Source organism: Gopherus evgoodei, chromosome 3, assembly GCF_007399415.2.
Source record: "Gopherus evgoodei ecotype Sinaloan lineage chromosome 3, rGopEvg1_v1.p, whole genome shotgun sequence".
NCBI classification, from domain to species: domain Eukaryota; kingdom Metazoa; phylum Chordata; order Testudines; family Testudinidae; genus Gopherus; species Gopherus evgoodei.
The window spans coordinates 83,197,748-83,269,836 of NC_044324.1; the positions used below are offsets into that span (position 1 = coordinate 83,197,748).

A 72,089-nucleotide genomic window follows, 5' to 3' on the forward strand; every position below is an offset into this window, starting at 1 on the left:
GGCTTTAACCAGGCCACAACTTTGAGTCAAAGTACATCCAAGCTTCCTATCAGGGGACAACAAAGTGCAGTCACTCACACCCCAGGGGTCCTTTGCCAATTATTGCAGTGTTTGCACCACAGGGGAGCCAATCTGCAGTTTTCTGGGCATCTCCACCCCCCCACTAGTATCCATCCCCCTTTTGTGAGTTGAGGCGAGAGAGGACCCCACCAGCACCACAATAGTGGGGCACTCCCCCCAGCAGTGTCCCAGCCCGAGTCACATTTGACCCCCAAGGTTTTAGACACATCTTGTAAGGAGATGCCGGTGGGATGCCCACTGTTTTACCTTTTGGGATCTGGAGCCTAAATCAGCCAGTTCCTTTACTGGGAACTTGCTACAAGGAGAGGGCAGCATGAGACTGGCTACCTCCACTCCATCCCCATACAAGCTACCTAGGAGTTCATCCAGTCCAACACCGAGATTATCCAGGAACAAGTTGGCACCTATTTGAGTATTTGTGACACCTTCATCTGTAAAGCCACCATTTGAAGAACTGGTGGCTGAAGGGCCAGCAGCTGGAGGAGCCAGGGCATTGGGTGTCTTTCCATCCCATACCTGCAGACACCCAGCATTTGATCTCACATTCATGTCCCCATTGTGCTTCTCCTCAGGCCTGACCCTGGAGCCCCTACCATTGCTTGCATCAGAACTGTCCACCTGAGATCATGTGGCCAGACTAGGGGGAGTCTGCTGAACCCCAAACACAGGCAGAGGGGGTTAGAACACTGGAGTTCTCCCAGTGGACCCCAACTTCATGACTTCACCCTGTAGTGCCTGACCATTGTTTTACAGTACTCCAAGCTGACCTAAAATGGTCTGCATCAGCACAAGAGGACAAGCTAAGTAAAGCTAATGACTCAGATAACTAATAGGAGAGAACTTAATTTCACCAGAGTGATGAGACACTAAGTGTTTTCACAGATTTAATAAAGCAGTCAGTCACAGAGCAAACGGACCTGATAAAAATCCTGGCAGTAGTGATCAAGAGAATGATTAGAGTTTAACTGATTGAAATTAATTAGGCATAGATAAGAGAGATAATTTATTGCCTGGAATTGGAAAATTTTACCAAAGTCTTCCAACTGCCTAGTACAAATAGCCAATGTAATATTTATCTAAACAGTAACAGAATTCTTTCTTTTGGCAATGACATAAGTAGGGCTTCCGTCTGCTTGACATGCAAGGCTTGATTCAGCCCTGACATGTTGGTTCCTGGTGGTGTAATCCAGGGAATATAATGGTGGAAAGTCAGCATTGTGTTGGGTCTGCAGTGGCTCAAGCCACAACCAGCCATTCTTGTTTTAAGATGCTTAATTTCAGCCTGTGGTTTCACTGATGTAATAATTCACCGAAGGCCTGCACAAGGCCCTGTGCAATGAGTAAGTTGTTCTGTAGTCCCGTGCGTTGGATAGAGTGACCATAGCCCAAACTGGAGAGGTTACCTCTGCTCCAATTCTAATGAGGCCAGCACTGAGATGAGCTTTTGAGAGAGGTCCAGAGAGAAACCATTCACTTTCCACTGATGTGGATCTAGTCGCCAGGAACCCCTGCCTAGAGGGACAGCAGCAACCATTCCAGTCTAGAAACTCGACTGGGGCAAGCAATGGGGGTACATGGAGTCCCAAAGTCTTTCCCTAAATTGGAAGAGGGTAGAATTTTAACCTCTCCCTTCTACCCCTGCCCACGGACACCATGCAGAACACCGCAAAGAATGTGTAATCAGGGTTTTTAATGTTAGTTCTGAGTTTTATCAAATGTCTTGGATGCACTTTCCAAAGAATATAGGCACAAAAAAACTGAGGATGAACATGTTCAGTCTCTTTCCCCTCCGCCCTTCTATATACTGATTTTTACTAAAGCTCCTCTTTCTTTCTGGCTAGGATCTTTGAAACTGTCTCTGAAACGCTCCTTTAAGGACCTCCTATGTGATATGTTTTTGTCTATCATTTGTAAACACAGTGTGACAAAGAATGATTTTGGTTCAGTGACAAGGGAACCAGCTATTTGCATGTCATGAGGTCTAAGGGAAACAAACTGACCCTCAGCCTTCTGCAGAACCAAAATCTGATAGGACCCTCAAATAGCTCTGGCACACTATTCTGTTTATTTTGGATTTAATGAATGCTTATTTCTGTGAAAGCTAATCTAATTATTTTCTCCTTTTATTTTGCTACACAAGTCATAAGAAGCAGCAGCTTGAAACCAAATGTGAGTATTGTTGTAACTCCTTTCCCTTATTATTTACCTTTCCATTGTTTTATTTGACAGTTTTTAAATATTTAGGTCAATAGACCAGGTAAGTCTGGAAAGTTTATGAACAGCTAAGCAAGAACCCTTTCTATTCGGTCATAGATTAATTCTGACTTTTTCAGTTTCTAGTAGTGTTTTGTTTTAATTACTTTATATAACTGATGGAATTTGAGACGTACTTTCTTGCTTTTTTCCTTAAGAATAGTACTACATTTTCCTTTAGAGTGGCTGAGGCCATATACTTTTAATGCATCTTCCTAGGATTGCCTACAGAATTCCGTGAACCTATTCAAACAATCTTGATTGTATGTGCCATGAAGCACTCCCAAGATTGTTTCTGGTTTAACTGTTCTCAATTTATTAATTTTTAAAAATTAGATAACTAAGATTTATTGTGCTAACTCCAAGAAACCGACCAATAAACTGTAGATGCTGTTTTCTTCTACTCACCAACTTTCATAGTTACCTGCCACTGAGAGCAAGATCCCAACCGTACCTTTATGATGAGGTAGGTCACTTTTAGACCCAAAGTTACTTTCATAATATACAGTGGATTGTTCTTGTTGCATGTTTAATGTAAAATTAACTTGACAATTTAGAGGTGATACAGAGTTTAGACATGATACAAATCTATATCAAACATTATTTCATCCTTTTTCCTCCACTATTATGTTTGTCTGAGTCTCAGCTTTTTAAACATCTCTGCCACAGATTTGGGAGTGTTAAGAACTATATTGAAAGGATGTGCCAGTGCTTAGTAAAAAGTATTCTGTAAATGTCTATTCACACTGTCACATTAAAAAGCTTTATGGATAATGAGATTGAAATTTTCCATAATTGAAGGTCAACAACATATATTAATTGCTGTACTATCTGATTTTATGTATGTAGTACATTCAGTCAATTTTTCTTTTACTAATGAGCCCCAAACGATCAAACACAATTTAGATTGTAATCAAATGACTTTTCTAAAATACACTATTTTTGTAGCTTTCCTTATTTTCAGCCGCTTTGTTACATCCTTAAAGCTTGACACAGAACCTCTGATATTAAGAAAACAACTTTGTGCTGTCGGTTTTGTTCACATCTAATATTTATTCCCACATTTATCTTCAGTATGTATGATTACTTGACATTTCTTGAAGTATTTTAACTGAACAATCTGGAACAGACATATATTAATGTTATCACATTGCTGACAGTCTTGCCATATAATTTTATTGCACTGTCACAAAAGTCACTTTGATTTAAGATTGCATAATATGTAGAAATTTAAGATGGCATGTGAACCTTCTTGCAAGAGTAAAGAGAAATGAAATAATATGCTGTTTGAAAGAAACTCTGATCAGTTTTGAACCAACCTTTGTCTCAAGGTTATTTGCAGGCGGACAAGTTTAAGGATTTGATTGATTGATTTGATTGGTGGATATTGTAAAGTTCAGAATCAGTTGTCCTTTTGGGCACAGTTTTCCTTTTGCTAATGAAGCCAGTTTTCTTTTCAATTCCTTGTCTTTTACTTTTATGATTGAATTTTACTTCTCCTGAAAGTTGAAGTTTAACAGCATTGGCTAACTGTGGATATAAAGAGGGGAAAAGTGCAAACTCTCAAGAAAAGTTCTTGCAATAATGTAAAGTCTTAAGTCCAAGGGTTGAAATCCTAGCTCCATTCAAATCAATGCAAAACTCCCATTGATTTCAATAGCGCCAAGATTTCATCTGAGGCTTGGGGCCAAGCGCCTTAGGAATAGGATCATCCTTAATTCTTGTAGACATTTCCCTCCTGGTTGACTGGGAGATGAGGTTGTGTAGAGCTCCCACTGAATTAACTCCCTTCCAGTCTAGCTATCCTGAGTTTGCAGAGAGTGGAATGATGCATTGCAACTTATGTTCTACTTGTCTCTCTCTGGTAGATTTAATTTTGTCGGGGAACTGGGCATTCCAAAATATTTAGGTGGCTTTTGAAAATCTCAGCCCACATATTTAAACTTTACCTTCTGGAAAAATCCTATAGAATTGAAGAGAGGTAAAATTAATAAGATTTCACAGAAATTTAATAGGGCAGCATAGAAGTTACTCCACAAATATAGGGAATTTAATGGTGAATCATATAAACTATCCCATATAATTCTATAGCAGGAATATAGTCTTCTATGAAATAGTACAGTGTGGTCCAAAAAAGTAGTGGCTCAATCCTCCTCATTGTTTCCAGTTTTGTATTCTTAGAGCAAAAGCTTTTATTTGACTCTAGTTAATGACTTCTTCAAAACTTTCCTTCCATTTGCATCTTGCTCTGCCTTTGTTGTATTGATTTTTAATTTTCCCCTGTCAGGTTCTTCATCATTTCAGTGTTCCTTCCTACTCCCCACCCCAGCTAAAATTCTAGATCTGGTAAGAACATAAGAATGACCATACTGGGTCAGACAAAAGGTCCATCCAGCCCAGTATCTTGTCTACCGACAGTGACCAATGCCAGGTGCTCCAGAGCGAGTGAACCTAACACATAATGATCAAGTGATCTCTTCTCTGCCATCCATCTCCACCCTCTGACAAACAGAGGCTAGGGACACCATTCCTTACCCATTCTGGCTAATAGCCATTAATGGACTTAACCTCCATGAATTTATCCAGTTTTCTCTTTTAAATCCTGTTATAGTCCTAGCCTTCACAACCTCCTCAGGCAAAGAGTTCCACAAGTTGACTGTGCACTGTGTGAAAAGGAACTTCCTTTTATTTGTTTTAAACCTGCTGCCCATTAATTTCATTTGATGGCCCCTAGTTCTTATATTATGGGAACAAGTAAATAACTTTTCCTTATTTACTTTCTCCACACCACTCATGATTTTATAGACCTCTATCATATCTCCCCTTAGTCTCCTCTTTTCCAAGCTGAAAAGTCCTAGCCTCTTTAACCCCTCCTCATATGGAACCCATTCCAAACCCCTAATCATTTTAGTTGCCCTTCTCCAAACCTTTTCTAATGCCAGTATATCTTTTTTGAGATGAGCAGACCACATCTGTACGCAGTATTTAAGATGTGGGCATACCATGGATTTATATAAGGGCAATAAGATATTCTCCATCTTATTCTCTATCCCTTTTTGAATGATTCCTGACATCCTGTTTGCTTTGACTGCTGCTGCATACTGCGTGGATGTCTTCAGAGAACTATCCATGATGACTCCAAGATCTCTTTCCTGATTAGTTGTAGCTAAATTAGCCCCCATCATATTGTGTATATATAGTTGGGGTTATTTTTTCCAATGTGCATTACTTTACATTTATCCACATTAAATTTCATTTGCCATTTTGTTGCCCAGTCACTTAGTTTTGTGAGATCTTTCTGAAGTTCTTCACAGTCTGCTTTGGTCTTAACTATCTTGAGCAGTTTAGTATCATCTGCAAACTTTGCCACCTCGCTGTTTACCCCTTTCTCCAGATCATTTATGAATAAGTTGAATAGGCTTGGTCCTAGGACTGACCTTTGGGGAACACCATTAGTTACCCCCTCTCCATTCTGAGAATTTACTATTTATTCCTACCCTTTGTTCCCTGTCTTTTAACCAGTTCTCAATCCATGAAAGGATCTTCCCTCTTATCCCATGACAATTTAATTTATGTAAGAGCCTTTGGTAAGGGACCTTGTCAAAGGCTTTCTGGAAATCTAAGTAAACTATGTCCACTGGATTCCCCTTATCCACATGTTTTTTTGACCCCTTCAAAGAACTCTAATAGATTAGTAAGACATGATTTCCCTTTACAGAAACCATGTTGACTTTTGCCTGACAAGTTATGTTCTTCTACGTGTCTGACAATTTTATTCTTTATTATTGTTTCAATTAATTTGCCCGGTACCGACGTTAGACTTACCTGTCTGTAATTGCCAGGATCACCTCTAGAGCCCTTTTTAAATATTGGTGTTACATTAGCTATGTTCCAGTCATTGGGTACAGAAGCTGATTTAAAGGACAGGTTACAAACCATAGTTAATAGTTCTGCAATTTCAAGTTTGAGTTCTTTCAGAAATCTTGGGTGAATGCCATCTGGTATTGGTAACTTGTTAGTGTTAAATTTATCAATTAATTCCAAAACCTCCTCCAGTAACACTTCAGTCTGTGACAATTCATCAGATTTGTCACCTACAAAGGATGGCTCAGGTTTGGGAATCTCCCTAATGTCCTCAGCTGTGAAGACTGAAGCAAAGAATTAATTTAGTTTCTCTGCAATGACTTTATCGTCTTTAAGCGCTCCTTTTGTATCTTGATCATCCAGGGACCCCACTGGTTGTTTAACAGGCCTCCTGCTTCTGATTACTTAAAAGAACATTTTGTTATTATCTTTTGAGTTTTTGGCTAGCTGTTCTTCGAACTCCTTTTTGACATTTCTTATTACATTTTTACACTTAATTTGGCAATGTTTATGCTCCTTTCTGTTTACCTCACTAGTATTTGACCCTCACTTTTTAAAAGATGCCTTTTTATCTCTCACTGCTTCTTTTACAAGGTTGTTAAGCCACAGTGGCTCTTTTTTAGTTCTTTTACTGTGTTTTTAAATTTGGGGTATACATTGAAGTTGGGCCTCTATTATGGTGTCTTTGAAAAGTGCTCATGCAGCTTGCAGGGATTTCACTCTAGTCACTGTACCTTTTAATTTCTGTTTAACTAACCTCCTCATTTTTGCACAGTTCAGGTCTCCTGAAATACAGCAGTGTTGTCCAATGTCTTATAACTCTTTAAGCTACTTAATAGTTACAACCAAAATGGTGCTTGTAACTCTCCGTTTACTCTCGCAGTGCAAGGGTACTTCTCTCTCCACCACCTGTGGAGTGCATTTTTACTTTTGTTCTTTTAATTTGTTCTAGGTCCATCTGAAGTATTGATAAGTTCTCCTGGTTCCATCAGGTATGGGTCCCTGGTTCTGAGGAGGCTCCCTTGGTTCAGTGCTAGCCTTCAATCTTGTTCCCTATTCCCTGACTACTTCTGTACTAGCACAATGTCCCTTCCTCCCTCCCCCGCCCATACCTATGACTTTTTTTCTGACAGAGAATGGAATTAAGACAAAGAACAGGCCAGTGGTTTGGCCCTGCCTTCAGACTTTGGAGACACAGGTTCAATGCCATATGCGACCACAGACTTCCTGTGTGACTTTGGGCAGGTTAGCTTTTCTGGGCCTCAGTTCCCCATCTGTAAAATATTAGAGATTAGTGTCTTGAGTCCTGTTTTGCATTGATAGTATGAAGACTTATGATTTCTAACCCTTCTATTTTGTCGAACCAAATGTCCACTTTTCTAGAGCTTGGCAAGTTCTCCCTCATTTTCTACAAATCAAAATAAGATAATAGAACAATCCCACATTTAACTTGGATTTTATAAAAGACATGCTTACTGCAAACAGTAAGAAATCCACCTTGAAAATAATAGTATGGCAAAGAAAGATCTTGTTTAACGTGCGTATCTTTGCAGCTATCGGGGCGTAAAAAGCAAAACCAGCAGAGCAGTAATTAAAGGGTCACTAACTCATGTCACATTAAATGGAGATTAAACACAAAGCCAGATTTGTAAAATCTTCAGATTTTAGCTCATAAGTGAATGCATTCCTGTGTCTCAAGAAGGTAGAAGTTTGTTTAAATCTGGTGTGGAGATGTTAGGATTCCCAGTCACATAACTATCTCAAAGAGTTACAACCTAAACAGACAAGGCAGACAAAGGGAAGGAGGGGAAACAGGTACAGAGATGAGAAATGACATATATCCTGTTATGCTGCTCCAGTGTGGCAATATTCTTAAAATAAATACGGGGTGAAGAGCAAGAGCAAAATTGCACCCTGCTGTGAGACCACATATTTAGTTATATTTATCCAAGGGACAAACTTCACCATTTGCTTTGTGAAAAGCTGCTGGAAATGATGTTTCACCATTGAATAAAATCAGGAATATCAGTGTTTTGCATATGATACACATGCTCTTAAAGCAGCAAATGCTGATGGGCACAACTCTATTCCCATGTCCTCTTGGGTTAATATTAAGAGCCAACATGATAAGTAGGATTTCCAGCACCTCCCCAGGACAGGAAGCTCAGTTGTCTGAGTTCCTGACGCTATTTTCAGTGATAATGAGGTTAGCTCATGTAGTACAGGAAGGAAACATATTTTGAACTTGGGTTCTCAAAGGTAAGTCCTTTCAAGGCAGTTTGTTCAATGTGCCAGAGCGGAGTGCAGAGTATCATATTCCTTTTTGGGGAAAAATATTTCTTTTGATCTACATTTCAGAAAGACTCTGGGAATGGGTGCCTCATTAAGAAGCAGAAAAATAGTGTATTAGGGCCCTTCCTACACTGGTGGTGTTTTTAAAACTCCCCTCAATGCTCTAGCTCTGGGTGAACCTTCTATTTCTATAAATAAATAAAAAAGGACTCTCCTATGCTTGGTGCTACACTGAAAACATGGTCCTGAATAAGAAGAGTTTCCAAAGTAAGGCCTAATTCAGCAAATGCTCGCATACATAATTTGACTCATATAAAGTCAATGGGATTACTCACATCAGTAAAGTTACATGTGCATAACCGTTTCCAGGATCAGGCCACAGAGACTGTGGTCTTTCCAAAGCACTCCCTATGCAGAACAAACCTGCCATGGCCCATGTCCTAACAATCTGTTTATAAACTGTGTGAAAATATATGTGAAATATATGTAAGGACCGTCAATTAATCGCAGTTAACTCATGTGATTAACTCAAAAAAATTAATCACAATTTTAAAAAAGTTAATTGAGATGAATCACAGTTTTAATCGCACTGTTAAACAATAGACTACCAATTGAAATTTATTAAATATTTCGGATATTTTTCTACGTTTTCATATATATTGTATTCCGTGTTGTAATTGAAATCAAAGTGTATATTATTTTTGATTATCATTTTGAAAGTGCAAATATTTATAAACAAAAGTATTTTTCAATTCATCTCCTACAAGTACTGTAGTACAATCTCTTTGAGAAAGTGCAACTTACACATGTAGCATTTTTTTGGTTACATAACTGCAGTCAAAAACAAAACTGTTACACTTCAGAGACTACAGGTCCACTCAGTCCTTCTTGTTCAGCCAATCACTAAGACAAACCTTGCAATGCCGGCTACAACAGTGCCATGACAACACCTCACTTTCAGGTGACACTGTGAACAAGAAACAGGCAGCATTATCTCCTGCAAATGTAAACAAACTTATTTGTCTGAGTGATTGGCTGAACAAGAAATAGGACTGAGTGGACTTGTAGGCTCTAAAATTTTACATTGTTTTATTTTTGAATGCAGGTTTTTTTGTACATAATTCTACATTTGAAAGTTCAGCTTTCATGATAAAGAAACTGCACTACAGTACCTGTATTAGGTGAATTGAAAAATATTATTTCTTTTGGTTTTTTTACAGTGCAAATACTTGTAATCAAAAATAAATATAAAGTGAGCTCTGTACACTTTGTATTCTGTGCAGTAATTGAAATCAATATATCAGGGGTCGGCAACCTGCAGCACACGTGCCAAACATGGCATGCAAGCCGATTTTGAGCGGCACACAGCCACTTGCCGCAGTCCTGGCGGAAGCCCCACCCAGCCACTCCGCCCAGCGCTCTCCCCTGTGGGGGCAGGAGGCAAAAGCTTGGTTCTGCAGCAACCAAGCTTCCCCCCCCCCAGCTTCTTCCTCCAGCGTGGTGCTTTCCTGCCCCGCCCCCTCTCCTTCCCTGCGCCAATCAGCTGATGGCCCTAGCGAGGGTGGGGGGGAAGAGCAACAGTGTGCAGGCAGTTCCCTAGAAGGGACAGAGAGAGGTAGGGATGGAGCCTTGGGGAAGCGGGTGGAACAGGGCACATCCCTTCCAGCCCCCTGCCCTGAGCCACTCAGGGCAAGGGGCTGGGAGCACCCCTATGAGCCGAGCACTCCAGCCTTCTGTCCTGATCCCCCACACACTGTCTTCTGTCCTACACCTCCCACGCCCCCAACCCTCTGCCCTGACCCCCCCCCACACTCAGCATTCTTCCCTGCAGCCCCCATACCCCCCAGCCCTCTGCCCTGACCCTTGAACCCCCCCACACCCAGCCTTCTGCCCTGCACCCCCCACACCCCTGGTCTTCTGCCCTGACCCCCCCACACTCATCTTTCTTCCCTGCAGCCCCATACCCCCCAGGCCTCTGCCCTGACCCTTGAACCCCCCCACACACTCCCAGCCTTCTGCCCAGACCCCCCCACACACTCAGCTTTCTGCCCACAGCCCCCATATCCCTCAGCCCTCTGTTCTGACCTTGAACCTCCCCTCACACACAGCCTTTTGCCCTGCACTCCCCAACCCCCCCAGCCTTCTGCCCTGAACCCCCCAACCCCAACACATACCCAGCCTTCTGCTCTGCATCGCCACAGCCCCATCCCTCTGCCCTGAACCCCCCCCCCACATACCCAGCCTTCTGCCCTGCACCCCCACAGCCCTATCCCTCTGCCCTGACCTCCCTACACACACTCAGCCTTCTGCCATGCAACCCCCGCCCTCAGCCCTCTGCCCTGACCCTTGACCCCCACACACCCAGCCTTCTGCCCTACACCCCCCACACACCCCAGCCCTCATCCCTGAACCCCACCCCACCCCAGCATTCTGCCCTTACCCCTGAAACCTTTCCATCCAGGTCTGGGGTCCTGGCCGCAGGCCCTGCTCAGATCGCTGCTGGCCTAGGTGAACAAAACCCCAGGCTGGCAGCAAGCTGAGCAGGCTGGCGGCGTGAGATCAGCATTTTAATTTAATTTTAAATGACGCTTCTTAAACATTTTGAAAACCTTGTTTACTTTACATACAATAGTTTAGTTATATAATATAGACTTAGAGAGCTCATAAAAATGTTAAAATGTATTTCTGGAACGCGAAACCTTAAATTAGAGTGAATAAATGAAGACTCAGCACACTGCTTCTGAAAGGTTGCCGACCCCTGCAATATATTTTAAAATGTAGAACACACAATTTAAATATTTTTGATATTTTATTATTGCTTAACAGTGCGATTAATCGTGATTACTTCTTTTAATCACTTGACAGCCCTAATTGTTCATGTGTCCCACACACAGCTTTTTCGGCCCATTTAGCTCCCCTCTCCACCACATACAGTACAGGATCCTATGACCCACTATTCTTATATTAGCCTATATAAGCCAGTCTTTGTCATTTTTTATTTCCTGAGATGTCACCTCACTGGCTGCAACCCTCTAACTGGGGCTGAAATCAGAAAGCTTTGTATCTGGTTCACTTTTATTTGTGAAATTTTTTTTTCAAGCTAACCATTTCTTTTTTCCTGATAAAACTAGGTTAAGCCATGATAGTGCGGCGGGGAGGGGAAAAATGAGTAAAAAGACCAGATCACTCTAGTACACTAGGTGTTTTTGGTTTTGTTCTTTTGCTTTGGTTATGTTCTAGAGAGGTGGTGGAATCTCCTTCCTTAGAGGTTTTTAAGGTCAGGCTTGACAGATCCCTGGCTGGGATGATTTAGTTGGGGACTGGTCCGGCTTTGAGAAGGGGGTTGGACTAGATGACCTCCTGAGGTCCCTTCCAACCCTGATATTCTATGATTCTATGATTTTTTTTGCTTCGTGGTAATTGTTTTTTAATATGGAGTAACCAAAGTGACTTTCAGTTATGACTTGCTTTAAGACATGCATGATGTTTCTAATGTTTTTATCCTTATTGCTGTTTTCAAAGCTGCTTTGCAGTGTGGCATTGGTTTTTAGAGAACCAAGCTAGGAAAAAAGTGAATCTTATACTTACTTATTTACTTTTTAAAAAGGGATTTAACTAGCTTGCACTCTCTATTCTCAGGAGATAGAATACTTTTCATCTTCCTTTTAATCCCTGAATTAAAATGAAGATTTTTGTCTCTGTAGCTGACGTAGCTGCACAATGAAAGACATGGCTGATTTTGGGGTAAGGTTTTAAAGGTTGCATTCTGCTTCAGTGCCATCCACTGAGGTTTTGTTGCTTCTCATCAGTGGCAAAGGCTGTTTCACTTTATTGCCTGTAAACTTGTTGCTCCTCACTGTATCTGAGGCATTGTTTTCTATTTTCTCCACAAGAAGGCTTCCAATCCTGAAGGCAAGGCTGATTCTTATTTGGCAGATGTGTTCCTGCCAAGTATCATTAGGGATTTCCCTGGTTTGTGCAGGCATTTTTACCTTTCTTTATATCATTCTCACAATGGATTGTACAATGGACAGTCAGGTCACTGATATTATTTATACTTTTTTAGAAGTGGGACGTCTTTGGGTGAAGGGGTTACTCCAGAGGTAGGCAACCTATGGCACGTGTGACGAAGGCGGCACGCGAGCTGATTTTCAGTGGCACTCACACTGCCCAGGTCCTGGCCACAAGTCCGGGGGGCTCTGCATTTTAAATTTAATTTTAAATGAAGCTTCTTAAACATTTTAAAAACCTTATTTACTTTACATACACTAATAGTTTAGTTATATATTATAGACGTATAGGAAGAGACCTTCTAAAAACGTTAAAATGTATTACTGGCACGCAAAACCTTAAATTAGAGTGAATAAATGAAGACTCAGAGCACCACTTCTGAAAGTTTGCCGACTCCTGGGTTATTCTTACAAAGACTTCTGGATATTTCTCTGGTTTATGTACTACGGGTGAAATTCTAGCCCCACTGAAATCAGTGGCAAAACTCCCAGGTGAGGATTTCACCTGATAAGTCTTCATGTGCAACTTTTGCCTCTGACTGATCTCTGGTTGAATGCTTTTGCTTTAGTAATTCCTAAATTTTGTGGGAGCTTTTCTTTGATTCGTCTCAAAATGCTTGGTCTGATGATACCAATGGACTATTGATAAAGGATTACTCATATAAAACTTTCAGGATTGGGCCCCAAATTAACTTTTCCCATTCCCTCTTCTTTATATCCTGGAGTTCAATTTGATAGATATAAAAGTTGCATTGTTTTCTCCAAATCAATATGATGTATCAATTTTTTAAAATTCTTTTTAGCTATCTGTGATTCAAATAAATATCCACTTGCTACTGGGTATTCATCTCAAAATATAAGCTGCCTTATCTGATATCTGAAGGTATGTCTACACAGCAAAGAAAAACCTGAAGCTGGCCTATGTCAGCCACAGTTTTTCTTTGCTGTGTAGACATACCCATAGACTGCAAAGTAAAGCTTGCCAGAAAATATTTTTTAACACACGAATTTTTCACTTTTCGTTTAAAAAAAAAACTGAAAACCAAAAATGTTCTGGTTTTGGCAACGAAAAATAAATTTCAGCCGAATGATAAAAGATCATTTTGGCCAAAAATTTTTCATTATTGAATTTTTCATTTTCCAATGAACAGAGGAAAGAAGACAATTTCCATTAAGATTTTTGATTAGTCAAAAATCCAAATTTCCAAAGGAAAAAAGTGACAGAAAAATTTCAACCACTCTACTACAAAAAGGCATGATGTTTTAAAATCTAAACGTATTTAAATTTCAGAAGAAGAATTCTGGAGAAATTTCCCCCGTGAGCAGGTTATTGCATAGAAGGTACTGCCAGATGGTTTCTTGCATTTTTCTTGGAACAGTTGAAGACCAAATACTGGACCTGATGGATGTTATGGCAATTCCTACTTTCTTGCAGATTTTGGGCTGGTGTTGCCTAAGTGTTAGATCTGTTGCCCTACTGGATACTTTGGTATCTAACATGAGCAAATTTAGTGCAGACTGACATTTTTCCATCATTGCTCATGAAAACATCTTTATTGCTCAGTGTTCCTTCCGTCTGTGGAAAAGTTGAGAGCTGAAGCAGAGCTCTGAATAGATTGCCTCTTGCTGGAGCAAAGTCACTGAAATAATGCTTGGCTGAACTGAATTTGTTTAGAATTTGAGAGTAGTAAATAGGGGGAGGGCTTCAAAACTTTTTCAAACTGTATCGATTAAAAAAAAAAATTCTTTGTCCTGATAAAATCAGCCAGCCAGCCAGCCAGAAATTCTTCTTCCAGCAATGAGGCCTAAACCCTTAGTCTAAGGCCACATTTAGTGTATAACTGGCTAAAGACATATCTGTGGATGATATTCCACCTGATGTAACAATGCAGAATGTAGTGAAACTGGAATTCTCTCAATTTCTCAGATAGGACTACAGCTAGTTGGAAAAAGGGGAGAGTTCTGCATAAAAAATTTTGACTTTGTCAAAAACCTCAAAAATTTTGGCTGAAACTAGCCAAAACCAAAAAAATTTCAGTTTGGGGGATTTGGAGTTTTTTGATGAAAAATTGCACATTTTCAAGGAAAGCAAGTGAATTTTCACTGAGTCAAAACCCCAATTCTCCATTGAAGGAAAAAGTTTTGAGGGACATTTTCACCTCACCCTACTTATACCTCCTTATTCATTTGAAATAAAAGAGATTTTCAGACCTTTAGATTCTTGAAACATCCATTCTAGTTAAAAATTGAGAATGAAAAAGTAATCTGAATGCCTCTGGGTTATATAATAAATTAGGTATTGACATTCAAATGGAATGCAACTGAGTTTTTAAAAAACAGATTTTCTTTGTGAATGATGAGTGCCCTAACCTTCCACGTTTCAGTAAACTACCACAGAACCTGCTTCTTTAACAACAGTATACTAATGGGTTTGCCTTTCCTCATAAAATAATCTAGTCCACACTATAGAGTAAAGGTCAGATTTTCAAAGGTATTTAGGTGCCTAAAGAGCCAGATAGGTTCCCATTGGGATTTTCAGAAGAGCCTAAGCAAGTTAGGTGCCTGCTGAAAATGTGGCCTTAAGGCCCTGGTCCTGTAGAGCACTTAAGCATGTGCTTAACTTTAAATCCTGAGCTGTTCTATTGAAATCAATAGGACTACTTACATCAATAAAGTTGAGTATATACTTAAGCACTTTGCTGCATCAGGGCAAAAGTAGGTTGCACAAGTCCGTTTTTGTTATAGGAATAGCTCGCTCTCTCTCTCTCACACACACACACTCACACCTCTGCCTCCTCCAAAGAAAGAAATAGTTGAGTTTTGTACTAGTGGTTTTTTAATATTTCACTTACCAGCTTCATGTCAGATTTTATCCTGGAACAATTTTTTATGATTTTCAAAACAATATGGACCCTTATCTACAGAGGTACAATAATGCACTGGGTGAAGCACTTTTATTATTTCATTAACCTGTCGATGGTCATAAATCATAAATGTGCTATGTAACGAATGCCCATGCCAGAAAATGTGACCTATACATAAAGTAGGCAAGACAAGTTATAGATAAGTGAAAGCAATCAAATAAGATTGAACATTAAATTATGCAAGTCTTTCCTCGTTTTATTGCTGTTGTTTAAGATATTGGGAGTACAGCTGAGTGAAAATTTTTAGATGAACAGTTTATTGGTTGAAAAATGCAGCTTTTATTATCCTGAAACTATTTGCGAATTTGAAACAAATTCACCAAAATAGTTTTGATGATGACGATGTCAACAACAACAACAAATGTAAGCTTGTTTCACAAAGCAACTTAAGCGCTATTCAGAAATTGTGGCGGAAGGGATGTGCCACCACCGCTAGTCCCCTTATAATCTTTGGCCCAGTGGTTAGTGCACTCACCTGGGATGCAAGAGACTCAGGTTTGAACCCAGGTGGAACAGTTTGAGCAGGAGAGATTGAGACACCCCCAGCCCAGAATAGGCTGATAGTTGAGGCACTCACCTGTGAGGGAGGAGACCAGGGATTAAATGGGGGTCTCCCACATCCCAAGTGACTGCCCTAACCACTGAGATAAAGGCTATTAAGGAGGCTTCTTCATTGTTCCTCCTTTCCCATCCCCAGTTTTGTGAATCTAGCCCTTTAAAAATGCCCAGGAACTAAATGTTTTGTTCAACCTGAAATGGACTTCAATTCACCAAAAACTGTATTCCCGCTCCTAAAAATAGAGATCAATTATTTAATATCATAAGTTGAAATTCTCAATATTATGTGCACAGCAGGGCTGGCCAGAGGATTCAGGGGCCCTGGGGTCTTCCACCACCACTGAATCGCTGCCGAAGACCCGGCACTTCGGCGGCGGGTCCCGCAGCGGAAGGATGCCCCGCCACCGAATTGCTCCGAAGACCTGGAGCGGAAGCAGCTCCAGGGGCTCAGACCCCATGAGAATTTTCTGCGGCCCCTGGAGTGAGTGAAGGACCCCGCTCCAGGGGCCCTGAAAAACTCTCATGGGGGCCCCTGCGGGGCCCAGGCCTGGGGCAAATTGCCCCACTTGCCCCCCACACACACACAGCCCTGTTGCACAGCAGGTAAAATTCATATTGGATAGCCTGGTGAAATATCTAAAGGAAGTATTAAGGGAACGATAGCTTGCTGCACAGGCAATGGGAGGCAGGCTACTCCATCCTGCCTTCTCTCTCACTCATAGGGAGAAGGGTTGCAGGTACATTGGCCACCTATGCCTTGTCTTTGCTGTGGTTTCAGTGTAGCTGCATTAGTGAAAACTTTTAACATAGACATGTTTACACTAGTTCCGCTTGTTCTAGCTGGAAACTGGGATAAACAATATCTGTGCAAATGTCACTAAATTGGTGTAAACAGTTTCTACACTAGAGATTGTGTCTGGTTCAGCCACACCAAGGGCTGAGATCATGTGTACAGATAAGGCCTAAAGCAATACAAATTAAGAAGAAAGTAATGGAGCTAATGATATGTTAAATTCTCCTTTTAGACCAAGAGTTCTTTCCTTTTCCACTCATGCTCTTCCACTCAGCCTGAAATATGTGCTGCTTCTAGTTCCCATTTCTTCTCATGCTACATTTGGAAAAGCATGGACCTAGAATCCATGCACAAAGCATAACTTGGGAGTGCAGCTGATTGAAATTTTCAAACACTTGGTTTTCAATTTTACAAAATTAATTGAATTGGTGGAGGGTTTGTCAATATATTGATATTTTTCTACAATTTGAAAAACCAATACAAATTTTCAAAATTCCCTTCCATTTCTTTTGACTCTCTTTTTTTTGAGCGGCTCTGCTGAAGAGGAAATAATTCCTCTAGATGGACAATAAGTCTACAAAGAAAGTGAGATGTTCAAGTTAGCCTCTGAAATTAGGAAAGGACAAACAAAGTCCTTTGCCTGCTTCTTGCAGTAGGTTTTTAGAAACCTTAACTTCAATAGGATGATGATTGCGTCAAGGTGGATTAGCCCTCAACACCCCAAATTTGCTGATGACTTTTGCAACAATTCTTTGAGCTGGTGAAATGCTCAGAGACCTTCATCTGGAGAATAAGGAAAATAAACTCAGAATGAATACGCAAAAGAGCAAAACTATGTTTCAAGTAGGTATGCAGTAAAACACACAATCCACTGGAAATAATGTAGATAAACTATGTTGTCTGGGTTGTCTCACACTCGTGCAGACTTGGCCCTCATAACAAGTTTTTTTCCCCTCTCAAGAGTGTTGTTATGATGATTAATGCCATCATTGCTCTTTTTGGTTTGTACGGGTTCAGAGCCGAGTAGAGAACCCTGCTTCGTGTATCGTATATGGTTTTTTTTTTAAGATGCAATTCAAGGACAACCTGATGAAGGCAGATTAGGAAATATTCTACTAGGGGAGCATAAAACAAATTAAAATATTGTCATGTATATACATTCATTTCTATATAATTAGGAATAATGTGAAAACCCCGAAAACATCAAGTACTCTAAACAGGAACTATATATTTACAGGAAACATCAAAGTACTATTAGACATTAAAACGGTTACTTGTCCCTGCACTACTTACACGATGACAGAAGAGAAGAAGATCCCTTTATAGTTGATTCTATACTGACCAGATTTATGTGGGCCTCAAAAACCTTCCTGTTAGTGAATGTCACTTCTCTGTAACTTTACAAATTTTTTGGACTTTTAAGTCTGCACCCTTTACATAGAACATTTCAACTATGCAGAAATTCCCAGGCACATTTGCATGAGTCGTGTTCTACCTTCTAGTGAAACTGTTGGCAGAACAGCCTGCCCCCCTTGTGTCCTGCTTTCATCTGCTTTATAATTTGTACTCAGACTACATTCTCAACTCTAACCCCAAAGACACCAATGCTGCATCCTTGCGAGTTACCATGGTAACGCCTGTGTGTCCTCATTTAGCATATACTAGAGCTACTGTTCTTATTACTGTCACTTACATTATATGTGCCTATTGTATAGATTAAAATCAACTGCATTTTACCTTTGTCCCCCTAATAGCTAGAAAACGAAATACTTTTTCCCAAGAAATACATAAAACTCAACATTTTACTGTGTCAAGGAAACAAGTAACCAGAGGATGGAATGCTGGAGTCAGCGTTTCCTTCCATGAGAGTGCATAACATCAGTTCTCCAGAGAATTCTGATCTGACCTCCCAAAACACAAAGCCTAGCTTTCAGCTAACTTCAAGTAAACATATTACTGTAGAGATTAGGATCAAAACACCATAAAAATATTCCATTTCAACTACATGATGCTCATAACATTATTTATTTATTGGGCTGAGGCAAGCGATGGTTCAGGGAGATAGGATTTTGTTATTTTTTTGTTGTTGTCTTATGGTAAAAGTACTTCACAAGGATCATCCACATCTTTGTCATGAGATATGCAAAGTCTGTCATTCTTTGTCATATCATTCCTGCTTTGTATGCAAACATAGTATAAGTTTATCAAGGGCCATAACCTGACGTTCTTACTCCGGCAAACTCTTATTGACATCAATGGAAGTTTTGTTTGAGGAAAAGCTGTAAGATGTGGCCCCTGCTGTTTAATGATTGTGGTGTGTAGGGGATATGTTGCCTTCAGCATTTTCCAAAGCAGATATGGGTTCACCCATAAAGTCTCTCTTATTGCTTATTGAGGAAGGATGATCCAGTGGTTAGGACACTGGCATCATATTTAAAAAGACTTGGGTTCAAGTCCCCCCCTTGTCCATGGCCTTTGTGTGTGATCAGAAGCAGATTACAGCTTCTCTGTGCCTCAGTTTCCTATCTGTAAAATGGAGATAAGAATAATTGACTACCAGACAGGCATAATGTGATCAATATATTAAAATACTCTGGTGATGGGTGCCATATAAGTACCTTGGAGAGAGAGAAATGTACAGCATAGATTAACCCTAAAAATCTAGTGAACCACTCCTTGAAGAAAACTGAAGGGGGGGGTTACTTTTTTACAGTAACGTAATAGCTGAATGCCATTGATTTGAACAGATGTGCATTCCTAGCATTTTGAGCAAGACTGACATTGTCTGTGCACGTTGTGCTTCACAAAGCACTGCAAGTGTGCATTAATAGCTCATCAGTGCATGCCCTGTTGTTTCTTTGTAAGCTGATGGACTTACTTAGCAGAAACAAATCAGAAAGATAGTCAAGTAAGGGTTTACTTCAGAGGACACATATAGCTGTGACTCAAACAAAAACAAGTAACAAAATACCTGTCTGACTGAGGTTGAACTCAGTCCTATGTCCTTGGGTGTAGAGTCCTGCCATTCCACAGGCATGTCCCCTCCCAAGTAGGTGTGTAAAAGGTGAGGGAAGATCACCTAAATTTATCTAACCTTTGCTTTAATGAGGACTATGTAGTGGCCCTGCACCCAGTTACCCATGGTGTGCATGTTTCTGTGCATCAGTCTCTAGTGGTATGAGTACATAAGACGATCGTTTTTATATACTCTTGTACTTAGGTTGATTTTTTTGTAAATTATAACACTATCCTATGTAACACCTATTAATATTAATGGAAGTCATGCATGTGAACTAACAGAATAGGCATAAAAGTTCAGAATTTCATAAAGAAGGGTCAAAATTACCTTTCCATGTCTACATTTGCACCAACACATCCAATAAAGGTACATGCAAAGGGAGCCTTTGTGCATAAAATGGCCATTTAGATCCATTTGTTTGTGCTAATGTCCAATACCCCTATTGTTTGTGCAAATGCCCATTACAGTTTCAATAATTTTTAGTGCAAAAAGAACAGAACAAGTGAATGCAGGACTAGGGCGATACTTTATGAAAACTACACTCAAAATATTTAACCTGTTGTTAAGTTTAGTGACCCAGGCAAGTTTTCTTCCTTTTCTTACATGTTACAAAGTTTTAGCTTTGAGAGTTAGGTTTTCCTCAACTAGTAAACCCTTCTGATGAGGAAGCTATGTTTTTTCTTGAGACAGTATTTATTACCTTCTGACCTAAATTAGCTGTAAGTCCACTAATTGTCAAACTAAATACCTAAATAAAAATTCAATTGCACTTTATGAGCCAGATCCACAAGACTTATGTTGATTTATAGCAGCTGAGGGTCTGGTAAATGAAATTAATAACAATAATGTCTCTGCTGTGAGTACTGTCTATATTTCATATGTTTGGATCACATTCATGGCAAAGAGCTCAACATATTTCATGTTTGGTTGGAGGGGAATGTAAGTTGAGATCAGTTTTGAGTGAATCTGTATTGATGCATTCTTTGACCCATGTCCAGAGGTGGTAATAAATAAACTCCCTCCATTATCTACAAATCGTTCCCACTTCCCCAAATTTATGTTTGCTATAGTAGTGTTAGGATAACAGGCTGCACTACATGCAAAAGCAGAGGATACGTCTTAAAAAATTGCCACATGGCAGTCTTTACAGTTGAGCTATTGCTTGCTGTGCTCAAAGAGGATGTTGATGGGACCCAAGTATGTGGACCAGCTTCAGACTCCTGTTCTATTATAATCCAAGAACAGGACATAAAATCAATCTGTAATATTATTAAGGAAGCACTTGATTCCCACTGATTTGAGTTATAGACTATTTGACTTTTTTACTGCACGCTGTCCTGGCTAGTGCAATGATTTAGTGCGGTTAGAAAAATAGTACATCAATTCAGCTAAAAATGTTTTCAGTTTGCAGGGACAACAAGTTTTCCACAGCTTGTGCCAAATGAAGGAGCCATTATTTTTAGTCTAAAATAAGCATTCCATCCCTGCCCCTTCTTCACAATCATGACACAACCCCTGGGGAACAGAATAAAAACAGAGTCCTTGACTTTGAGTTTACTAATGGGGATAGACGTTAGTTATGCTTTCTTGAAGTTTAAAATATTGCTTTGGATTATGTCTATCAGTCCTCAAGAAAGGAGAAAAAAAAGCAATAGCACTTCTTTAAAGCTGTAGTGCGTATCGGAGCTGCACAGTGGTTGCATGAGAGAGTATAGGAGTGAGCACCACAGAATAGAATAGATCCAGTTCTAATGTTAACTGCTTCCTCAAATGGTATATCTTTTTATTCTTTTCTTTGTTACTTTCACCTTTTGCATTTTGTTCATCTGAGCTGTAACTTATTCCTCACTTCACTGGTGCAAGAGCTCAGTTTTGGCTGCCTGAAGTCAATGAGATGTAAATACTTTGAGACCTAGTTTTCTTAAATCTGCTGTAACTCTTTATGATTGTTGACATTAACAGCAAAATGGCCCTTACTCATGAACTAATCAAATTGCAATTCAACGAGTCCAGCAGATGTCTGAGTTTTGCTTCACTGTGAACTTTTTGGAGTCTCTTTCCCTCATTCCCAGGAACCATGACCCAATATTAGCAAAGTATTGCTGATCCAACTAGCAATAACAAGACTGAAATAAGACTCCTTCCCCACAATCCTCCAAAGGTTCAAAGTTTCAGACACCAAAGCTTCTATGCTTATTCAAACCCTCTTTGGCTTGTAAAACTGAGGGAAGAAAAGTGCATGAGATTGGGCTCTCAGAAGATTTATGGTATTTCCTGCAACTGGTTGACATGGAAATATGAGTTTTCTCACAGTATTCGGGCACGTCCAAGTCATGTTCTGGGTGGAACTTGGCAATACAGATGCATGTAAGAAAAACAGAAGACCTATTCTCTTCCCACAACAACAGAAAGAAACTTGGTTTGATTCAGGGTTTATGTTGGTTATATCTGGTTTATCCCCCTCTCTCTTTTCTCTTAGGATATCCAAGGGAAGAAGGCTGCTCAAATCTCCCTGCGCAGTAACTGATTTTAGTATTACAGAGATAATCTTTACAGAGCAGGCCAGCTAACCTGGAGTTCCTTGTCCATCTTCTATCTGCTCAAGGTGGACACTGGGTTTTCCAAAAGGAAGACACATTGCAGAAAGAAAGGAACTGCCAAGGAAATTGGGGACATGCTGATGTTGGGCAGTGGATGTCTGAAAACTCGTGGCACAAACCTACTTTCTCTTTGCTCTATTATCTACACAGTCAGTTTGATTTCAGAGAATAGCTTTTGTCCACATTGTGTGAATTTTCTGGATAATCTACTCCTTATAATGCACGACATAAAAACATTTTCTCCAATATGGTTTGGTGGTTGGGGGTGGACCTCACAAACCTAGTTACTTTCTGTATGAGGCTTTGTGTCTTTATGTTCCACTTGTTTTCTTCTTAATTAAATCCTCTGACTATGGCTAGTGTGGGGATAAACTTACTTTCAAATTTATGATTGATTTTCCAATGTAATGTTGACATCCCAAATTACATTCAATATGTAGGAGTGTGTTCCACCTTTTTGTGTCTGCTCAATTTTCTTTTATGACTGTAATGCCACTGATGCAAATGGTAAGGTTTATTCATTTACTGCAAAAATAGTTCTCTTTTAGGAGTAAAGAGAGGAGTAGGGTAAGAAATTTAAATTGATTTATTTCCACTCATCTTGCCTGATCTGTTTTGACACTAATGACAGAGGGAACAGATTTCAGGCACCAGGATTATCAGTATAAATACTAAACAACTAAACTGAGGCAATCTTCTTGTTTCGAGTTATGAAGACAACCACTTCCTGAATATTATGCATTGCTAAATACTGCCATTTTGTTGCCAGATGCTTCCAACATTAGGAATCCCAACCATTGCAAGTAACTGGGGCAATCGCTGCTCTACACTGCACCACTATGCATTATTATTTCCCAGAATGAGATTGTTTGGTCCTGAACTGTTTCATTCATGTTATTTATTATTTTTCCTTTCTCTCAGAACCGCTGAAGAACCAAAATATGGCCAGTAATCACTGCCATTACTGCATGGAATCCCTTCTTGGCAGGAGGTATGCATTCAGAGAAGAGAATTCTTACTGTGTTACATGTTATGATGGCCTATTTGCTAACTCCTGTGAAGAATGCAAGAAGCCCATTGAATGTGATGCCAAGGTAAGCATTTACTTCATTTTTCTGTATTTATTGAGATTGTTAAATCACAGAGCATGAAATCTGCCTCTTTGGGGGTGGGTTCCGCCCAAGGCTCTCTGTGCCACAGAAGCCTTCAGAATCCTTGCACAGGTGTGGGAGACCTGGACTTAGTGGTTGTACAAAAGGGAGATGGAGCCTCGGCATCCCTGCACACCAGGGAGGGGGGTTCTATGCTGACTCAACATATGCCACTTCAGAAAGAAGCGTTGGGGGCAGGGACCAGAGGACCTACACTTATGTGGATGCAGTGGTGGAGAAGCCTTGAATAGACTCTGTAGTGTAATAATGATCTATGGTCTACCTCCATATTAATAAGTGGATTCCATCCCTCACTGCCACTTAGTTTCCTGCATAAAGACTGCACCGTTTGGTGGATGGGACTGGGGAGGGGAGAGGGTCCACCCAGTAAGCTGTAGAACTACTTAATTCAGTTCCACAATATTTTGTAGTATCATCAACTTCTGATGAAGTATTACCTTACTTAACAATTTTAGGGTTTTATACCTCTGTCCTTTATTGTAGGACCTGAGTGCTTTCCATATAAAATCAATTAGCAATACTAAAGTCCCTAGTGGACCTCCTAGAGTCTCTGGCTCTTCTCCCTTTTGAGTGGGTATAAAGACTCTGGGGTTGTGTGTTTGCTTGTTGTGAGTGTTGTTCCTGTTGTGGCAGAAAGGCTTGGAAATTGTAGAGAGATATCTTGGCTTGTTTAAATTTACTTTTCACTCTAGCGCTCTCAGTAGTTGCAATCTCTCACTCTCTCCCCACGCTACCCTCTCTTGCTGTCCCTGTAATTCAATAGATAAGATCGCAGGAAACTTTAAAATAAATACTTCCGAGAGATGTCAAGTGAAAAACAACTTCACTTTGTCTATAAATCACTTCTATTGCAAATGTTTAGTCAACACACAGGAGTTCGGCTGGAAGGCACCAATAATTATCATTTTTATATAATGCTGTCTGTTTTTGTAAACAAGATGCCTTTAGAGGGCATATTTTGATTAAAATATCTTATTTGAAGTATGACAGCTTAATTTCTTATTTATCTCACAATGCCTGGCTTGTCTCATAAAGGAAATCTCCATGATAGACGCAATCAGACAGAACAAACTTTAGCTTTCTGGACTTTGCTTTCCTTGAATCTGGGCCCCTTCTAGAACTTTTAATTAGAACTGTGAGATCCCAAGTAGATGCAGTTAGCTGGCATCTGTCAGCTTTTTTCTTTGGCTCTGTCTCACAACCCTGCACTTCACTTTGAATTTCATATTCAAATGAACCAAAAAACTTAAAGATGATCAAAAGCTACATAGTTAAGTTGGCCTAAGTTTTAGGCATAGAGCAGGCCCGAGAGACAGGAAAAGCCAAGATGAAAATATAACAGGAGTGAAATGAAGAAGGTACAACAGTCAACTAAAAAAATTGCCCCCTTAGGCTGACAGTTGGTTGTTCCTCACAGAATTAAGGGGCCAGCTCTCTGCCTCCTTCTTCTCTCCCTTTTTTTTTCTTTTTTTTTTTCCCCCTCAGGCTACTCTTTGACAACAGTTTTTGTTTTATAGGCACTTGTTGCTGTTTAGCTGTTTGTTTTTTCTGCTTGTTTTTTTTTAACCTTAGAAATGTCAAGAGTGCTAAGCCATATCTTCCTTGATTTTAAAGAAACAAAGGGAAACCCTTGTATGTATCTTCTTAGCTTTCTCAGTGCTTACGCATGTTGAATTATTAAAAGAAAATCTTTCCTTCCAGCTTTTTAGAGGGTGATTGAGTTAAACGGGTGTTAACAAAAAACAAACAAATGCAAAGGGTTTAATAGTCTGAGTAAAAATCACTCCTTCCTCCCACAGTTAAACAGGTTTCACTTGCTTGCCATCTGTGAGGCCATAACCCTTTCAGTTCTTCAGTTTTCCATAGACTCTTCCAAGAAGAAAAACAAGAGTAGTAGTAGTAGTAGTGAGTTTTTCATGTGGAGACCATTCAAGAAAAAAAAAGTCTGGTGGTGTTTATTAAAGGGATGAAACCCATTTGTTTCCCGGGAAGGTTGCCTTTAAAATACAAAGTCATCCTTTACATTAAACAAAAAATAGTTCTCAACTGTGGGGATATGGAGTATCAACTATAGCCTGAACCAAAACAGCTCTTTGTGGCCAATAAAAGGGAGCTACAAAATATCCTGAGAGTCTTTCCACTCTGGATAGATTTTGTCATCTTTGACAATTACCCTCCAGGCAGTGGCACAAGCCACTGGTCCAGTCACTCTCCAACTGGTTTTTGTTTAGCTTTTAAAAAAAAAAAGTGGGGCTGTGGGGGTAAACAAATGTTTTCCATTAACATGTATTTTCTCTCTCAAAGGATCTCGCCTATAAAGGCCGTCACTGGCATGAAGCGTGCTTCAAGTGTGCCAAATGCAATCACTCTTTGGTGGAAAAGCCTTTTGCTGCCAAGGATGAGCTCTTGCTGTGTACTCAGTGTTATTCTAATGAGTATTCATCAAAGTGCTTCCACTGTCAGAAGGTCATTATGCCTGGTAAGATAACAAGGACTCTTCACTACCTCTATGAAATGGTTATATTGCACTTTTAATTAAATGCAAGCACTTGAATAGTTAAGCTGCAAAGTATAATTTCTTGGCTTTCAGAACAGCATGCAGGGGACTATCTCCCCTCATTTAATCCTTCTGTCAGTCAGTGGGGTGGAGGAAGGCAGATACATGCTCATCTTCTGTGATCTAACATTGCATGTGTAATTATATTACACCCCACAAGGAATAATATTACAGTCTTGAAACAGAATCAGATTTGCCCACATAGACGCATTGACTTTGCCTACACTGGCAATTTTCAGGAAAATTACAATTAGACTTGCTACAGTGGGAGTGCTAGTATGAGCGTAGGGAACGCTACTATCTGTGTTTTTCCACAGTGTCATCTAGACCTTCAGGGATCAGACCTGGTTACAGGGTTTTTTTGCATGGAAATTTTTGTTGTTGAAAAATGGCTTCTTCAAAGATGAAAAAAAAATTAAAGAAAAGTTTCGAGATGTTTTCTATGATTAGTTTTAACTTGAATTTATATCAGATTAAATGTCTTAAAATTATCAACATTTTTCATCTACCAAACACTGGGTTTAGTTTAGTTTAGCTTTTTTACTGAAAACCAGTTTCAAAAATGATTGCAGCTTTAGAGGGGGGAAAAAATCATAAAAAACTACACAGGAAATTAGTCTTATTTTGAACCCTGCAAAACTTAAACCATTTTGGAATTTCTAAAATTTGTCACTAAACCACTTTGTTTTTTTCAACCAGCTCTGTTCAGGATTTACCATGGTGCTGTTTCTGCATCATCTGGGCAGATTCAATGCTAACTCAATAGTGGGAGATTCCCTGAAAATACCATGCAACTGAAGAGACAATGGCAGCCCATATGTGGCAAGATGAACTGGTTTGTCTAAGGCAGTGTGTCTCAACCTTTTTGATACCAGACACAGCTCACTCCCTTCCAAAACTGTGTCAGGGAAATCTCAGGGACTGGTCCTTGAGAAACACTGGTCTAGGGCATTAACAAATAGGATCTGGCAAACATTAAGAGAGCCCAATGGGAAAGGAGGGTTGGCTAATTTTTCAGGAGACCTTGGTTCCAAAATACTTAGACCTGGTCTACACACAGTTTTTGCACTGGTATAGCTCTTTTGGTTAGGGATTTGATTTTTTGTTTGTTTTTTACTGGTTAAAAAGTTAATTAGGAATATCTACATCGGTCAGAGGTGAACAAAATCCACACCCATGACCAACATACTAGGCAAAGCTAAGCCCCAGTGTAGACTGGTTGACCGAACGCTTCTGTTAACCAAGCTATTATCATTCGAGAAGGTGATGTTCTTAGGCTATGTCTACACTATAACTTATGTTGGTGAAAAAGCACCTCCCCCCCCCCCACAAGCGACATAAGTTTCACTGGCATAAGTGCTCGTGTGCACAGTTATATGTTGGCAGGAGAGCTTCCCCCGCCAACATATTTACCAACAATCTTTTAGGTGGATTTATTATGTCTATGGGAGAGCTCTCTCCTATCAGCATACAGCAGCTACATGAGCGATCTTACAGTTGCACAGCTGCATCGGTACAGCTGTACTGCTATAAGCTCACTAGTGTAGACATGGCCTTACAGTGACAGAAAAAACCCATCCATTAGTGTAGGCTACATCTACACTTCAGGGTTGTATTGACATTGCTACAGTGATGTAGTTACCAGTATAGTCTCCCTAGTGTAGGCATACTCAAATATAATCACATTTTATGCCAGCATAATCGCATCTGTACAGGGGTGTTATACCACTTTAACTACACCAGTATAAATAAATGATTAGGGTGATGTCTAAAGACTTGTCTGTACTATAATGTAGTTACAGTGCTGTGGTGCTATGACCCTATAGTGTAGGCACACATGACAGAGACAGGAGGAATTTTTTCTGTTGATTCTGTTCTCAATCCTTTCATGGATTGAAAACTGGTTAAAAGACAGGGAACAAAGGTTAGGAATAAATGGTAAATTCTCAGAATGGAGAGGGGTAACTAGTGGTGTTCCCCAAGGGTCAGTCCTAGGACCAATCCTATTCAACTGATTTATAAATGATCTGGAGAAAAGGGTAAACAGTGAGGTGGCAAGGTCTGCAGATGATACTAAACTGCTCAAGATAGTTAAAACCAAAGCAGACTGTGAAGAACTTCAAAAAGATCTCACAAAACTAAGTGATTGGGCAACAAAATGGCAAATAAAATTTAATGTGGATAAATGTAAAGTAATGCACATTGGAAAAAATAACCTCAACTATACATACAATATGATGGGGGCTAATTTAGCTACAACTAATCAGGAAAGAGATCTTGGAGTCACTGTGGATATTTCTATGAAGACGTCCACGCAGTGTGCAGCAGCAGTCAAAAAAGCAAATAGGATGTTAAGAATCATTCAAAAAGGGATAGAGAATAAGACGGAGAATATCTTATTGCCCTTATATAAATCCATCTTGAATACTGCATACAGATGTGGTCTGCTCATCTCAAAAAAGATATACTGGCATTAGAAAAGGTTCAGAGAAGGGTAACTAAAATGATTAGGGGTTTGGAACAGGTCCCAAATGAGGAAGGGTTAAAGAGGCTAGGACTTTTCAGCTTGGAAAAGAGGAGACTAAGGGGAGATATGATAGAGGTCTATAAAATGTGGTGTGGAGAAAGTGAATAAGGAAAAGTTATTTACTTGTTCCCATAATATAAGAACTAGGGGCCACCAAATGAAATTAATGGGCAGCAAGTTTAAAACAAATACAAGGAAATTCTTCACACAGCACACAGTCAACCCGTGGAACTCCTTACCTGAGGAGTTGTGAAGGCTACAACTATAACAGGGTTTAAAAGAGAACTGGATAAATTCATGGAGGTTAAGTCCATTAATGGCTATTAGCCAGGATGGGTAAGGAATGGTGTCCCTAGCCTCTGTTTGTCAGAGGGTGGAGATGGATGGTGAGAGAGATTACTTGATCATTACGTGTTAGGTTCACTCGCTCTGGAGCACCTGGCATTGGCTACTGTTGGCAGACAGGATACTGGGCTGGATGGACCTTTGGTCTGACTCAATGTGACCATTCTTATGTACTAACTCCACCTCCCTGAGCAGCAGTAGCCCCACTGACAGATGCAGTCTTCCATCAACCTAGTCATGTGTACACCAGTGGGTAGGTTGGCATAGCTACATCTCTCAGGGGTATGTAATTTTTACACCTCCTAAGTGCTGTAGCTATGTTAAGTTACATTTTAGGTGTAGACCAGGGCTGACTTTAGTGGTCTTATCACAATTGTCCTTTATTATTGCTTATTTCTCTACACTACAAACTGCCCTATAGTTTGGCATAAAAAATGGCATGAGTGTTATCAGTCTCTGCTCCATTTGGGAATAGTAGAGAAAAGTTAAATTACACTGGCAGGGTGACAAGCTTTCCTGTTTCTCCCTTGTGTACCATTAACATCTCTTATTTTTCTGATTACTAACTTCAGGATGATAAGCCCCAATAGGCAGGGTCAGCAAGACCTGTTCTCTTACCCACTCTGGTGAGTGCTAAGTGCTCAGGGGAAACTCCAATCCAATGATGTTAAAGCAAAACTGACTCAGCAGTTTCTCCCCCATCCAAAATGTGGGCACTCTCCTCCCTGCAGCATCGCCTGCTGTTGGAGCATGTCTATTCCTCCCCTACAATGGGGGACAATTAGAGGTCCCTGATCTCTGAGCACTGAGGCACTGCCAGAGGAGAAGGGGAAAATTGCAATGTGGAGTCACTGAAAGAATCACTATAGTACATGGGTGTGTATGGGTTATGACTTTGTAGATGAATTGGGCATGGGGGACAATGGTAATCAAGGGCTCAAAAGCAAGAGTTTTGGCAGATCTGACTCAACAAAGTGCAAAACTCTGAGCTTTCAAATCTCCTTTGATAGATAGTTATATAGGCAGCTTCCTTTGGGGATTGCCTCAGCACCTGAGATGTACCAGACCATCATGTCCTGAACCTTTGACAATCTGTATAGGGTGGAAACATTATTAGTGATCTGTGGTGAAAATGATCAGCAACACTAAGAGACTGTCATTTTCTGCATCATGCCAAAGAAGTTAAAATGAATTTGAAGAGAAACGAATGCCAGCCTGGATTGAATGAGATTACTTATGCAGGACTTGTATTCATTAGCAAAGGAGTTTGACCTGACATAAGAAAGTTGGAGGAAATTTGTAAGTGAAAAGACCTCAAAAGTAGGAGAAATTCATGGGCGTGCGAAAATATCTAAGTAAATTAATCCCCAGTTTGTGAAAGTGAAGTGCTCGATCAAGTGTGCTGCTTGAGCACAGGATAGAAGGGCACTGGGATGACTGACAAGAGAAAACCTTTTGGGAATTAATACAGTGTGTCACAGAAGAACCTATCCTAAAATATTTTGAAACTCGAAAAAAATCTAAAATCTCAGTTTTTGCAAGTTCAGCTGGATGGGGGCTGGGTGGGAAGAGCTGTCCTTCTGCAAGATGATCACTTCAGCGGGACTGATGTGTGTTTTGTTTTTCAGGGTCTCGTAAAATGGAATTTAAAGGAAGTTGCTGGCATGAAACCTGTTTTGTTTGTCAGTACTGCCGGCAACCATTAGGAACAAACCCTTTGATTACCAAAGACAATGAGAATTATTGTGTGCCATGTTTTGAGAAGCAGTTTGCTCACCACTGCTACTCCTGCAAGAAGGTAATTAACCAAACATAACCAAAGGGAAGAGCTAGAACACTATAAGGTGCCACTACACTCTTTTTAATGCAGTTCTGGACAAGGTAGACCAATTTTAAAACATATGCACAGTAGGACACTATAGGCAGAGTTTTATTACAAAAACTATAAGGTTAAAATAACCTCTGTAAATGACATACATTATACATACCTAGAGGTTTCCAGTCTGAACCTACATGAAACAGCAGGAAATGCAGAGCACAGCCACATGGCATACAAGTGACCTTTTCACAGGACGGCACCAGGGAGTTAATCTTAATAGTTGATAAAGTTGATAGTTTCACATTAGAGATAGGAGGATAACTGGTGTAGCAGAATGGAAGTTCACACTGTGTGCTTTGCTCTGCTAAAGAGTATAAGAACATTTTACTATAAGGTTTACTTATTCTGCCTATTTCTTACTTAGTCAAGATAAAATATTTTGGAAAATGTTTTAAGAAGTCGCTTAAGAGCTGCTGAGGGGTTGAAAATGAGCCTGTAATGAACAGAATTCTCATACCATCCAAAGCTAGGGTCTTCATTGCTTCTGCTGCGGTTAATTATTGGTCTTACAGTAGCACCTAGAGCTCCCAATCAAGAAGTAGCCCCATTGTTTAAGTACCATACTAACCCAAGTTAAGGTGTGTCTGCACTGCATCTAGGAGGTTTGATTCCCAGCCAATGTAGATAGACTTGCAGTAGCTCTGCTTGAGCTTGTATGCTACAAATAGTAGTGAGGACTTCGGAGCACAGGTACTGGTTCAGTCTACCCATGGGAGCTTAGACAGGCTTGGATCTGGGCGACTAGCACAAGCTGCTGCACCCATGCCACAGTTTCCACATTGCTATCTTTAGCAACCTAGCTTGAGCAGAGCTCATGCAAGTCTGTCTACCTGGGCTGGGCATCACCCTTCCCAGCTGCAGTGTAGACATACTCCTAGAGACATGGGAGGTCCATGAACCCCCCCCCCGCCCCTTCGGGGAGGCTACCCCCAGCCCCATCTCTTACTCCCCTCCTCCCCTGCTGGATACCCAAGCCCCCCACCATGGCTGGAGGAGCCCTGCCTCAGCCGCCCTGAGTCTCAGCCTATTGCCCATTCCAGGCCACCGGCCAACCCACCCTGGTCCACCGGCTGGCCCAAGCTCTGGCCTGCCTGCCCTCCCAGGGCCACTGGGTGGCCCGCCCCAGCACCGGCCCACCAGCCAGCTGGCCCCAGCTATCCTGAGCCCACCCAGCTGCCCCAGGCTGCCAACCGGTCCACCCCACGGCCTCGCCCCAAGCACTAGCCCACCTGCCAGCACACCCACCCTAGCTCTCACTGGCTTCAGGGGGGAGGCTGACCAAGGCCAGAAAGAGGAGCAGCATGAGCGGGATCACAGGGGAAGAGTGGAATATGGGAGCAGGGCCTCGGGGCGGAGCGTAGGTGAGGCCGCAGCCTGGCTGTTTGGGGAGGCTCAGCCTCCCCTGGCCTACTATATCCTCCACCTCCATCTTTGGAGATATCCCCTGCCCTGAAGGGGATATCTAAATATTCTAAATAGAAAAGGGATGGTCCAGCAGTCATGGTACTAACCTGGGAGTTGGAGAACCTGGATTCTGTTGCCGCTGTTTCACAGATTTCTTGTGTGGCCTTGGACAAGTCACTTAGTGTCTGTGTAAAATGGGGATAACAGCTCTCTCCTACATCATACGGTGTTGTGATAATAAATGCACTAGAAATGGAGAAGTGCACAGGTACTACTGCAATTGGGGCCCATATAAGTACCTGCCATGGAACCAACATGAATGACTTATGCAGCTGCATGTTCATATCAGTCAGGCCCAGTGAAGATTAAAAACCAAACTGAAAACAATTGAGACTCTCTCTCTCTCTCTCTCTATATATATATATGGCAGAGAGAAAAGAAATGAGGATTTATTTTAAATAATACCACACACCTTGGGAATTCCTAGTTTAGACTAGAGCTAAATGTTATCTGAATTGTGGAAATAATGAAGCATTTTGGTGTTGCAACTGATTGCTATAGATTGTTGTCCATGCTTTCATTTCTTTGTTTATTTGCTTTTTGTTGCTGCATGAGATGATAACTACTGGTGGAGTGACATATCACGACCAGTCATGGCACAAAGAATGCTTTCTGTGTGCTGGATGTAAGAAGCAGCTGTCAGGGCAAAAGTTCATTTCCAAAGATGATCATCCATACTGCCTAGACTGCTTCAGAAAGCTTTATGCAAAGAAGTGTGCAGCCTGCAACAAACCCATTACTGGTGAGTCTAACCATTTAAAGTAAACCAGCCACTAAAATGTTATCAGTGCTGTCTCAGGTCAGATGTCTATTAATTAACACAAAAAATTCCACTTGTAATTAAATAATTTCGCTTATTGTGAATTTTAATGATCAGTTTGCTTAAAAAAACACTTCCTTGGTATGACTACACTGTTAGCAGAACTTGTGTTATAAGCCCCTGGGTTTGTTAACCTAGAGTTTGAGTTTAACCTAGATTAGGAATTGTTGAACCCTGAGTCCCAATCTGGGGCTCCAGTTTCTACATGGAATCATATAGGCCCGACTTCAACCACCCATATCCCAGACTTCCTAGTGCTTTTCAAAAATATGGCCAATCTAGTCCTTCATTCATGGTGCAGCGTATGAAAACTTGTCTGAGCACCAAAATTTACTGCTTAGAGGACAAAGAAATTCGGCCTGTAGGATTGTGGAATACTTTTGGTAGACTCACAGAACACAAGTCCAGCAGGGCTCCCCTGCAAAGCAGTAAGGTGTGAACCCTGGGTCCCAGATTGACTCAGGCTCAGACCCTCTGCCCCCATGAGGTCCTGGGTCTAGGTCCTGGGATCCTGGGTCTAAACCCTGATTTAGTATGATTTGTGTGTGGACAGAAGGGGGGTTAGGCTTGAGCCTGAGTTCAAACCTTGGGCTTCCATTGCAGAGTAGAGATACCCACTGATAGCTGATTTTTTAGACAAAAGACATGCAGTAGATTTATTCTACAAGGATTTCAGTAAGGCATTCGATACAGTCCCACATGGGAAATTATTAGTTAAATTGGACAAGATGGGGGTTAATCCAACTGAAAATTGGATAAGGAACAGGTTAAAGAGGAGACTATAGTGAGTCATACTGAAAGCTGAACTGTCAGGCTGGAGGAAGGAAACTAGTGGAGTTCCTCAGGGATCCATCTAAGGACCAATCTTATTTAACATTTTTATTAATTACCTCTGCAAAAAAAGTGGGAGTGTGCTAATAAAATTAGTGGATGATGCAAAGTTGGGAGATATTGGCAATATGGAGGAGGTCTGGAATATCATACAAGAAGATTTAGATGACCTTGAAAACTGGAGTAATAGAAATGGGATGATATTTAATAGTGCAAACTTCAAAGTCATGCACTTAAGGACTAACAGCAAGAATTTTTGCTAAAAGCTGGGGACTTATCAGTTGGAAGCAACAGAGGAGGAGAAAGACCTTGGTGTACTGGTTGATCACGGGATGACTGAGCCATCAGTGTGATGTGGCCATGAAAAAAGAAAATATGTTCCTGGGATGCATCAGGCAAGGTATTTCCAGTAGAGACAGAGAAGCGTTAGTACCATTAGACAAGGCATCGGTGAGATCTCATTTAGAATACTGTGTACAATTCTGATCTTCCATGTTTAAGAACGATAAATTCAAACTGATGCGGGAGCAGAAAAGGGCTACTAGGATAATCAGAGAAATGGAAAACTCACCTTATGAGAGGAGACACAAGGAGCTTGTCTTGTTTAGCCTAACCAAAAGAAGGCTGACTGGAGATATGATTGCTCTCTATACATGTATCAGAGGGATAAATAACAGGGCGGGAGAGGATTTATTTAAGTTAAGCACCAATGTTGACACAAGAACACCTGGACATAAACTGACCATCAGCAAGTTTAGGCTTGAAATTAGATGAAGGTTTCTAACCACGAGAGGAGTGAAGTTTGGAACAGCCTTCCAAGGGGAGCAGTGGGGGAAAAAAAATTAACAGGCCTCAAGACTGAGCTTGATAAGCTTATGGAGGGGATGGTATGAGGAGACTGCCTACAAAGATATATAGCTGATCTGAAACTGCTAGTAATAAATATCCCCAATGGTCAGTGATGGGTCACTACATTGAGAAGGCTTTGAGTTACTACAGAGAGTTGTTTCCTAGGTGCCTGGCTGGTGGGTCTTGCCGAAATGCTCAGGCAAGACCATGAGAGCTTTTTGCCTTCCTCTGTAGCATGGGCTACTGGTCACTTGCACATTTCAACTAGAGTAAATGGTGGATTTACACAGACCATCCTTTCCTCTCTATCTACTGTAGGAGTAAGAAAACTGATAATCTCTAAGGGTACATCTACACCGCTATTTTTAACCCTCCAGCTTGAGCCCCAGAAGCCCAAGTCAATTGACCTGCGCTCTGAGACTCAGTGCCACAAGTTGTTCTTTGCAGTGTAGACAAACTGGTGGAGATTATCATTTTTCTTACTCCTCTTCTAAATAGGGAGGAAAGGATGGTCTTGTGGTAAGGATAGTCTTGTGGTTAAAGCACTGGACTGAGACATGGGAGATTTTGATTCTGTTCCTGGTTCTGACGGGCTTCCTGTGTGATACTGGGTAAGCCACTTATTCTCTCTAGGCCTCAACTGCCCATATACAAAATTAGGATAGTAATAACCTGTACCTCATTCATTCATAAATTCATTCATTTTTGTAAGGTACTAAAGCAGCCATATAAGTACCTACATATATACACACTAGGGCATATCCTCAGCTGGTGTAAATTGTCATAGCTCCAGTGATGGGAAGACGATTTCAGTGAAGCCAGGGCAATATACATCAGCAGAAGATCTGTCCCCTGATGTCTTGTGACACAAAAGGGGTTCTCCTGTATTCATCCTCTAATGCACTCAAATGAAAGAAACAAAATCTATTTGATTCTCTCTATAAAGCTCTTTGTTATAAAACTTACCCCATTGAAGGGACAGTCTGTAGGCTCATAGCCATATGAAAATGAGCTCCATGAACCAAATTCTGTTCTTAGCTAAGTAAATGCAACCCCATCCATTTAAACCTCATTACTACTAAATGGCGTGCCACAGATGTAAATGAAGACAGAATCTAGCTCTCCTCTATGTTACATGCAAGATACCTTGTTGGAACATGTAAATCATGTATCATTCAGTACACGCTAAACATTACATTATTTGTATGTACTAAAAGAGCTTCTCTTGTGGTTTATATAAATGTCTTGTACATTGTTGGAGTGGAAAAATGAAGTTGAGTGACTCAGGTCCCTAAGGATACATGAGGAGACACTTAGTAGTATCCTCGAGTGGGCACACAAACATATCATACATTATTTCAGTAATCAGGTTTTTTAAAAATAAAACTAGTATAATTGTAGGTTAATTAGAATTAACTGTTCTGTGCAGCTAAGGCACATTTATCAAAGTAAGAGATCTTGCCACTCATGGAAAAGTTGTATCATGATTTTGCCCTGTGTGCTTAAATCTTTTATAATTCAATGTCAGGTTAACACTCTGACTATTCTGAGACCATTAGTTGAGACTATTAGTAGTGAATCTATTACTCCTCTAGCCCAATGATGAAGTGTAATGGAGCCAGCTAATTACAGATGTCTGATCCTCATATAAATAACTCAAGGAAAGTGAGGGGAAATTCAGTCTGCTGTGATAAGATTACAGGGTGGGGGGCAGGAACAGATTCAGGAATATCTGAGACAGAAAAAATCTTAATTAACATGTTAATCTATAGAGTTCCACAATTCACCAGTATACCCAAGGGTATGCTTTTTCTGGGAGCTTGTGTTTCACATAGCTCAAATCTAGTGACTTTCAGTTTAAGTCCTGGACTATGAAAAGCCCTAAATCTCAGACACTAAATTGAAATGTCTGAATTAAACTTGGTTTTGCACTGGAGCCACACAACCCACACATTACCCATGATTTCTATCATAGATGACTCATGCCTCCTCATACTGGGGGGCACAATCTAAAGAGGAGGACATGTGAACACCTCACATGTCTCCTTCCTTGACCTGCACGCAGCCTAGGGCCACTGCACTCTCCCTGCCCATGTTACCTGAGAGGGTGGGAGGCTTTGTCCTTCTCGCACTGCACCTCCCCCTGGCATGTTTGGCCACTGTCCCTGGCAGCTGGGCCCAGGCACTAGACCCTGCATGCCTCCTGTACATGTTGCCTCTGATTTCTATGGCAGTTTGCTGGAAACTGGGTGCACGGTAGTTGGAAATGTCTGTAAACCTTAGTGGATGTTTTGATGAGCCAGGTCCATGTTTAGAGGCCGTAATGGGATATGAAAACAGGTGTTTCACAGTTTGGGGCTTTGTTGTAAACGTTTTTCCCATCTCTAATTTTTAGCTCCTACTGTGCATATATATGTTGGGCATATCTATTTCTACAGGCTATTTCAAACTGTAGGATGCTTGTAGATATCAGTGTGAACGAAGACAACATGCTCTATTAAAAAAACAATCTATTTCTGATCTCTTCTAAAATATATTGAATTCCCTTTTTTCTAATTTCTTTTTCAGCTCTTGGAGGTGCCAAATTTATCTCATTTGAAGAGCGCCAGTGGCACAGTGACTGCTTTAATTGTGTGAAATGTTCCATTTCGCTGGTGGGACATGGATTTCTCACCCAGCAAGATGACATCCTCTGTCGTGAATGTGGTTCTGCTGCATAGTTAGCGAGAGACGCATTATTCTCGCATGCTGTAACCAAGTACTTCCTTACCCTGCAGTCAGAAATTCATTTAAAGTCCATAAGAGTTATTTAATCATTCAAGTTGCTTTCCAACAGCAGTTCAGTTCTGTCACAGTGCTCAGCTGCTACATGCATGCCTTATATCTTGTAAAAAGATTTTTACACAGTTCTGGTTAAGAAAACATTTCCAAAGAAATTTCTATATATATATATTTTAATGGAGATACAGTATGTGTGTCCTTGTAAAACAGTGCACTCTGCTATTGGGAGCTTTAGCATTTTATATTATATAATCTAAGAATGACTATGAAAAATCTGTATTTGGAAGACATAATAGATGATCTCATTGAAGAAAACTTATACCAATACTCTACTGATGCAGACACTCAGGTGGAAAGTGGTGGTGGTGCATTCCCCACTGGGCCACAATATTTAATCTGAACAATGTCCCCCTTCTCTCTGTGCCTCAAGGCTGCTGGGCAGACAAAGGAGGCTGCTGCCAAAGCAGTCATTTCACTACATGCAGACGGTAGGGGGTTGTTGTACAGAAAGGAAAGACTTCCACCACTCCAGAGGGGGTGCTACTTCTCCACCTTGAAAGACAGAAAGGAGTAGGAGAAATGGCTGCCCACCAGCAGAGAGAGTCAAGAGTCCACTCCATGGCCAAGAGAGTGAGGTGAGGGGACAGAAGGCCGTTTCCTCCATAATTTACACTGCTGGATACACTATAGGGCAATTAAAAAGCTGTATAATCTTTGCTCCAAGTTGCAAGTCAGAATTCCTTCGCACCACGCTATGCTTAATCAATGACCTACTCACTTTTTCCAGTTCTCTGATTCTCAATATACTGAATGTTAACTAAGCAGTTTGCAAAAATGTGGGGCTTAGCCAAGCAATTAATTATGTCCATATTGCATATTTCCACTACATGCATCCAACGAAGTGGGTATTCACCCACAAAAGCTCATGCTCCAATACGACTGTTAGTCTATAAGGTGCCACAGGACTCTCTGCTGCTTTTACAGATCCAGACTAACATGGCTACCCCTCTGATACTATTCATAGATTGTTTTTGGAAAAAGTGTCTGTAAATGACATTGTCATTACTTCCACTTCATGGTTGCTCGTAGTAACAAATTTCTGTTTATTTATTAGGGCACATTACTAAGAACTACATATAAATTGAATAACATGGGGGAGAAAGATTTCTTTACATTTTTTCATGCATTATGATTAAGGAAAAGAGGAATTGCCAGACTGTATCAGATCAATGGGCCCATCTAATCCAATATCCCAACTCCAACAGTGGCCAGCACCAACTGCTCCAGATGAAGATGCAAGAAAATCCAGTGTGCACAATTATAGTATATGTTGCCCATCCTGGTAATTTCTTACTAATACCTACCACCAGGGCAGGCCCTGGACCAAATGGCACCCCAGGCAAAGTGCCCCCGTCTCCCTTGATTTTTAAAATTTTTAATACCTTATTTTTTTATTGCATATGTAGCCCATTTCACAACTTTGATGCACAATTTCCATGTATGATTTATCCCTGTCATATAAGACAATAAATTTGCATGCTAGGATCTCTAAATCTATATTTATTCATGCCATATATAAGCAAATAAAATTCATTTCCTCTAATCGTATAGAATCTTTTTAATTTTAAGAATAACTGAGATGTACTAACTTCAAGAAATTGAATTGTGCACCAACATCGGGTGAATCAGTATTAAATAATGTTACAATAGGTGACAGCCTTAGAATGTTAACTCTAGTCCTTTAGTACAAAAGGTTGCTTCTCTTACCTTTGCCTTCCCAAACTGAAGCACAGTGCCAGAGAGCTCCAAAGACTGACCAATGGCATTTTGAAGCAATAGAATAGCAAGCGATGTCAGTCTGTCATCAGCCATCATTGATCAAAGATATGTTTTAATGAGACTGAGCTCCAAAAAGCTGCACTTACGACTAACAACTAATATCACAGCTAGGCCCTCACTTCACTTCACTTTGTTCTTATATCTCACTGACTGACTGGCAATAACCCACCCCATATATACCCCCCAAGGATATGGCTGACAACATTCTAGAAGGTTCAAGGAAAATGTAGTTATCTGAAAGTCTGTAAGGTTCCATGAGATTCTATAAAGGTCCAGAAGAGTCTAGAACAGGGGTCGGCAACCTCTGGCATGTGGCTCGCCAGGGTAAGCACCCTAGAGGGCCAGGCCTGTTTGTTTACCTGCCGTGTCTGCAGGTTTGGCCAATCAGGGCTCCCACTGGCCACGGTTCACCGCTCCAGACCAAGGGGGGCAGCGGGAAGCCGTGGCCAGCACATCCCTCAGCCCGTGCCGCTTCCTGCAGCCCCCATTGGCCTGGAGCGGGGGCAGCTCTAGGCATTTTGCCACCCCAAGCAAGGCAGGCAAGCTGCCTTTGGCGGCTTGCCTGCGGAGGGTCCACTGGTCTCGCGGCTTTGGCAGACCTCCGTGCCTGCGAGAGGTCCTCCAAAGCCGCGGAACCAGCAGACCCTCTGCAGTCAAGCTGCCGAAGGCAGCCTGCCTGCCGCCCTCGCGGTGACCAGCAGAGTGTTCCCCGTGGCTTGCTGCCCCAAGCACGCGCTTGGCGTGCTGGGGCCTGGAGCCACCCCTGCCTGGAGCGGTGAACATCGGCCAACCCTGTGGACAAGGCAGGTAAACAAACCTTACCATGCAGGAGTTGCTGACCCTGCTCTAGAAGGTTAGTGAATCCACATACGAAATACCTGAAACATTTTACTTCAAACATTCTATTTTCCCTTTTGTTGCTAACAACAAAAAGAGCACCTCAAGTCTGGCACCCCCCAAGCTCGGCACCCCAGGCAGTCGCCTGAGTTGCCTGCCCCTAAATCTGGCCCTGCCTACCATTGAGTGGTTGGTTTATGCTCTGAAGCATCAAGGCTTATATCTCTTCTTAAGAAACAAACAAACAAATACAAATCTGTTCCAAGACTAGTGATTTGCAGAGCTGAACTACAGCCCCTTTACAAAAATTAGCTAGTTTTAGTTAAATTCTTTTTTTTTTTGCTTCATCATCTTTTCAGGATATAAATAAATAAAACTACACTTTAATCCACCATCAGAATCAATGAGCTCCCTCAATCAGAGCGCTAATGTATAGTTTCCAAACACTATCTTACAACTCCAACTGCCTTTTCAACACTGTCAGACCCTGGTCATCGGTGGACAGGATCAAACCTGGGGTTTCTGGAGCTTAGTACATGAGCCTCTAGCGCATGAGCTGAAAGCCAAGTGCCTGTTAGCTAAGGCTGTAGAGCTGCCTCATTCAATCTCGCTCTTTAAGTGGTCTTGGTGCCACTAGATGGGACAGAACATCACATCCTGTACGTGTGTGAGTTACACCTTGTCTAAACTAGGATTTTAGTACATACACCTTTTTTCCTAGTGTAAACATGGCTTGAGAGTCACCTTCCTGTCTGCCAAGCCACCTCTTGCTTCTCCTGAAAACACATTTTCCAGAAATCCATCCATCTTTCTCATCATTAATAGTTTCTCCTTGCTCTCACTTTGAACTGTGATCTAATGCCTTATCTTATGTGTTTGCCTTGTCTATATTAAGACTGTCAATGCTTTAAAACAAGGAGCATGACTTACTCATTTTGTTAAGAGCCATGTACATTTACCAGCATTATAGCAATGATTTTTAATAATATTATTTTCATTACAATCAATAGGCCAAGAGAACAATGTAGTTTTGTTCCTATATCTCATTTATGTCACTTTGAGAGGATTTGATCTGCTTGCTGAGTTTTTAAAGTAAAAATGTCTATAAAAGGCCAAGTAGATTAGTGTTACAAATGTTCCTTCCCTTTGTTCCATGCTTTCATGTCATTAAACTATCATTATACTGAGCCATTGAGAATGGCGCAATGAAATACTTGAGGGCAGGTTTTGTACCATTTACCACACTTTTGATGTGTTGTAAAGCACATCTTACTCCCATTAACTTCAGGAGCCACTGTGTCCTTTTAGGAGTTGAACCAAAGTCTATTGCTGTTAATAGGAGTCTTTTCTTTGACCTCAGTTGCATTATGATCTCATTTCCTTATTTAATTGAAAGTGGTAATTACATTAAGAAGACAAAAGGAAAAGTACACTATTATGAAAATAGGCCAGTGCCAAATTGCAATAGCATAAAATCTATGTGGATAATAACTAACCACAAGTATACAACTCTCTGTTTTCTAGTCAATAAAATATTGATTTTTTTGCTTAATGTGGTGTTGGTTTAGATTTTTAGTGTCTTCTGCTAGGAGAGTTTTTATCAGAGTTTATTTTCTGATTCGCTTCTGGCTTTCTGTTTTACTCCAGCTGCTTGCCTTTCCTTTCCTTTCTTACACATGAGATACAGAATCTTGATAAGAGTCAGGATACCATACATAGAAGTAGGTTGTGTAGCCTAAAAAAACAATATAGCAATGGACATGTATGCTGTGATATTCTAAAAATGTTCAATGACTGATTAGAAATTAGCCCACTGGTAAATGTCAACAGACCCACAGAATCTTAAAATAAAAATTGACAAATCACCTGATGTGACCATAACCACTGGATATGGGATCTGCACATCATTTAGTTGTGTGTGTGTAGGGGGGGAACTCTAATAATGTGGTTTAGGCCCATCTATTCAATGCTGTCTGAACGATGCTCTAGTTCAACCATACATTGATGCAGGGTGAAATTCTATGGCATGACATATGCAGAAAATCACACTAGATGAGCAGTTCTCAAACTGTGGGTCCCGAAGTGGGTTGCAGCCCCATTTTAATGGGGTCGCCAGGGCTGGCATTAGACTTGTTGGGCCCCGGGGCCAAAGCCAAAGCCCTTCCCCCCCCCAGGGCAGCGAGGCTCAGGCTTCCATCCCCGCTCCTGGGGTCAAGTTATAATTTTCGTTGTCAGAAGGGGAGTCGCAGTGCAATGAAATTTGAGCACTGCTGCACTAGATTATCACAGTGGTCCCCCTTTTCTGGCCCAATCATCTATGAAACAAAATTTCTGCCATGACTCATCCAATTTTTTTTTTTAGAAATACATGTTAAATTGTTTACCATTTTTCATAGAATATAGCATTGTCAAGTCTGAAGATCTGAATGCTTTCACATTACATAAATGAGTGCTGAGAAACAACAAACTGGACTACAACAAATGTTAACTAGAGTTCTGTTCACCATCAAATTGAGATTTTTCTGCTCTATGCCACCAGCTACTGGGATTTAATAAACAAAATATTATTTACTTTCAGCTTACTGGTATATAACCCTGAACCTGGTTCAGTTTTGTTCAACTAAATCTCAGTGTTTGTTTGAAAACATATCTGTATTTGTTTTTTCTAAGCTATTTGCGTTAGGAATGGACAGGAACATCAGAAAATCAAGTGCATGAAAAGTCATGGATTCTGCATATTATTATTTCATGCCACAGTTTTTCTTAAGTTCTCAGTTTTATTTTTTAAGTGTATCTAGGTCTTTTTCTTGTGTAAGTACAACTGCCCAGTGGAGGATATTCATGTTACTTTTTGCATGATGAAGATAATTTTTCCTGTGTGCACTGATGCATTACATTCTGTTCACTTCAGTTCAGAAAACTGTCTAGTTATAAGACAACCTATGCAGGGAAGAGGAGTGGGGAGAAATTTGGAGGGTGTACATTTTTCGCTCCTTTTGGGATATATAAAGGTGGCTTGAAATAGATTTGGTTGGTTGGTTTTTGGTCTTTTTAAAGTCTTTTTTCCCTTGCTTATTTTTTATATTAGAAATTCTGATCATATCTGTCTAGAGCTCTGTGGGTAACTAGAGATTTTAGTTCATATCACATCTGCCTGGAACTCCATGGGTAACTAGAGAAGTTAGTGGGATTATAAATTCATAAGAAACTGTCAGCAAAGTAATTGCAAAGTGGAGACTTTGTTCAGACTATAAAACTTGGTGGTGGAGGGATGAGTGTTGTAGTTTTTTTAATTTATTTATTTGATTATGGACTGGGACTCAGGCTAGCTGGGCTTTGTTACCAGTCCTGCTACTGACCTGCTGGGTGACCTTGGGCAAGTCACTGCCCTGCTCTGTGCCTCAGTTTCCCCACCTGTAAAATGGGGACCTCTTTTGTAAAACACTTTGAGATCTACTGATGATAAGTGCTAGATAAGTGCTGTGTATTATTATGAACATCTATTTTTCCTAATGTCTAATAAACACTTAAGAGGAAGGGTATTTTTGTTAAAGATTGGCCATCCCTTCACATGGTGGATGAGCAGGCTCCCAAAAGTCCTTCAGCAAAACTAGGGAAGACAAGACTTGATCATTCTAGTGCGTCAAAAAATGAAAACTTTCAACCTTCTGGATACACTATAAAATAAAAAAAGGAGGGGTGAGGCTCAACACAAATTCTTTAACATTTCCTTTGTACATAGTGGTGTTGTTGTAGCTATGTTGATTTCAGTTAGTAAAGACAAGGAGGGTGGGGTATTATCTTTTATTGGACCAGAAACCTTGTCTCTCTCACCAACAGAAGTTGGTCCAATAAAAAATATTACGTCACTCACCTTGTCTCTCTAGTATCAGGTCATCTTAAACAATAGCAGTAGCAAATGTATTAATTCACTCCTTCCCACCACACTCACCTCCATGAGCTGAGCTGAATTTCAGTGCCCGTTGGGACCCATTTGAAAGTTAACATTTCACATGATCGATTGATGGGAGAGAGGGAGAAAATGAACTGGAGACGAGGCACTTTAAGCACTATTGGAGACTAAAGGGCATATCCGGTAATTGCACAATATTGCTCCTGGAATGGATGGACAAGCGTCACAAACATGAGAGATGAAGAGAGAAGAGCTTATTTTTATTTTTTACAACTCGTATTTTGGGTGTACAAGATTCATTTCTCCAGTGAAAGCCCCACACTTCCTCTCCACTCCAGTGTCACACTGGAAAAGTGATAGCTCATGATAAGCTAAACTGTATAGTGCCCATCACAACAGAACTGTATGGCCGGTTGGGGAACTACCACAATATAAACAATAATAGTAATAAAAATGTAAGTTAAGGCCTTCCTCAGGACTACCCAGTTTGCCTTGGTTTTTCTGTGTCTTTCATTTACATTGTATGATCTTCAGGGCAGAGCCTGTATTTTTGTGTCTTGTACTGCACTGAGCACACCGTCAGCATCTAATATCATTTAAATAGCATCATTTAAACACAATTTGGCATCCCATGTGCATGGAGAAGTATAATTTTTAATTGTGCTTTTGATTATGCTGAGGCAAGACTTGGTCACAAGCATCGCATGACCCACGTGAACGTTCACAAAGAAATGGGTTTAGGCTAATACCATATACTTGTTCCTAAGCCGAATATTTTTGGTAAAAAAGTGATGCATCAAAGAGCAGGAATCGGCTTATAAATGGGTCTAAACCAAAATTTGATGCTTTTAAACTCTATGGAATCATTGAAATGAATATCTAATTCACTGTTGTTTTGTTTATCTGGAGCATCTGCACGCATGGAGCCCCTCGGCTCCACTTCCCACAGCTCCCATTGGCTGGGAATGGTGAACTGTGGCCCCAGGGAGCTGAGGGGCTCCATGCCTGCAGACATGCCAAGTAAACAAAATGTCCCACCAGCAGTTTACCCTGACAGGCCAGCAGCCAAAGTTTGCTGACCCATTTATTGATGTCAATACTGTAGCCTTTTAAAGTTGCAAAGGCTTTGTTTAATGGACTAGATTGGCTTGAACGGAATACGAAAAGAGCAATGCTGCAGATCTGCATGACATTTGACCCATGCATTTCACAAAATGCTATGCCTTACAAGCCAGTCAGAAAAATATAATGAATGACAGTACTATAGCACTGGTGTCAGTCCGCTACTGTGTAATTTGATCTCTTCATGCATTTCTACCAATGGACCTCTTGGAGCGTCTGCAGGTGTGCCACTTCCCGCAGCTCCATTGGCTGGGAGCTGGCAAACCACAGACCCTGGGAGCTGAGGGGCTCCGTACCTGTGAACATTCCAGGTGAACGAAACGTCCAGGCCCACTAGCAGCTTACCCTAATAGGGCAGGAGCCAAAGTTTGCCAACCCCTGAAATATAGGGTCAGCTTATGAAAGGGTCATACTGTTTTTGCTATTTTTACCTAACCATCTTGGGGGGTTCATTTATAAATAAGCAGGATAATGAACAATTTTTTTTTAACGGTACTTCTTCAACTTTAAGATCTGCTGGTGATGGCCTGATATTGAGCCCTAGATCTGTACTACCCAAGGGCCTGTCTTCTTTGCAGAATGAACTCTGGTATTGCCCCTAACGAAGCTCCTCTACACACACAAAACCCGCTGGCCTATTGTGTTGGTGTTTTACACCTGGGCTAGCTGGCACCTTTGAGGACACTAACTCTGAGAGGGGTTTATAGTGTGGCTGCTCCTACCCGGGCTCGGCTAATCCAGGTGCTTCGTCCCTGATGTCAATCACCCAGGTTAACTCTTCAGTGAAGACATAACCCAAGTACCTTTAAGCCATTGTTGGGGGAAGAGCCTCACCTGACCACTCCAAGCCTCAATAAATTCAGCCAAAATCTTGGCTTAGAATTCAGAAGAATTCTGTAAGTGCTTCCCCATAACACTCAGCCTGAGGAGGGTGAAGATGGAGCTGTTCCCTTCCCCCCAGCCTGGGAGAGGTGGGTGAGTGAAGAGCCCCAGAGCTGCACAGGTGAGGTTGGGGAAGCAGAATCAATGGGGGAAAGGGAGTGGTGGCTGGAGAGGTTGGACAGGTGTGTGTAAGGGGAGAACTGATGGAGAGTTGGAGGGGGCAGAAGTGAGGCAAGACCTACTGCAGCAGGCACCAAAATCAGCTTCATAAATTTGGGTATGTTGGCAACACTAATTCTCTCTTTCTCTCTCGCACATGCACACACACACACACACACGCACACACACTCACTCACTATCACATACACGCACACCCCTACCTTTTTTAAAACCCATGACTTGAGGGCCAGCCTGATGAATTTTGGGGTCTACGCATGATTGTTTAACTTTTGGGGCTAACCGTACTGCTTACTACTTGAGAGCATGATCTTCATTTATTTTAAAAAAAAAAACCAACACAAAGACGAAGCAAGAATTTAGTCAAACATTTTCCCGGAAAGGGTGACAGTCTTGGAGTAGTAAGCTCTAGCTATTAATGCAGCTGGCCATAAAAGGTGGTTAGTATGAGGCATAGTACTGACCTCAAGAGATCCCAAATCTGTAACCCAAATGATGGGCCAGATTGTGACCCTGGGTCTATGCACACAGAAGACCCCTGCATGCTGATCTCTGTATTCCAGCTCAAGAGGCAGGGTCAGCCAGCTCTATTTATGGGCACAAAAATAAGGTTATTTGGGTGACCTTTGTGCATTCCTACACTTCGAAAAGTTTGGGTTTCTTTAAGTTTGATCTTAACTCTTGACTTTCTGGGTTTTCTAATGATGGAGGTTTTGTTTGCTTCATTTGTTTTTTTAAATCACAATAGTCATATATTATTTTAACCCTTAAATTACTGATAGACAGTCTCAGCCTTACTGCCTCCTCCCATCCCCGAGATTGTGTATTATTAAAGTGACAAGCCATGTGAGGGAATATCTTTTATTGGACCAGATTCTGTTGGGGAAAGAGACCAACTCTTGAGCTACACAGAGCTCTTCTTCAGTTGCTCATCACTTCATAGTATAAGGCTTTTTTTCGGTTGCTTATAACTTTGCCAAAATCTAACCATTGGGGCTGAAATTTCTCATGCTGAGTATCCGTCTCAGGCTGATTTTGGGGGGAATATTTCAGACATGATGATTCAGCGCTTCTGAGAATGATATAATATAAAAAATGCCCCCATGCTTTGGATCATGGCCTTGAAATTTGCCAGGGGGTGGCCTTTAGGCCCTTTGTCATCACTGAAAATCTATACAGGTTTGGCCAAGTACTAAGCCTTTGAATAGTAGCAGTTCACACAGGCTCAGTAGAGACTTAGGAAATCAAGTAAAATCTCCAAACATTCCATGCGTCAGGAGCATGCTCGAGCCTTCCACAGCTCCTATTGTTGACTAGACTGCATATTACCATCCCCACAAAGCAAGTGAGCATGCTGCAGCCCAGGGCTATGGGATGAGGAGCACTGTCCCTGTAATGGCTGCTCCAGGCTCTGCACCAGAATTGACATAAGGCAGCCTCTCTCTCCTGGGCTCTCAACAGCTCTTTCTGTTCATGCCCAGGCAGCCTGGAGAAAGAAGCCATCTGCTTCAAATGCAGAGGGGAAAAAAAGGCTAAGCTTGTGTGTACACATTGTGATGCAGTCTTCAGTTACATGATCATATACTATGCTTTTCCCCAGGAGCCCTGGCTTATTCAGTGCAGAGGATGGACCTGCCCTGACAAGGAATCAGGGTTTATTTATCTTTCACTATAAAATTAAAAAAAAACCTACAACTCTGCTCCCCGCCAAGTTTTATAATGAAGGAGGCTGTTGTCTGTTGGACCCCTGTCTTGTTTGTTACAGAGGTGGGAAGGCATGTACCTATTGCACACATTGGGAGACATGAGTTGAAAGATGTGCAGTGTATGAGGCAGGGGGTTGCAGGAAGAGAGGAGATGATCTCATGACTATGGCAGTGACTGCTTCCCTGGAGAACTAGATTATAGCCCTGCTGCTGCCACAGAGGCCCAAATCCTCCAAGGTATTTAGGCATCTAACTCCCACTGAAATGTTTTCAGTGCTTGACTTTGCAACCTTAGTAATGTTCTTTAAACATGGTTGGTTGGTTGTAACTGAACAGGACGATCCTTTGCCTTAAAGGAGTAGTGGGGTTCAGGGCCAGCCAACCCTGTTCATGACATAGCCCCTTTAAGAGAGCAGCAGACCAAGCTGGGGGATGGCGCCCTGTGTTAAGCAGGGAGCTAACTCCTGAACAGGATAAAATCCAGCTATTAGTTTCTTTTCTTTTTTTCTGTCATGTCTTCATACTGCTTCCCACCACATCAGGCACATGCGATTTCTGGATCATTGCACTCCACCCGGTCACTAGAAGAGCAATTGCACTAACGTAGCTGGCATCACAGGCAGATGCTTTACACTTTGAGGAACTCTGCCATAATCACAGGCAATAGGGCCAACTATGTAGCCCTACTTGATCATCACGTCTCTAGACTGGTCAATTCCAATGAGGACTCGATTGAGGCAGTGCCATATAGTCCAAGGCTGATGGGCACTGGGTGTTGGTGCTCAACTGATGGGAGCCAGAGTGCCCAGGCTACAGAGTAATTCTCTGCTCCTTTTTGCCATAACTGAACACTAGTGAACCCTAGAGGTTTAAAGGTGACAAGAAAACTTTGTCATGCCTTCAGCCAACTCAGTGTTGGTATTATATCACATAGTGGCTCTGTGCATTGCCTTGCATGCTTGACTTGACTAGCAACTTCCTGGCATATATCAGGAGAAGCAATATCTAAGGATCTAGAAGCTGTTGATGTGGATAGCCTTAAGACATCCTGTAAGATAGCAGCAGGTGGTGTTAAGCAGTTGGTCTACCTTCTTGGAGTGAGGAGATTGTGCACTTGCTGCACAGGTGTCTTCAGCAAAGGAGTAGCCAGTGTGGTTCATCACAGAGTGGATGGATCTATACCCCACTTTGATGTAAGCAGCTTGCTGAGAATGTTGTTTCGTATCCTAACCTCAGCTTTAGCTGTCTCAGCAAAGGCTCTAAAGAAGAGTGTGTGGTAGAGAGTAACACCACACTATATGGGATTTATGGAATGAGTAAATTTCATTTACTAACTGATGCTGAGTTCACATTTGGCCCCTCAGTTTTTGAGATGGAGTGCACTGACTATCATCTTATCTGTGTTTGTGTGCGGTTAGTTGGCTGCATAGTACTTGCCTAGGGTGTTAAGTACATTCACCAGAGTACTCTCTAATGTGCCAACCTCCTTGTGTTGTGTGTTGCTGGACAGATCATTTGCATAAATAAAGTACCTAGAGCCAGGGTAGCTTGGCTGGTCATTATATAGATATTAATAATGTAGGTGCTAAGACACTACCCTGAGGGAGGCTGCTCTTTTGTCATCACCATCAGCTCTGTTTGAAACCAAAGTTCACAAAGAAGCTTTTGTTCTCCAGTCTGGTCTGTATTATCCAGATCTCCATTTGAAACAAAAGTTTTGGGAAACATGCGGGGTCTATATTACCATGAGTGCCTTATGAAGGAGCCCACAATGATTGACTGTATCATAAGCAGCTGAGAGAAAAACACTGCTCCTGCAATCAGTCTCTTTTCATACCCATCTTTGATACGTTTTTGGGAAGTTCAGTTGTTGTCCAGTGGATGACAGACCCAGGTGAAAGCCAGTCTGTTTGTTTATAAGAGGTGGTTCAATAACTGGAGTAGTCACTCAAATAATTTAAAAATATCAGACATGAATGAGTTAGGGCAAAAGTTTTTTGGATCAGGCTTCCTAAAGGCACTATCTCAACTTGTTGTCAAATTTTCGGTACCTTGAGCTGGATGAGACGGAATTGAACACACTCAGGAGCTACTTCCATGTGTTAGGGGCTGAAATTTTTGATCTGCTCACTTTGAAAAGTCATCTAGGCCTGTTGATTTCCCTGTTTTCATCTAGGCCTGTTTTCAGGGCACTGAAGCCAGCATCCAATTTCTCCATGGAAAAAGGCACTGTAAGACCTATATCGCTTGAGGTACCGAGGGATTTTTGCCAAAGTGTCGATCAGTGATGAGGGGAACTAAAAGGGAACTGAAGATGGCATGCCTGCAGTGCCACAAACAGGAGCGCTCCAAGGACTGCACTCTGTCACAGAGAGAAAGAGAGAGAGAGAGAGTGTATTAAAATTCTGCCCCCAGCCTCAGTACATATTTTGGTATAACTGCCAGACTTTTCAAAGGGCAAATAATTAAGGATTTACATTAGCTATCCAGTCACTTGCGCTAAGGAACAAAGAGATGAGGAGCTGTGATAATAGATATATATATATATATTCTGTTTTGAATATACATCTGGTATATTCTATCACTTACCCACTAGATGGCACAAAACTGCTGCTGTCCAAATGGTAAACAATGCAAAAATGTTTTCTTCCATTAAGCAACCGCAATGAGGCAAACCTGACACTAAAAAGAAAACTTCATACAAACTCTCAGATGTGCACATGAACATAGCTCTACTGACTTCAACAGCACTATACAGATTTACACCAGTGGAGGATACAACCGGTCACTTTAATTTATTACAAACTGGCATCCTTGACTATTCAGCTAGGTATGTAGAAATTTATTAACCCTCAGGTGAATTGCCCAGATTTACACATTAGCAACTTTATGCTTGGAAGCTAGGCGAATGGGTGTGTGACAGGGTGAACTCACCCCACACTGGAGGGGGAAGGGTTAACTCCTCACTGTGGGTAGAGGAAGCCACATCCCCATGTCCCTACCAGACACGCTTCAGATGTAGCAGCAGGATAAGAGGGAGCAGCCCAGCTCAGCCTGGGCTGACCACTGGAGAGGAAGGATGCTCCTTACTAGCTCCTGCCCAGGAATCACTGGAGCCCCGGACCGTGGAAGCCAGAGGTGCTGAGACCCACACGGACACCCAGTTACCCGTGAACACCCCAGGAAGGTCCAAGCTGCAGGGAGTGTCACCAACCGAAGAACCCAGAGACCCCAAAGATGCACATATCACAGACTGGAGTGACAAGGTAGGAAGTAGCCCAGGGGGGACAAGCCATTGTTCTGAGGCCAGTCAGCATGTTGCAGATGAATCCCCACTGACCCAATGGCAGACTCACTCGTCACTGCAAGGATTCTGGGTGGGGACCCAGTGAAGCAAGGAGGGTTCAGGTCCCCCTATCTGGCTGCCACCCCCCACATCGCTCGGGTGGTGGCCCACACCTTCCCCCCTACCTCCACACACACAAGTGGCTCCTTGAACATACAGTCTAGCTCGGAGGGCAACTTTATTGACTCAAACCACTAGGCCAGGGGTCGGCAACTTTTCAGAAGTGGTGTGCCGAGTCTTCATTTATTCATTCTAATTTAAGATTTCATGTGCCAGTAATACATTGTAACCTTTTTAGAAGGTCTCTTTCTATAAGTCTATAATATATAACTAAACTATTGTTGTATGTAAAGTAAATAAGGTTTCAAAATATTTAAGAAGCTTCATTTAAATTAAATTACAATGCAGAGCCCGCCCCGGACCAGTGGCCAGGACCTGGGCAGTGTGAGTGCCACTGAAAATCAGCTCATGTGCTGCCTTCAGCACACGTGCCATAGGTTGCCTACCCCTGTGCTAGGCTGTAAAACCCCATCCAGAGGATGACTTTATTGACTCTGGCCATTAGGGCATATACAGCCATGCCCAGAATGTGACCCTATTGGCTCTAGCTGCTAGGCCATACAGACCTATCTGGAGGGAGACTTTATTGACTCTGGCCACTAGGCCATACAACCAGGACTGGAGGGGTATCTCCATTAACTCAGGCTGCTAGACCTTGCTGCTGGTGAACCCAGTGTATCATTAATGACTCTGGACACTAGGCATTACTTCCCTGTAGACCCAGGGTATCACTATTGACTTTGGCCATTAGGTCTTACTGCCTTGCAAGCCCCCAGGTATCCCTAGGGACTCTGGTCGCTAGGCCTTACCGCCAGGCACAGAAGGGCTGTCTACCAGATGTGGGTCACGTGACCCTATTGCCATGTGGAGCAAGGCAATTCCAAAGACTCCGGTCAGTAGGCCTTAAAGCCCTGCGGATTAGGGCATCTCTATGGATTCCTCCCCTTAGGTCTCATGGCCTGTAGATGGAGGACAGCTTGAAGGATGGGGTGAATTCACTCCACACTGCCTGGGGTCTCTCCTGCCCCATCACAGGGTGCTATAGAAAATCCTATATTAGAGCCTGATTCTGCCACCCTTACTCACTCTGAGTAGGACTGTATTGCTTGATCAGTCCCATTAACTTCAAAACTATTTCCTGAGTCTGGTGCTACTTAGCATAAGTTAGATTTGGCCCACTAAATTGGAACCACTGACTTTTTACAGTAGGTTTAGTGGAAATATATAGTTGTGATACTGTTCTTCATGCATAGCTAATTGCATTTGTATTACTGAAGATAGAGTGAAGTCGCTTTGTAAAGTGGTGCAAAACAATGGTCGGTGGTGGAAATTCAACAGTGACACCAGGCTGGTTGCAAGCCCAAAGAAATACTATTAAAACTGAAAAATAAATAAATCTGCGACTGTGAGTCTCAGAGCCCAGGTCAGCTGACTCAGACTCGTGCTACAGGGCTAAAAAATTGCAGTGCAGATGTTCCTGGTTGGACTGGACCTTGGGATCAGAAACCCTATTTCAGAGATTGCTTTATGTATATAGTGACACTAATGTATCCAGAAACGCAATCCAAGTCAACTGATTTTTTTCAGTTATACCAGATTGTGTCATTAGTACTACACAAGTTTGTACCATTGGTGGGATTGGAGAACCTCAAGCAGGTACTGCTTGATGCTGTGATGAGGCATTGGCCCTACACTGGCCTCCAAGGAATTAATAGGGAGGCTGTGCAGAAAGCAACCAATAGGAGAGGGACTGCAAGGAATAACCAATCTTGGCCTGGCAGGCCCATATAAGAAAAGCTGCAGGGCACAGAAGTGTCAGTTACTTCCTGGAGCTTAAGGAGGGATGCCTGGGTACCTGGCAGGCAGAAAGAAGCTAGCACCCTGAACAGAGCAGTGCTGCTAGTGGGGACCAGGGGAGCTAAAGAGAGCTACTGGCTGGCTGCTGGGATTTTCAAGCTGAGGTCATGAGGCAAGGGCGAAGATGGTGCTGGGGCCATGGGGAAGTGTCCAGACAAGTGGCTGCAGTTGCTGCTGGGGAAATGGCAGGACAGTTAGATTGCAGCACATTTCCAGTGTCAGTCTGAAGGAGGCAATTCATGCATTTTATCAGGTAATTGGGAAACCCTTTAAACAGCATCTGCTCTTTCCCACTCATGTTTTTATGTAGTGGAATGGCAATTTTGCTACTGGACAAAGTCATATCGAACAACTGAGGATGACTCTTTTTAGCAATCTCTCTCTTTTGCGAGATGGTGTTGTGGTAAGGAGAATTATCTGTACAGTGTTGTAAAAATGCAGATAAAATAGAACTTTCTTCATAACACACTTGTTGGTTGCTAGGATATTACTGTCTAACTGATAGAAGAAAAGCAAACCTCTCCTAAATATTAGTGAATGGTATAATAGGGTATGGGAAGGAGTGGTAATGGAAAAAAAAACCTCACCAAGTATGAAAATAGTAAGACAGACTGAAAATAAATTCTCTCATTTAGCCGGCTCCCATTTATTGATTAAAATTATCTTCACAAGCCATAAAACCAAAGCATTCATGTAATTCATTTGGCTATCAAATATTAAATGTGTAAATACAGACTTTCCAGAAATGGTGAGCCCAGCAAGCTGAAAGTCAATGAGGTAAAGCATAAAAAAAGAAGGTGTTTATGATGACAATTTATGGAATAGTATTAACCACAAGGGCAACAAAAGTTTATTGCATTCAAATGCAATAGTACAGTTTAATTATGGAAAGGAAATATTGACTCATACATGTAATGAACTTATTATGTTTGGAATTTAACATTAAAAAGTAACATTTTTGTTTCCAGATTGGATATTTTGGAAAAATCTGAAGACCGAGTCCCACAGCGTGTTATTACCACATGACCTTTTAAAATGTATTGTCCAGAAGTGTCCCAAAGATTATGTCTAACCTGCACTTGGAGGTGTGATTGCAGCCCCGGTAACCTTATTCACGCTAGCTTAATCTAAGTAGCACTAATCTAAAAATAGCACTGAAGACACGGTGGCACAGGCTTCAGCCTGGGCTGTCCAAGCTCTCCCAGAACTGTGGGTACACTCACAATAATGCCATGTCTTAACTACTATTTTTAGCCACGCCAGCCCAATTAAAGCTTGCATGCATGCCTAACCAGCCAGCAATCACACCTTTAATTGCAGTGTAAATACATCCTAGGTGATAAGTGAATGCAGTGAAAGAACATGACTCTCTGCATTTTCTCCTTTCAAATGCTCAGTAGGTTTTCAATATGGTTATTGGTTGGTCAGATTAGAGACGTAAAGCAGAGAGGGATGGAGATGTTCGTCTTTATGAACCATTCAAGTCCATTAAGATGGCTGTCAGAGACCCAAAGGAAAGTGAGTGTCATGTTGTATAATGGACAAGAAATAAATTATATGAGTTTACAGTTTCACACAAAAAGGGTTATTCACTATCCAGTTATCACAAACTGCTTTTTAATGATTTCATCAATCAAAATATTTTTTGGCTAAAGTATTTCCTCTGTTTCAGAGTAGACATATAAATCAGTGCCTTTAGCTTTCTACTATTACACTTAACATAAAAGGCCTTTTCAAAGAGATCTTATCCCCTCCACCCTTTGGGCACACGCCACTACTACATGTTCTTTTAAGTCAGTGACACCTGTGCGCCCAGATGATCAGAGCCAGAAGATATGCACTATAAACCCATGACTATGGCCTCAGCTCCTGGACTCATGTAATTGCATCAGATTTTTTTTTTAAATTAAATTTCTAGTCCTTATAGTTTTGAAGAAAATATGACCCATGTATAATTAATGTAGCAGTGTCTGGCCAATCACTTTACACACAAACTGCATCAATTCAACTAAATCTAAGTACAATCCCTTGTGCAGAGACTCTAAAATATATGTTTTAAACTGGCTATGATCAAGTTAACTTGACAGACTGAAACATTTACACTGGATTAATTTCCCTGGGCCAAATTCTGTTCTCATTTAGGCTGGAGTAATGAAAGTCAATGAATTTACTCTGGATTTACACTAGTATAAAGCAGCAAAATTTGGCCCTTTTATTTGTATCTAAAGAGCTGAAGCAAATAGCAAGACTAACAAATTACTTGTGTTGTACAGAGGACAAATGGCTTTTCCAGATGCCAACAAGGATTCGAGAAGCTTGCATATTTCCTCCACAATTAGCCCAATGGACCACCAAAAGTGAGTGTAGATAAATGGGTATTTTTAGCCCATTACACCATAAATAGGGATTTTACCGTCTTGAAATGAAGCTCTATCAGACAGATTATCCAATACTACATATAAATATTAACAGGTGCAGTCACTGATGTGCACTAGCCACCTCAGAAGCAGTTATGTGAGGCAGATAAATGAATACACCCACATAGACCTGCTAATATAAAGCTCACAAAGCAAACATTAGCAGCAACGTCCATCAGATAATCCCTTAAGGGCTTTATTCTCCAAGAAACCACTAAATTGTTTTGTCAGATTATGAAAGATATAATGCTGCTCTGACGGGTGTAATGCAAAACCATAGCAAATTGTACCAATGCTCCTCACATCAGCACTCAGAAGTGACCAGAGACTCACCTTTCAGCATAAAAAACAGTGATTCAAGTTACTTGCTATCATCTCTTAAAAATTTAGACCTTGCTGAGTAGAGAGATGGGGAAAGAGGGCTATTAGATATGGTTAAATGCCATCCACAGCATTGTACTTTGCATTCAAACTGTTGGTACTTTTTGCCTCAATGGCATGAATAGGTGATGATAACCATCACTTTTGGTTGTCTCATGGAACTCAACTGTTACCCTTACCCCACTACAGCTAACTTGTATCCACTTAATCAGGATTTCCACTTACAAATCACAAACACAAAAGGTGTGTGCCACTTTCTTTTCATGGCATGCAAGATGCCACAAAATCTTATTGTGACATCTTTCCTTTGAAATCTAATACTTTGACATCCCTAAATATGACTTGACAGACGGCCTGGCAAAGAAATTACTTTATGTTTGGGCTCTGTGTAATCAGAGTCCAGATGAATCAATGTGCATTGGGGTTCCTGTTTCAGCAGAGCCCCTGACCGCTGGAGGAATGGTTGGGGGGGCAGAGGAGAGGGAACAACAACTCTCGCTCTCTCATTGAGCCAGGGCCAGAAAAGGGGGCATCATGGGTGGAGGGTCCTGCCTGCATGCTGTGGCAAGAGCCAATGGCCCAGATCAGGAAGCTGGGCCAGCCCTGCAGCACAGGAGACCCTGAGGGGTCAGTGTGCAAGTTGGGCTCACTCTCGAAACACCCTTCCACCCCAGGGGCAGGACCTGAACTCCCTCCTCAGTGCCTCCCATCCCATGAGGAAAGGACACATACACTCCTCATGCTGTGGCCTCCTTCCCACCCCTCAGGCAGGGAACTTGGAGGCCCTCAATTGCAATAGTGTGGAGGGCCCCAAAATCCTTTTATCCAGCACCGTGTGTTGTCCCAGCATGATGAGCGCTGAGACTTTGCCACATGCTATTGTGTCTAATTTAATGGAAATGAGGAGGGGGAGCAGATTAGAAAGGTGAGAGCAGACATGAAGCCAGGGCAAAGCTCAGGGATTAGCCCAGTTCATAGATGCAGACTCAATGGGTGTTCCAGCCCTGGAACACCCACAGAAAAAAAAAATAGTGAGTGCTTAGCACCCAGTTGATCAGTAGGCCCCACTGAACGGCTGCTCCCCCTCCCTCCAGTGCCTCTCGCCTGACACTGTCAGCTGTTGGACAGGAGGTGCTGGGGAGAAGAGTGGGGGGAAGGCTGAGGCAAAGCGACAAAGGGTGCGCTCAGAGGGGAGGGGCAGAGCGGGGACAAGAAGAGGTGGGGGAATGGCGGGCCTTGAGGGAAGTGGTGGAGTGGGGGTGGGGCCTCAGGGCAGAGTGGGGGTGAAAGCTGAAAGTGGGCGCCAGTGGCCTAGTCTCAAATATAGTGAGAAAGAAAAAACACAAAAGGGCCAATGTGACATTGGCAGGTCCCTAGGCTTCAAATGAACTCTGACCAATGCATAGTTGGAAACCAGTCTGGCTCCCCTTTGTTAGTATTGTTAAAAGTGATGTTACGTTTATAAGAATGTGTCAGTATTTATGAAATGTTTGTAGGATGTTGCATGTTTTAATCTCACTTATAATGTCTGTACCCCATGTTATAAGGTTATATTAAGTTTTTGCATTGTAATCCTCTGTAATTGTGTAAGTCAAAGAGGAAAGGTGTATTAGTTAATGTAAAATCCTGGCTTCCTATGGAAGGCATTAGGTCCTGCCCACCAAGAAGGCCCACTGAAACTAAATGAGTCATTGTGAAACAAAGAACAAAGACTTTGTTGATTGCTGTCAAGGCTGAAGGCTGATTCCACACTCTGGCACTTTGAGTGCAGAAGGTGGAGGCCTCCAAGAATTCTAAAAATTAATACTTGCCACTCCAGGCTTGTATTACACTCCCAAGGTTACAGCTTTTCTCTGCCCTTGGCTTGGTAAACGTGGCCACCACCAAACTGCATAGAAAAAACAACAACCAACAACACCACAAATTAAAATGCAGCTCCGAAAGGATCTGAAATACAAAGCAGACACTTTGAGCCAAGATTTTAAAAGCAGATGCCTAAAATATGAGTGCACACAAAATGTGACTACACAACAACATGTAGTGAAATTCACAAAAAGGATAACTAGTTGTGCAATGGGATGTTTGCATACACAGTAACCAGGATCACAAGCTGGGAATCTGGAGACCTCAGTGACTCAAGTTTAAAACACTCGCACACAAAAAACCTTTGAGACTTAGGTTTATTGTGGGGTAGTGAGGGTGGAGGCTAGTTAACCAAACTCAGACATTCTTGGCTGTATTCTTTTCATCACAAAAGTCAGAGAAATCAACAGGGTATGTCATGTTTCCTTAGAGCACTATGTCATGGTTTCCAGGTAGCAAACCCTTATCTCAAGCTCTTCCTCCCCACCCCCAACTCTCCCAGTGGAAGTAATCCAGCCCATCTCTAATGTGTGAAGCCTAGCTAAGACAGGGTGACCAGTGTGATGGGTTGGATCACAGAGACCCCCTTTGGAACTGCCACCTGATGTCCTGAGACTACATCTGAGCCCATTTTCCCTGCCAGTAGGAGACTCCAGAACCCTGCTTTCTTTGAGCCAGACACGCTAGCCTGCTACAAACACAGACCCAGGCCTGAATCACGTCTCCCAAAAGCTGCAGGCTTAACTGAAAACAGCCTAAGAAGTGTTCCTGTCTCCAACACTCAGATGCCCAGCTCCCAGTGGGGTCCAAACCTGAAATAAATCTGTTTTATCCTGTATAAAGCTTATACAGAGTAAACTCATGAATTGTTTGCCCTCTATAACACTGACAGAGAGAGATGCACGGCTGTTCGCCCACCCAGGTATTAATACATACTCTGGATTAATTAATAAGTAAAAAGTGATTTTCTTAAATACAAAAAATAGGATTTAAGTTGGTTCCAAGTAATAACAGACAGAACAAAGAGAATTACCAAGCAAAATAAAATAAAAGACACAAATCTAAGCCTAGTACAGTAAGAAAACTGAATACAGATAAAATCTCACCCTCAGAGATTTTTCAATAAGCTTCTATCACAGACTGGATGCCTTTCTAGTCTGGGCACAATCCTTTCCCCTGGTACAGCTCTTGTTCCACCTCAGGTGATAGCTAGGGGATTTCTCATGATTGCAGCCCCCTTTGTTCTGTTCCACACCCTTATACATCTTTTGCACAAGGCGGGAATCCTTTGTCCTTCTCTGGGTTCCCATCCCTCCTTCAAAATGGAAAAGCACCAGGTTAAAGATGGATTCCAGTTCAGGTGACATGATCACATGGCACTGTAAGATTCCAAGCCCTCATTCCTCCCAGCCTGACTCACAGGAAAGCCTGCAAGCAAACAGAGCCATCCACAGTCAATTGTCCTGGTTGATGGGAGCTATCAAGATTTCAAATGACCTTTAATGGCACACACTTTGCATAACTACAGTAGGACCTCAGAGTTATATTTCATATTTCTAGTATCAGATACAAGAATGATACATTTATACAAATAGGATGATCACACTCAGATAAGCTTTGTAATGATACCTTACAAAAGACCTTCTGCATGAAGCATATTCCAGTTACATTATATTCACACTCATTAGCATATTTTCATAAAATTATATAGAGTGCAACAACACACAGGGTGACCTGATGTCCTGATTTCAGAGTGACAGTCATGATATTCAGGACTTTATCTCATATAGGTGCCTACTGCCCCCTCCCTCCCTCCCAATTTTTCACAGTTGGTATCTGATCACCCTAAGTTAGGATCCTATGGACCTAATTGGCAGCCAGGTGGGAATGTCATGCTGAGCTGACTCTGAATTTCTACTGGGACTCCTTTAAAGGGTACCACTGAAGCAGGGGCTCCAGGAGCTACTGAAAGACACATGTATCTCACATCAGCACCTATGTGCCCAGTCTCTTCTTACACACAATTTAGACATGGTTTTCTGAAAGCATGCCCGTCACTAGATTATACTTACTTTGTTACTGGGAATTTACAGATATTTAAATCACTGCAGTGGATCCATATTGCAGAAGGAATTATATATATATAATACTTAAACTGGGATTCATGACCCATCAGGAGGTTGTGAGATTATTACGTGGGGGTCATGAATACATACCTCCCAGTTAGCTAGTAAGTCTGGTGTGAAAAGCGATATTAACAAACATACAAATATCACTTTAAAATAGTGTTAAATATAAAAAAAAGTGTTTAATTTATAAGGGGGAGCCACACTCAGAGGGGTCACCAGTACAAAAAGTTTTGGAACCACTGCTATATAGCAAAAACATTCAAGAAAAAAATAAAAATAGCAGTTATAACATTTAAGGTGTGCTCACTAGCTAATCCCAAAAGAGAAAAATATTACAAACATACACAATTGAATACTAGTTGCACTTTTGAGTTCTTTGCTGCATAGAGATCAGTCTGCCTGTTGTGTGATATTAAATATCATGTGGACTTTTTCATAAGAGATGGTGTTCCCTATATCTCCTTGACATAGATTTTCCCTCCCCACCAAATGCAGCTGTGTTTTGTGCCATTTGAGTATTGTCCTTCACTACAGTTCTGGCTGCATTTCAGTTTTACGGTCTCTGGCAAGGTGAAAAGAGCTTTAGCTTTATTTTATGCAATAAAGCACACTATAAAATGTAAAATATTTCATTGTGTGTTTTGTTTCTTCAACAGACAAAAAGATTAAAAAAAATAATGCTCCTACATTCTGGCTATAAATTACTCCATAAATAAAGTCTATGTGATTATAGGACAATAAAAACTATATAAAAATAGTAAGAGCAAAATTTCAGTGCTTGGTACTATCAGGATGATAACGTTGATATTCCATCTAGTTCTCTGCTGTATAGAAATTTAATGGTCTTTTTTTGGTCTTAAGTGCAGTGTTGTGAAATCAGCTAGTTTATTGTGAGTCTCACAATATTTGGTGTGTTTCTTAAAGCCTCCATTATAGAATCATCTGATTATTTCAAACTCTCACTTTTTTTTTTAAAAAAGCATATTTCTAGCCCTCCAGGAAGCAAAGAAAAGCTTGACTGTGTGACCCCTCAAAGCTTTAAATCAGGAGATAAAAAAAATCCAAAGTATTTTATATTAAAAAAAACCTAGATTCTCATCATGTTTGGGGCCTAACCAGGGCAGCCAATTTTGGTTGGATATATGCCTGCAGATTTCATCACATGACAATCTTTAATTAAAGATTAATCTTTAGTTCCTGGAGACTCCAGGCCAATCCTGGAGGTTGGCAACGGTAGGCCTAGCTTGCAGTTTTTGAATGTTCGGGTTGGCAAAACTAGGGTTGCCACCTTTCTAACTGTTGGTAATTGGACCCCAGAGACCCTGCCCCCTGCTCCACCTCTTTCCTCTACACCCTGCCCCAATAACTTACTCCTTTCCACCTCCCTCCATCACTTGCTGGATCTTCTCAAGGAGCCTGCCTATAGGTAGGAGGTGGCCCCAGGTGAGCAGGGGCTGGCACACGTTAATGAACCGATGCCTCCCCCACCTCACGGTAACCAGGCTTTTGGTTCTGGTGCCATTTAGCATTGCCAGGTCCCCTTTTCAACTGGACAGTCTGGAGACTCACATGGTAACCCTAAATGGCACCCAGACACAGAAGCCAAACATTGGACTGTTCGTGTAAAACCCTGACAGTTGGCAACCTTACTGTAGCCACCATGATGTTCAGCACATGCTCTGAGCTTCAGAGCCTGTAATTATTTTACATACCTAGAAAGAAAATTACAAACGAATAACAAAATTCTGGAAATGCTTTATTTACTTCACAAATCCCAGAGGTAGCAAAGCACTTAATAGTCTAAAAACAGGTTATTTATAAAAATCACAGCTATAGACATGCAAACATTTCTTCATTCCCTCTATTTTCAAGCTGGTTTGAAAGTAAGCAAGCCAGTGATCCACCAAACTTTACACACCAGTATTCCCAAACTTAGTAAGTGCCATTCAAAATTCATGACTCGGAAACCAAACTAATGAAAGTTTCAAACAGAAAAATGAAAGTCGTTCTGCCTAAGGCTAATAACACAAACCTAGCTAAAACCTAAAGACTCAAGATTTTTGACAGTGCCTTTTTTTGTCTTTCATGTCAGTTATGTTCTAAGACACCATGGTTTTTGGCCCATATTAGAACCAAGAAGGTTGGGTGCATTGTTAAGGCACTAGCCTGGAACTCAGAAAATCTGAGTTCAATTTCTAGCTCTGTGTGACCTCGGACAATTGTACTTCAGCTATCCATCTATAAAATGGTGGTAACAGTGCTTCCTTTTCTCCTACCCATTGTCTAGCTTGTCTATTAAATACTGAGGTCTTTGGGACAGGAACTGTTTGTTACCATATGATTTACAGCACCTAGCACAGTGACATTTTGCCTCAGTTGAGCCTTCTAGATGCTTCTGTAACACAAGTAATAATGGAGGATTAGACTAGACATAAAATGTACCATCAACAAAACTAGTTTGATTAGTGAAAGGAACTAAATCCTTGTTTAATTTGCACAATTTTAAGGGTGCTTTTAAAAAATATATATGGAGATCTGTTTATGATTTTGCATGGCATACAATATTGATTTCTTTACAAAGGTGAGACTTCTATTTATTTCAACTGACATTTTTCCTGATTGAAATTTGCAGCTTTGGGCACATCTTCTCCTCACCACTTCCACGCATGCACACGTGTACACACATTCATTCTCTCTTTCACAATGTATTTATTCAGTGCATGTATTATTCTCATACTACACATTCAAGGAATTAGGTTAATTACTGTTTATTCAACACTTAGAAAATGTTGAACTGCTAGTGACTAACTACCAAGTGTATTCTTAACTATAAACCTGTGCTTTAATTTAAAATTTAAACCCAAATGCCTTTTAAATTATAAGAAAAAGGAAAGTCAGTGAAAAGAGGTAAATTTGTATGACCTCATGATTACAATTCTGAGTTCTCTGCAGTCAGAAAAGTCTTAATCATCCTTTCTGTAATGGTTCTGAGAACAATGACATCCCAGCATGTGCCACCAGTTGAACTGTTCTCATCACTGATTCATAGGCACCCATTCCTGACAGCCCTTATCAGCAACAGCTCAATGTGCTAGTGCTGACAGTGTGAAGTCACCCCAATCCCCAGTGGCGCATATTAGCTAGCTCATGCTCTTGCAGAGGAGCTTCCTGAACACCCCTGTTTCACTGAATGTTAAAATTTTCGGGAGAGGATAAATTCATCTTAAAAACTGGGAAGAAAGGGCAGGATGTGTGTGAAGAAAGAAGACACACGGAAGCCTCTTTACCAGAAAGGATTCCCCAGACTCTCCAGCCAAGGAGCCTAAGTACGAGGACTATGACATTTTAAAAGAAAAGTATTGCACATTTAATAAGCTTCTGCTTGAGGCTATATATTCTTATTTTAATTGATGGTTTCCAGCTTCCAAGGGGATTACTTATTGCTCTCAACCTAATCTCCTATCAAGTGGCCTTTGGTGAGAGTTCTAATAGCAATGCCATAAAAACAAAATATCCCACTGAGTTTTGAGGAATATCAGGGTTTTCTGACTGCATAGCTTTCTTGTAGGTAATTACTGCTGAGGACCACTATGCTCAATCTGAAGAAAAAAAAAAAAAAAAAAGAAGTACAGCGCATTTGTTAAGGCCCCTAGGAGTCTCAAGGTATTGACAAATGAAAATGCACTTACAGATTTGCTGCATGCAGCGGCTTGATAAAGCAGAATTACAAGTGACTAAAATGGTCAATTTCAAATACAGAATCAGTCACACATTAGTTTACATTTCTTCCCAACAACTATGCCCTTGTGCGGCCTTTGTCAGAATGTAAGTGGCACTACACTGTCACACTTAAAGGTGAACTAAAATCATTTCTAAAAATAATACAGAAATAAGTAAGAACTGCATTATCAGACTTAAATAGATAGTGGAAACAAATGCATGAGTGGTAAGACTGACTGACTTCCTGTGGGCTCCTCTGAGATTCACTTCTATTAGCAGTCATCACAGATTCTTGACTAAGACATTTAAAAAAAAACAACTCTCTCCTGGAACAAATAGTATCAGGAAAAGAAATACCAAAGAATGGAAGTAGAGCCTTGTGTCACCATTGCATCCAACCACCACACAAACATATCCTCATGACATCCCTGTGAGGCTGGGATGTATTATCCCAAGTTAAAATGGCATCTTAACTCTGCAACATAATGAAGCAGCTGTAAATGTCTGCATTGTTCACTATTTCACTGAGAGTCTGAGGTTATCAGAAACATCTAACTCAGTGGTTCTCAACCTATTTACCATTGTGGGCTGCATATGCAGCTCTCTGCATTATGTGGGCCGCATCCACACAATATGTAGACTACCTGTATGGCCCTGAGGATGTCACATGGGCCACAACTGTGTGCTGATTGGGCTGCAAGCGGCCCATGGCCGCAGGTTGAGAATCAGTGATCTAACTAATGTAATGAGCAATAATTGGGTGCAGTAGTGGATGAGGACTCTGGGACTAGCTGATTACTAGAAAAAAGTTCAATTCTCCTTACCAAAAGTTTCACAGGACCTCTAATTCTACCTCCAAAAAGGAAGGAAAGAAGAGATTCACTGCCAAGAGCCTCAACCCTCTCCTAGGGACCAGTAACCTGAACCATTTAACACCTTCTCAGGTTCCAAAGCCCAAATTACCCCATACCCAGATGATAACATCTTCATTTTCTTCTAGACAATTTCTGCAGTGCTGCAGGAAGTGGTCTCTCACTCACCTTTTGTGCGTAAGCATTGCAATAGTTTTTAATTATATGGTCACATATGCTCTCTCAAATACTACCATTTAATGTCATACATTATTTTCTAATGCACTTGCAAGGTGCATCTTGTAAGTTGTGTAGTGAATGAACCAAGGTTCTACAGAAGTCCCTTTCCTATTTACTGCATATTTGGTGTATAAATGGCCTTTATGGGAGTTCACTGTCTGGCAAAGAGAGAGTAATAAATATTTGAAGTAATGCTCAGTCTAAGTATGTAGAACGAACAATACAGAACAAGCACCCTGCTCAAGTGCTTTACAGAGCAGGTGAGTATTGTACTAATATAGTATTTATTTATGTAGTGGACACCTGAAAAGCACCATTGGTACCTGCAGTGGAATGCCTGTATGGCCGCTCTTGCGGTGTAGGTGCACATGCTATTATGACAAACACCCTTCTTGTCTGACCCACTGGCTTGAAGTGGAGACCCTCAGTCCTAAAAGCATAAGCTGCTATAGCTTGAGCTAAAAGTTCCCTAGGTAGGGGTTGTAAAAATTCATATCTGCAGATGGTGCACAAAGGGGGCTATTGGAATACACACCAATGGAGTATTCTGTTAACACTACATGGGACATCCTAGGATGATGCAGGGAATTCTCTATTTTGCTGGTGTTTTTAAATTTTAGAAAATACTTTCTAACAATTTGTCTGAAAAAGCAAGACATCCTGCTTCTTTTGGGGATGGAATTTATTTTCCATTTAAAACACCATTACCAGCTCTTGTGAATTTATCACACATCACTTGCAGTTTAGTTTCTCTCTTAAAGCCCCAGTTCTGGGAGTCATCTTATTTAATGACAAGCTTGTCTCTTAAAAATGTAAATTACTAGCAGAGAAAAGCTTAAAGACATGACCCGAATGCAACCCAAAGACTCAAAACCCAGAAGGAAATGAACTCCCCCACCCCTCAACATCTATTAGCTATTTATCAACATCTATTTGGCTTGTGTGTCCTGGTGACATTTGACAAGCTCTGAAATCCAGGTTTTTTTGTCTGGAGGAAGAGGCACAGGGCCTCAAAGGAAGAGGCAGAGAAGGGGGCAGGGCTTGGAGGGAAAACGTGGAGAAGGGGATGGGGACCTTTGGGGAAGAGGCAAAGAAGAGTATGGGACCTGAGGGAAGAGGCAAAGAAAGGACGGAGCCTTAGGGGAAGAGGTGGGTTGGGGAGGGGCCTTGTGGGTCAGGTTACCAGCCATTAGAAAGGTGGCAAACCTATGCTTAACCGGGAAGTTGATCCAAAGAGTTTAGAGAGGAGAGTTTGAAAAAAGTGGGGAATGTCCTACCAGGAGCTCCTGTTAACTGCAGATTCCTTAATTCACCCGCTGATCAGAACAATGACTGAGAGGAGCAGAGAGACAAGGAAAAGCAGGAATTCACAGGAGTGGTACAGCTCACATGTGGTACTGTAAGGCCCTCAGGTTCTCCTCTACCCCCATAAGACTTCTGCTTCCCACTTCCATTTTTCCAAGTTGGTGTGTGTGCCACGTACCACCCACTCCCCATTTTTGTAATAGGATGTGACTTATCAGAGGGCAGGTTTGCACTTAAAATGCTCCATCAGGGCAACTGCACTGATGCACTAAGCTTAAAGACATGGCACTAAGGAGAGCAAAGCAGAGATGATCGGTTTAGTTTGGAAAGAAATTCAAGTCCTTGGGCCAGCAGGAGGTGCCAGCACTGTGGAGCCCATGTTGAATAGGAGCTTTATAAATGCCTTTTTATAACGCAGTGCTAGCTTTGTGTTTACCAGCAGTTCCTTCTGTGCACTTACATATAAGGCTGGGTGTGTCTCCTCAGTGAATGTTTTATATCTGAATTATATTTTTTTTTAAATGCTAAAACATTAAGTTTGCAAAGTCAAGCAGTCAAATGTTAGGAAGAATAGATAGAGCCTTCATCCCTGTATGAAGGAAGAAATGAGCCTCACTACGCTAGTGAGTTATACTCATGTTTGTGCAACTGACTAGGGAAGCAATGGTTTAGGAAGAAACCCACACCCAGCTCTCCTCTCAGAAGAAGGATTCCCACCCAGACAGGATTCTGCAGGGAAGAAACAAAAAGAGGAGAGGAATGGGGATACTGGAAAACCACCTACCAAAACACGTGAGAGCTGAACTTCAAACCAAAACTGGGTAGAAATTAAACAAAGTGGAGTGATCTACAGGAAAAAAAGGAGCATTTCAGAAATAAGGGAAAGGTAAGGAATTGAAACCCAAAAGGTTCAGTGGAAAGAAGAGAACCCCTGGGGGGGGGGACTGTCTACAGTTAGATTGGTTGTTAAAAAAAAATTAGAAAAAAAAACACAAAATTTCACACCCTCTCCCTCCCAATTCTCTTTCACACCCACCCACAAGAGAAAATATATTAAAGCCTATCAGGGACAAGGTTTCCCCTAGGATATTGGGGAAGATTGTCGGTGGAGAGCCAACAGCATATGGAAACATTTAATGAGGCTAAGGGTAATGACATCTTATACTCCCCTCCTCCATTTCCCATTCTTAATTGAGTGGCAGTTCAGTGGGTACCAAGGCACATGTTGATAGCTACTTTAGATTATCCTACTTGTCTATTTTTCCTCTCTCTCTCTCCTTCTCTCCCACAGGTCTACTTCTTCTTCTGGCCTTTTCTTCTATTTTCTGACAAGCTGACAACAGCAATGCTTAAAATGGCTCTCTCGTCCAGAAAGGCTTTACATGCCCAGAATTGGCTGCAATGTGAAATTGGCAAAGATCTCATGTTAAGCGTTTGCACATCTTATGGCTGATGACACCTGTTAAGCTACAGTAATCCATAGATTTGAGAAAATGAGGGCAGCATGTTCTATATCAGTAAGTGTTTTAGAGGAAACGTTAAAAGGTCTGAGTCTGGAGGAAAAACAAGATTTTTTCCACTCCTCCTCCTATACCAAAAAAAAATTTTGTGCACGTCTATTTTATAAAAAGTAACTTATGACGTTGATCAGCTATTAGACCATAAGCCAAAACTTTGGAGTATTTTAAAAGTTAGCGGAAATAAAATAGCAATTAACTAATGTTCCTTTTATTTTTCCTTCAGCATGACTGCTATTTTGGTTAAGTGACTGCATTAGACGCTCTTGAAGAGTTATCACCTCAAAGTAAAAGCATCATGACTTCAAAGACAGCAAAATCGCAAGCCGCTTTTTGATACTGTCCACTTTGAAACATCATGTCACTGTTCAATGACATTAAGGCCATTTGTGAGTCAACTAAAATCAATGTGACTAATGGCAATAGAGCAGAACATAGAGGTGGAACCCAGTGGGAGAATTACTTAAGGAAAGAATAGCTGGAAACCTCTCAGTGATTGGGATTTCTCTTTGCTTAAGAGGAGAATTGCACCATCTGGAGTGCCTTTTTATGTGGCTCTCTATTACTGCTTTTATTTTCCAAAATCTTTCTGCAGTTCTAAGAGCCATTAAGACTGGAAGAGTCCCATGTTCTGTTAAGTCAGGGTTTCTCAAACAGGGGTCACCACTTGTTTAGGGAAAGCTCCTGGCAGGCCAGGCCGGTGTGTTTCTCTCCCCCGTCCGCAGGTCCGGCCGATCGCGGCTCCCACTGGCTGTGGATCACTGCTCCGGGCCAATGGGAGCTGCTGTTTAAGAAACCCTCCGGTATGCCGTACCAGTTTACTTTCACTTCTGATGGCAATTGGAAGGAATGTTGGAGAGTTTCACGATACACTTACTTCAAGACAGGAATAACTGGCTGGTGCCCAAAGCTACACTGAGCAAGCCAGTCTGCCAGGAAGCCAAAAGTCTGTCTGCACATCCCATGCTGAGGATGAAATGACAACTTTCCAGTGAATGGATGCTGGGGACAACTTGTACACTTGGGAAGAGCACAACAAAAAGGCAACCATCATTTGCGTAAATTGTTTGAACATAAATAATCTAGTGCTCGCTGTGAAGCTATCAAGTTCTAAAAACACAATAAAGCAGAGACTTTAAAGCAGGATGAAGATTTACTTAGAAGAAAATATGCTGTCAGGACTGCAGACTGCTTTTAAAAAACCATCCTTAGTTAGTGAGTATATTCATCTTACGATAATGCAGAAAATAAAAGGCCTCAATGTCAGAGAAGTTCTGCAGTTGGATGTCACCTGTACTGAAATCATAGATATTTCTGGCCAAGCAGATCAATTTAAAAACAGACAACATCAAATAGACTTGTCCTCTAGTCTGTTTTGCCAGATGAGAAAATAAATTGGACTGCAGAACCATGCCTGTTCATAAACTTACAGTGTTCAGCTGGTGAAAAGCAGCCACTTACATTCTTCTTGAACCTTTATAGGTTTGGAGATTATAATAGCTGGTGAAACCAGCTCTGCATTGTTGGCTTGTCTTTTATCTCATGGACTAGATGAACTTTTCCTAGCACAGCACTTAATTGGATTTTGCTTGGATGGTGCTTCTGTAACATTGGGTGATCAATCCGGCATATTCACTAAACTGAAAGAAAAATTCCCTTGACTGATTGGATGGCACTGCTCAAATCACAAGTTGGAGCCATCAGTAGATGCCATGCAAAACTGCACTGAAATAAACCACTTCTCAAGTTTTATAGACAGATTGTCTGGGGGTTTATAGCAAGTCAGCCAAAACCCAGAAAGGGCTTGCAAAGGCATTCGCTGAACAAGGGGTATGCATTTAAAAAAAAAAAAAAAAAAGAAGGAGAAGCAAGGAAGACATCTGGCATGACATGGATTAGCTCCAGCTTCAAAATTGTAAATGCTGCTTGTTATTCATATCCAATTCTCTAGAGCCAAAGATGACACAAGTCAGAAGAAAGGCACCACTGCAGGTTTGCAGAAGAGCTATTCGCCAAGACTTCTTAAATCAAGGCTTGACGCTGGATTCTCTGGAAGAATTGAAAGGTCACTCTGAGGCTTTGCAGGCAAGAGACTTAATACTGACAACTGTATATAAACTTATCCAAGACAAATTGATGCTTTTGAAGGGTGAAAAGAAAACATGGACTGTCATCAGCAACAAGCAATTGCTAAGAAGGAACTATCGGGAGCTGGACTGCACAAATGCCAAAAAAGAAATGAGAGAGTAGGAGAGTTGTACCAGACTCTAATTAAGGCTACGCATGTTAGTATAATAAACCCTAATATGCCACCACACCTGTGACCAAATAAGTTGCCATGATTCTTCAGAGAACTGGACCTGTAAGACCTATGCAATCTCATCTATGACAAGTGATCTAAAAGATGACAGGACTCATCCCTTGGGAAGCAAACTGAGAAAACTGGTACAGGCCATCAACTGCATTCTATACAGTCAATGGAACCAAACTCACTCTTCAGCATATACTTCATGGATGCAAAACTATGGCAGACTTCCAGAGACCTGGATGATCATATGATATTCTAGTCAAGGAGAAAAGAGAGATGGTCTGGTTAAAAAGACCTGTGGGAAATCCTATAGCAAATACAGCTTAAGGCTCTTCACACCAACAGGAACATTTACACTGGGGAGCGATTCTAGCCCACACTAGCCTGCCAGAGTCTAACTTTTTGTGTGCACTTTGCTGATGGGTTTTAACAGTTCATTAGAGTGCTTTGAGCTATTCCTCTTTGAAGCTTCAAAGCACGTTAGTGTACTGTTTATGTCCATCTGCAAGGTGCAGACCATGGTAGGCTATTGTGGGCTAGATTCACACTCAGCGGCAGCTCCAGGCACCAGCACTCCAAGCATGTGCCTGGGGCGGCAAGCCACCGGGGGGGGGCGCCCTGCCAGTCACTGTGAGGGTGGCAGTCAGGCTGCCTTTGGCGGCTTGCCTGCAGGAGGACCGCCGGTCCCATGGATTAGGCAGTAATTCGGCAGTGAGTACACCGAATCCAAGGGACCAAGGATCTCCCGCAGGCACACCACCGAAGGCAGCCTGCCTGCCATGCTTGGGGTGGCAAAAAAGCTAGAGCCACTCTTTTCACACTCCAGCTTGCCACAAGCTAAATATTTGTGTAAAAGACAAGCCTTCAGCAACTGAAGTCTACATTTTTCTCCTTCAAATTCTGATGTAACTAACCCTCCCCTGGAATCCTTGAATTAAGCAGAAAAACTAATATTATAGTCAATACAGCATCCTTAAGTAATGGGAGTCTTCTGCACCTAACTATGTGGGTTCTTGCCTCTAACTGTTTTCCATGTTTTAAATTTAATTTTGATCTTGCTGAATGAGTTCCTGGCATTCTAGCTGTTGTGCTAACAACCTGACCAAGCAGCGGCATCATTACTGTAGCACTTTGTGCATAAGCAGAGAGTTTTTATTTTGATCAACTCTCTAAAGAAATATAGACCAAAGCAGAATGTAAACTTTGTACTGTATTTGCAATCATGTAACCAGTTCCTTTGTATTTTTCATGTGTGTTGCACAAATATGTCCCACTTCAGCTATTTTTAACTCTATGGAAAGTTCAAATAAAGTAAGTGATGCCAAGGAAAGCGACCAGTGATAAATGCCTACTCCAGGAACACTGTGTACCCTTTATCTGTTCCATATCTTGTCAGAGGGTCTGAATCATTTTGCATATTGTCCGACAACACCATTCTTTGTTTGCCCATAATCTGCCATGTAATCCTACAGCAGCTCTTCTAGTGACCCTTGCATTGCTTGTTACTGCTGTGCCAGACCTTAGGTGACTCAGGGTATGTCTACACTTACAGTTTTGCAGCGCTGGTAGTTACAGCTGTGTTAGTACAGCTGTATAGGGCCAGCGCTGCAGAGTGGCCACACTTACAGCAACCAGCGCTGCAGTGTGGCCACATTTACAGCACTTGCAGCGCTGTTGGGAGTGGTGCATTGTGGGCAGCTACCCCACAGAGCATCTCGTCCCATTTCGGCGCTGTGGCTTGTGGGAAGGGGAAGGAAGTGTGAGTGTCTTTCCGCTTCCTGTTCCAACGCTCTGTGGTGCTTTGCTACACATTCCGAGCAGTTTGGCGGCATTGTGATTCTACAGCGCTTTTTCTGCGACTTTTTTTGTTATAAATGGATCCTGAGCAGCTGACAACCTTATTGATGAATGTTGCCAGCGCATCACGCTTGGCAGTGGAGCTATTCCTTCAGCTGCAAAGTGAGAGTGACAGTGAGAGCGACAGTGACACTGAGGAGTCA

General features: G+C 41.5%; 1 protein-coding gene across 2 annotated transcripts; it reads left to right on the forward strand.

Moving 5' to 3' along the window:
- The first annotated feature begins 1,346 nt into the window (after positions 1–1,346).
- On the forward strand, positions 1,347–38,566 carry FHL5 (four and a half LIM domains 5). Of its 2 annotated transcripts, XM_030555972.1 has the most exons (7): positions 1,347–1,775; positions 2,222–2,250; positions 23,316–23,488; positions 25,871–26,045; positions 30,624–30,793; positions 32,894–33,080; positions 37,407–38,566. In XM_030555972.1, exons 3-7 carry the CDS (start codon positions 23,336–23,338, stop codon positions 37,556–37,558), a joined length of 837 nt encoding a protein of 278 aa, XP_030411832.1. In that variant the 5' UTR covers positions 1,347–1,775; positions 2,222–2,250; positions 23,316–23,335; the 3' UTR covers positions 37,559–38,566. The 2 variants fall into 2 exon arrangements, with proteins under 2 accessions (XP_030411832.1, XP_030411831.1); XM_030555971.1 differs by lacking the exon at positions 1,347–1,775 and having other exon boundaries at positions 2,076–2,250.
- Positions 38,567–72,089: the final 33,523 nt, after the last annotated feature.

Bases quoted from the DNA above. Each gene is read 5' to 3' on its own strand.
- FHL5 (XM_030555972.1), top strand. From the start codon at position 23,336: ATGGCCAGTAATCACTGCCATTACTGCATGGAATCCCTTCTTGGCAGG. The intron at 30,794-32,893 runs GTAATTAACCAA...TTGCTGCATGAG, and splicing joins ACTGCTACTCCTGCAAGAAG to ATGATAACTACTGGTGGAGT. The intron at 33,081-37,406 runs GTGAGTCTAACC...TTTCTTTTTCAG, and splicing joins CTGCAACAAACCCATTACTG to CTCTTGGAGGTGCCAAATTT.